The 72089-nt window shown below is 34.9% G+C and overlaps 1 protein-coding gene across 3 annotated transcripts; it reads left to right on the forward strand.

The window, feature by feature from the left end:
• The first annotated feature begins 1591 nt into the window (after window positions 1–1591).
• On the forward strand, window positions 1592–50507 carry LOC149531216 (ubinuclein-1-like). Of its 3 annotated transcripts, XM_089810196.1 has the most exons (14): window positions 1592–1704; window positions 2034–2238; window positions 8197–8292; window positions 8720–8812; window positions 9006–9082; window positions 12599–13205; window positions 13307–13406; window positions 13515–13624; window positions 16305–16388; window positions 23271–23396; window positions 23615–23755; window positions 23880–23927; window positions 33619–33720; window positions 49611–50507. In XM_089810196.1, exons 2-14 carry the CDS (start codon window positions 2050–2052, stop codon window positions 50109–50111), a joined length of 2274 nt encoding a protein of 757 aa, XP_089666322.1. In that variant the 5' UTR covers window positions 1592–1704; window positions 2034–2049; the 3' UTR covers window positions 50112–50507. The 3 variants fall into 3 exon arrangements, with proteins under 3 accessions (XP_089666322.1, XP_089666321.1, XP_089666323.1); XM_089810195.1 differs by lacking the exon at window positions 1592–1704 and having other exon boundaries at window positions 1790–2238; XM_089810197.1 differs by lacking the exon at window positions 1592–1704 and having other exon boundaries at window positions 1790–2238; window positions 49448–49641.
• The last annotated feature ends 21582 nt before the right edge of the window (window positions 50508–72089 follow it).

Raw genomic sequence — 72089 nt, forward strand, 5'->3', positions numbered from 1 at the left:
GTTTGAAGGTACTATTTGAAATATGTGAATATTTATTATTGGCTAGTGGAATACATGTCTTCTTTTCTCCTTAATTGGTGTCTACTTTTGTTCTTTCTACAAGTCAGTATGTGCTCTTGTAATAACATGCCAAGAATGATAGTTGCTAAGACATTTTAGTCCATCAAGGTCCCTTGATGCTTTATTTGGTTTTAGAGTCATTTGGAAACATTTTTCCCTGTTTTAAAAAGCTTTAAAAAGTTCAAACTTCATGTACACTTTCCAAGAATAATACTAAAAAGAATCATGTGGATATTTTAAAAATAATTTTCTATCAATGCCCTATGTAGTCCCAAGAAGAAAGGAGGATTGCTCAATGTTGGGTTTGATCAATAATACTACACTTAGTTAATAGAAGGAGCCCACCCTTTATACCTTGAAACCCTTCTCATGTTTCGTTAAAACAACTAAAGGGCCATTTCAGATTAACAATATTAATTATAATAATATAAAACAACTCTTAATTAGATAGAAGAAAACATAATAGACTATCTTGATAAATTATATTATTTCAAATCTCAAATTTTTAATAAACATCATTTAAATTAGAATAAATATTTTCTAGATAAAATATTACAAATATTACTACTCATTGAAAAATAATAATATTTATATTATCAAATTATTTGTTATTATTAAAGATAAATTTTAAGAAAACTTAAAAGTAAATAATCATTTCAAAAACATTCCTCGTATTTCTTAAATAAACTTAAATGAACCAAATATAGATTGTCTATTTTTAGAAATATCTTATTTCACTTTAATGAAAAATCCAATAAAAAAAAACATGATATTAATAGAATATGTTTAATAAACCAATTATAGTATTATCTATATTTAGATTTCTTTTTGCAATTTACCAAAAAATTAAATACACATGTCTCACATTTACTACTCTCTATGTTTAAACACTATTATTGTACTTTATTTGACAAAATGAAACTAAAGAAAACCAAAGACGTCTATAAAAAGTCTTCCATAGTAAATATCTAATGGATCACAACTAGTACAAACAACCTAAAAGTCCATAGACATAAAGTCTCAAAGGATAACACATGCATCTCCTCCTCCTTAAAGTATAAAAATATAAAATATATCTCTCATACTATTTAACTTATTTTTACTTTTTTTCCTATAAGATTCCGTGCAAAATAATTTTAGGACAAGAAATGTAATTTTTGATTGGATAACCAAGATAAGCACCTTTCCATTGGCTTAGTTTTCCTTTCCAGCTAGATAAATAAAAAAGTTTTTAATTAAAAAAAATTGATTTATTTTTTTACTTAATTTTTTAATAATTATAGGAAAGAAAGGCAATGTGGTCTCAGCTAATGTTTCATCGGCAGCAAATTCTCATTTTCCAACGTCCAATCAAAGAGAAGAATACAAAAAAGCTGTATTTATTCTATACCTGCAGGGCGCTTAATTGGTTCGCATCTCTAAAAACATGCAGGAGAAGCAACACATTTTGTAGCGTATTAGTTGCGCACACGTTAAAGACATTGATAGACCTCGTTGACAATGAACGGTCGTCGAAACAAAACGAAATTAAAACGAAATTAAATTAAATTCACTGACATTTGTTCCGCTGACTGCCGGTAAATCTCCCCGTTCGGCCGCGGGAGTCGGAGATTTTTGGTTGTTTTGTACACTGAACTGCACGCGGTAATAAATGCAGTTTTAACCACGCCATCGATTTTTTTCACTACCCATTCGATTCTTCTAGGATTAAATTAAATTCATTATTCTTGTTTTCATTTTGGCGCTGCCAAATTCACATAAATCGATAATTCATCACGTTGGATCCATTTGTCTGGCCATCTGATTATAGCAATTTCTCCTTTCTCAATGACAAAATTGATGGTGTCTATTTTTATACATTGTAATAAGTTTCTCGTAGAGCCGGTGGACTGAAAATCTGCAGCTGGTTAATCGAGCTTCAGGAGTACGATGAATTTATGTTGAGGGAATTTTGATTATTTTGGCCTTGGCAGTTGATTTTCGCTGGCGATGGCGGACAATAAATTAACAGGACTTGGGGCTGTAAGGCAGCGGTTTCATGTAGAATTAAAGCCTGACGAAACGACATTTGTTTCGTGGAAGAAATTGGTGAAGGATTTGCCAAAGGCTGTCCAGAATCCTCCCTTCGACCCTCCTGCCGGAGCTCACCCCGCCTTGCAAGCTCGGATTGCTCCAGAGGTAAGCAAGTCTCTTGCTTTTTTTTTATAGAACCCTTTCCGAAATATTATTAGGGTTTATGAATTTGTTTGGAATTAGGGTCACGAGTAAATTGGTATGCAGAGGGTTTGTTCGTCTTCTTGTGCAGTGCAATCAATGGCTTGGGTTTTGAATAATGTGAATGTAAATTGCAATTTTGCATAAGGAATAAGTGCTTTTTTTTATGTTGTGCCGGATGTGTGAAATTTGTCTAAAATACTCGTTGTCAGCATTTTTCCAGTATAGATTCACGATACTTAGGAGAGGAATTTTTAAATCTTGGTTTTGTTATTGTAGTTTTCCCGTTCTTTCCGTGTTTATTGGTCCTAGTGTTTAATTTTTTTCCCCCAGCATATATGTTTCGAAAGGTTTTGGGTTGCCTTTAACGCGTGCATGGTAAGGTTGTAGCACATTCTGAGATTTTTAAATATCAGATGTATCCCATGGGCGATCATTCTTCGCAATAGCCTTATAACATGTCTAGAGGAGCATTGGGCTAATTTGTTAGAGGATTGCTTAAAAAACCCTAGGGCGCTAGATGTTTGATTTTTTTATAGCTTTTTATGTGTGATTGTTTTGGGCTCAGTATGAGTTACCTTTATCCTTCTGTGGTCTCCGCCCAAGTTTTTTTGCCGTATCTGCATTGTAAGCTGCAGCACAACTGATCCTATCTGGTGCCTTCCTATCTACTCAAATTTTGTTTTACTTGAAGTCTGCTTCTTAAATTAGTTGGTTTTATTTTTTTCAGATTTTTATTTTATTGTTTTACGTTGTTTCTTGTTTAAAGAATAAGCCAGAGAAGAGAATCCTGTAAGTACTTTGGTGACCATTTGTCTGAGCTTTGAGGGTAGTCGTAAGTAGGATTTCTTATATCTGTCCCTTTGATTCAATTAATGCATGATTAGCTATCTTGAAAGCAAGGCACCTTGACAGTAGAAAAAACATTAGTTGTTTTGCAACACATGCTTTATAACTAAATTATAGAGTCACATCTAAGGTTTGAATATCTACCACGCGATTCGTTTCTTAAGTGGGCAGTGGACTGTGTACAATACAGAGTACACAATCTTTTATTTGATAACGGAAGTTTGGTCTTTGAAGTTTGAAGTACAGGCAAGCTGCTTTCCTCTCATCTTTTAGATATGTACTATTATGTTCTGTTTGTATAGTTAATTAGTCTTCCGTGTGTATGATTTTGTAAAATAACTGTATTTGGTATGTAGAGTTTCTTTGGTAGTAGGATGGCAAAGATATTGGTACAGGTCTCTAGAGAATTCAAAATAGTTCATTTATCAAAATAAGCAGTCTTTGTCATTTAGCATTTCATTCCTGAAAGACAAGTGTAACCGATGAAATGTGATAGTTGATTAGTCAGTGGCTCACTGGAGTTCACAGTTTACATGGCAATGGTTTATTTCTGTTAAAGGTGAACATCTTTCAAGAAGAAAGAATAAAAAGATTCTGGAAGTGCTTTTTAAACTCGCAAATGAGGTTTATTACTCTGTTGGGAGAAAATAACATTGTTTAAATGGCATACATAATTCTAGAGTAAAGGTAAAAAAATGGAAGATAATTTAGCTCCCATTGTGCAGCTATTCTCCAGTTCTTGATCTGAAGGATTCTTCTCTGTAAATATTGAGTACAGTATTGACCCTCCTAGTGTATAACAAGATAGATCGAATTTGGGATTGATTTTCTAAGCATATCTGCCTTAGAATTTTTTTACAAACTCACTTTATAAATCTAAGAATTTTGTGCATGGTTGCCTTTGTAAGATGCCAATTTTTTGCAGGTAGCACATAAGGGGAAGTCATCATTTGTTTTTCTGACAGACTGGAAACCTTAGGGAATCACCACCATTATCTCTATATGATGTTCCTTTTAAAGCCGTAGGGATTTCCATTTCTTATGTGCCAACCATGTATTTGGAGCCATCTTGGAGGCCTTTTTGGTAGAAAGGCCTAGTACAATACAACGTTGTCTGTTATACCTCTCAGTTGAGATGATTTTTTGTTTGTTTGAGGCTACCTTGAAGGTTTTATGTTCTGTAGTTGAGAATAATTTCCTTTTTATCCAAATTCATATGAAATTGACACAACAAACTATAATGTGTAAATTTTTATTTTAAGTCACACATTTTAGTCTTATAATTTTATGCACTTCTACTTTCATGCTTGTCCCATCAAGCTGGAAAAGGCTTTCAAATGCTTTAAACATATGAATGACATTGGGGAGTAACTCCCGCCATCAGCCATTTTTATCAACTCAAGGGATAACCAAAGGAGTCACTCCCACTTTTACTCTTTGGGTATCCCTCTATAATCTTTGTTCTTCTAGAAATATTGGCTTATATTGAGTGCATTAAGGTTTTCTCACAGAGGTTTCAGGGATCATGAGATCCAGCTTAGAGTGGGATTGACGGTGATCTAGTTCTGTTTCTTTAGGTTTGTTTGTCTTTTATTGATGATATAGTTTTTCTGTTGACCTCATTGTGTAAATCTTCTGTCTTTTTTACATGCTCTTGCACTGTTTGTCTAATGTAGGAGGTATTGACTATTAAAATTCATCAAGTTTGCTAATTCCATAGTTAAAGTGTCAGCAGCTTATATGTGTAGGAAATAAGATATTTAATTTGTTGTATGTTGATGGAATGAGATTTGTGGTTCTGTTCTTATAGTTATGGATTTTGTGGATTGTAAAATATGGCTACATCAATGCAAAGAGTTTGGAAGATTGGTTCTTGTCAGGGGAGTTAATATTTCTCAGAACTATATTTATGTTAGAATTTGAGAAGGACTTGTTGCTAAGAAATGTGAAAGTCATCATCAACTTGCATTGATTCAGTTGAACATTCTGCTAAGACTCTTGCATGCACACAGATTCATCCTGGAGTCATGTCGCAGATTGTTCTCTCACAGTGTTGCTAAGGCTTTTGGGAAATTTGGGAACTTGATGATTAAAAATCTATTGATGTACATTTCATCAAGTTGTTTTCTTTACATTCTCTATCCTGATGTAAAACACCCCAGTTTCGGGTACAGGGTAAGTCAGAGATAACGGAAAGGGTTTTGGGGATAGATAGAGAGACCTTTAAATAAGTTTTTAACTTTTTGCTGGGTCTATAACAATGCCTACCATCATCTCACACTGAATCTGATTTTATTGGTTCTGTCCTTGTTTGTAACTCAAGCAATCTGTAAACTTAGTACTCTTCTCCATATCTACCATTATTGACCCTCTGGCTCAACATTTCATTGCATTGCTAGCATCTGCCAATACGCAAGCATGTTCCGAATGCTGATGCTGAAGATGCAAGGTATTAAAAAACAGTCTTTTTGGTGTTCCTAGAGGTGAGCTTGTTTTTCTTGTTAGTGCACAATCCTGTAAGTTGACCACTTCCTCTCAACAGTAGGGGAACTGCTTACACATGCCAATTAATTATTTTCTTGGAATGGTATGGTATGCCATGCTTTTTGGTTGGTTTGCCAATACTCCTTTTTGTTGTCTAGTAATTATTTATTTATTTATTGACCATGGAAGGATGAAAGCATTGCTTAGCAATTGTTTGTAATCAGATTGCTTGCGATTTGAAAAGCTTGGAATTTCTAGCTTTTAGCCCGTATAGATTTTTCTGTTAATTTTTTATTTACTACTGCTTCGTCAAATCTAGGCTGTGGTTTGGTTGAAATATTGTCTGATTGAATAACTGTTTTATGGAATGGACTGCTGTACCTTTTGGTCAAAATGCCACTAGTCCTAGCTATTCTTGATTCAAGCTTCAACCATGGAAGATCAAGGGCTGTCCTTGACTGTTTTGTTTTTTAATCAGAAATGTTTATTTGACATTTGGACGATAGGCTTTTTCTTCTTGTTATAAAGAAAATGGGGCTTGAGATTTTACATTTATGTTGAATGTTTATAAAGAAGTTTAAATGTTTGTTTTTGATAATTTACCGTACAGGGGCCCTCAATTGAAAAAAAAATCAAAATACATAATAAGCTGATAGAAAAGGGGACTGATCCTAATGATGATACAAAACTAGGCCATAAAATAGGTTGAAGCTGAGTCGGTGAACAAGCAGCCAAAAACAGACCCAGGATGAAGAAGGGACAACCAGATTAGTATTCACTGCAAAAACGCTATGGCAGGGATGAGGTAGCATAGCCCTTTGAACCACCACCACCACTTTGGGACAAACTAAACTGAGGAACTGATTTCAGTCAAATAGTTTTTGCCTTAGATGTCGGAGAGCCATAATCAGCCAGTCGAGGAATGTAACAGCATGAATAATTTCATTATGCTGAACTGGATAATGGATCTGCCATGTGTAGGAGAGTTAGAGCATCAGTAACCATAAGGGTATCCTTGGAGTGGGTAACCAAGAGATACCGCAGAATGTATTGTAAATTTAAGCAGAAGGATTGCAAATCCATCAGCTGGTGACAAATGTCGAGAACTTCTCGTATAGCACACCGACATCAGCCTTGGAAAGCAACCCTTGTAGAACTGCATGTGTCGAAGAAGATATTTTTCATTCCATAATGCTGAAAGACACATTTTCGGGAGTAGGAAATTAGGTACCTGGCTTTGCTCTTTACCATTGGAGACTTTTTCATTAAAACATTGGAAGAAGTCTTAGATTATTCGCTGTGCATCCTCCCAAAATCTTCAACCCCATTAGGCCAGAGAACATCTTTCACTATACATGAACATGGAGTGGAGCAGTTAATCACTTTCAACCAATGATTGGAGATAGCATCCTAGAGAAAGGGATCATAGGGTTTTGAACCTTTCCTCATGTGGGCCTCTAAGTCCGTGATCCATGAATACTAGAAATACTAATTAATCATAGTATCGTGATCAATAATGGTATAATTCAAAGCAACTTTGAGAGGGTAACTAGTAGAAATTTGCTCATATGAATATTCTGTTGGAATCATTTGCCATTGTACCAAAAGCTCGAATCGTCAATGCCTGATATGAACGCTAGATTTAACCCAACCCATAGGAGATGGTTAAGCAATGTCAAGAATCCCCAAGGAGGTGCTGGCCTCCAAGTCAACAATCTCCTCCTCAACATCGATTGAGCCTTTAACACCCACTAAAGGGAGACTTGAACCTGTAACTTAAGTCTTTGATACTAATTGTTGGAATCATTTGCCGTTGCACCATAGGCTCTATTTGTCAATGCCTGATACAGATGCCAGATATAACCCGACCCACATGGGACAATTAAGCCATGTCATGGACCCCAAGGAGGTGATGACCACCAAGTCAACATATTGCTCTTGGAAGTGCCACGAGGTCAACTTTAAATCTGTGCATATCAGTGAAAGAGTTTGTAATTCATTAAATTGAGGTCCTCAGAAATATTTTTAAAACATTCTGTTATGATGATATTCTTGTATAATTTGTGGCTTATTGTGAAACCATCATCTTCGCGTTGAAATGAAGCTATCAAGAAAGGTAACATAAGTCCAATAGAAATGTTAAAAGACCTGTAAAATTTGATGCCAACTGTGAGGAAACCGTTCTATGTCAATTTTATGGTATATTAGACTTATACAATTACTATTTCTTATGAAATGTTTAACATTTGAATTTTGAAGGGAATGAATATTATATTATTATCCTTTCAATAAATAAGTAGTTTTTTCATGATAAGGTAAATTATTCAATTCCTGTTAGGTATATAATCTCTACATTTGAATTTTGTGTGATAAGGAAAATTGTATTGAATATCCATTTGTATGAAATATAGTGAGCACGAAATTTATATCGATCATTCTAAGTTCTAACTGATTTCTAAGTGTGCATGAGTTCAAAACACATGAAATAGAAAGAATATTCTACTCAGCATTTGTATATGCGGTAGCATGATAATAGAGTGCCTAAGATGGCATGTCAATTGCTTCTTATCACATTCCTTTATGTTGCAGGCTACAACTGGAAATTCCCTTTTGCAGAAGGATCCAGTTTCTCCTCCTGCTAATCGATTCAGTGCTGTTATTGAGAAAATTGAACGATTGTATAAGGTAACCTATACCTTTGTTTTTTGCCACATCTCATTTAATAGTGAACTTCCTTTGTTTAATATATGAAAAGTGGAAAAGCTCTTTCAAGGAGGTAACTACAAAATGACTAGCCCTTATTTTTCAGTTTATATTATTTGTATTGAGGAAGGGGATGATTTTATTATTGACGAATGAAATTAGTTAGAGATCTTGTTTCATGTATTTTCTGGGAGTACAGTAGATTATAATATTAAATGAGTTACTTTATCTCTTGGTTTATTCAACCATGAAGCATTAGTGTTCTGTTTCTCAGCTAAAGAATCCTGTCATTGTGTGACAGAGTCAATAGGTTTTCCTGGTAAGATGTTTATTATAAATGGAATGATTTGATGCTGCCTATCCAGGTTATAGTGAAAATCAAGTATATTTATCATTTGTAATTTTGCAGGGAGATGAGAGTAGCGAGGAAGAACAGCTTGATAAGGGTCCAGATGATGACCAGTATGATACAGAGGACTCGTTTATAGATGACACAGAACTGGTATATATATTGATCATTATTCCATCTCTTAAGCATTTCTTAGGTTTTTTTTGGGGAAATAGCAACACTGCTGTCTAGTCTTTTGACTTTTATCAATATATATTCATGTCTCTCGTTCATAGATCCCAGCTTACTATGTTTAGACATAATATTTGAAAACCTTTTATTGATAGAATATTTCATCTATTTGTAGGATGAGTACTTCTCAGTTGATAATGCAAAGACAAAGCACACAGGATTCTTTGTCAACCGAGGGAAACTAGAGCCAGTGTAAGTAAATGAAGAGAATGATTTTGAAGAATGCATTTCCTTTTTTTACAGTATGTCAATAAGCACTACTGAAGAATTGCATATTTATCTCTGGTGCAGGGCATATTTTAATGTTTTAATTACTTGACATGAACTCATTTTGTAAACTGTTATTGACTGATTGACAAATGCATACATTTATTTTCTTTCTAAATATTTTACTGCTGCTCGCTGTAGTTAACAGAATCTGTGAATTACCAGAAACAGTTAGATTGAATTTGAAAAGTACTCTGTTTAGGATCATGACATCCACAAACTTACCTCTTAATGTTGCACAGCCACTTTTGGGGGAGAAAGTATGTTACAAATATAAATTTTACTTGGAACAGGGTATTGGAAAAGGAATTCATAATCAAACAACAGAAGAACAATAATGAAATAGCTGGTAAGAAATGACACTATTCACAATTCACAAGGTAGATCAAATAGAACTAGAAGTTCTAGGACCTTTGCTGAGTGGACAAAGCCAAGCAATTGCAAATTACCTCAAAATTGGGCTTCCAAAATCTCAATTAATACTGTCTGAAGTAGTTCTCAGTATAAATCATCTGTAACCAGTTTTCAGCAAAATCTCTGTAATTTCTTCAAATCAATTCTGAAACACATGCGATGGCAAATATAGCATGCAAACACACATCATCATCCCATAAGGTTGCTCAAGTTCAGCAAAGTGTGTTTTCATTGAAACTCTTTCTGCACTGTTCATCAACAGGAACACTGTCTGATAGACTTATATGTTGACATCAATGACAAAACACTATTGCCAAACATAACTAACAACAATTCCTAACAGGAATCTCTTCCAATAACTAACACTTAATCCTTGAAACTTCATCAAATTGCCCTTATTTTCTTTTATTTTCTCACGACAATGCAAGTTATTGGGGTATTGTGTATGTTTGCTCAAACTAGCTATGGTGCAAGTATTTTGAATCCTCAGGGCAAGGTGGTCAAGGGCAGGTGGATTCTGCCTTTCCCTGAGGATTATTCCCCATGGAACATGCTGCACCCAAACTTAGTGAAATTTACCTTTTCCCAAACACTTCCCAAGGTGAACCTGCAAGGGATGACATCTCTATTGGTTGGACTGGGTTTAGTTAAGCTCTAACATTCTCATCTCCCCATCCTAATCATGCACTTCTCCTTAAGCTAAGCCCTAGGGACTTAAAATTGCCACTAGCTAAGATTCCCTAAGACTGCAACTCCTACAGCTAAAGCAAAAAGATGGTGTCCCCATTTGCAATGTGGAGATGGTGTGAAAACCTCACAACATGAACCCACAAAAGACTTGACACAATCTGCAGGTCATTTGGCCATAAATGCATAGGTGGACCCCTCTTAAAATGCTTTGACATGAACCCGTTGCTGAGACCTTCCCTGGTTGGATTTATGATTAGTCAACCACTCTTTATAGACTTTTTGGACATGAGCAAGTTTACCACAATAATGACATGTGATAGGCTTCAGATACATTGAATAATCTTTCCTTTGCCCTTTCTATTGAGTGGACTTGTCTTTGCCTCTATCCTTGGTATTCAATGCCTATTCCATGCAAGAGATCTTGTTGCTGCTACCTAACCACTGTTTCCACTTGGCTAGCTACAAGAGCTTAATGCACGAGTCGTCAGACTTCAAAAGTCACCATCAGTGGAAGTAATGTTGGGAGTTTCAATGAAGTGCTCGTAGGATCATGGTAAGCTTTTCACAATGATAACTGCCATTTCCTCTTCTTCCATCTTGTGACCAATGGCCTCCAGTAAATTTCAAATGTGTTGGATCTTGTGAGATGGTCTTGTAAAGACATCTTTTGTTTAATCATAATTTAGAACAACATATTTTTAAGGAAGAAAGGTCTGCGTTTATTTGACGTCTTGTGCATATCCTTTAGGTGACTCCAGATCTCTGTAGCAGTCTTGCTTGATGGCGCTTCTGGCAGCATATTATCAACAACAAATAACTTAAGTAGCATAATCACCTGTTGGTTATGCTCATCAAACTTTTCTTGGTCTTTTCTTATTATAATGGGGGGAATAGTGTTACCTTGAACAATTTGATTTAGGTATTGGTACCCAAAAATAGTGAGCATTTGTTGCTTCCAGTTATTATAGTTCTTGCTCTTGAACCTTTGAGTGTCGTCCAACATGATGTTGTTTAAGGAAGCCACCCCTTCCTCTGTCAAGAGATACAAAAACCAAGATCAGCGTAAAAAACTTCAGTTTATGTTGATAAAAAAATGGCAGAAAATAGAAACTACAATTTTGGCAAAAATCCTCAAAAGAAATTAATGCAAATTAGCACTATGACTTTGTGGAATAATTGGCAAACCTTTGATGTGACATGATACCTGAAAACATTGACAAATCTTTGTTTTGTGGGAAAACAGTAAAAAGGATAGTTCCACAAAGCTTCTTGATGGGGAACATGGGGATGTGGGGATGGGTAATGTGGATTGGGGGACCATGGGCCTAAACTTGTAGACATTGGGTGGACAATGTGAAGCGATGGTGTTGCTGATAAACATCTTTGTGGGTGCCTAATGAAAGGCCAACTTGCTTTCACAAAGTAAAAGATGCAATCAGTATGTAATGGCATGTGATATATAGCAAGCGATCCAACACCATCCCTGGCAGAGGCTGTGGAAGTGGTGGTGCTGTGGGGGCACATTCATTTTTTGTAGGGTGTGGGATTTGCTCCAATGGAACAGTGGTAAAAACCACAACAAGGCTTAGGAATTTGAAGAAAAATTGTTAAAACCCTTGATGGTTTAAAAAGCCCATGATTTTTTTCGTAATCATTCAAAAGAATCAAAACATTTCTGAAAATACTTCAGGTAATAATATCACGACTCATAAAAAATTGTAGAAAACCTTCTGGAAATAAATTCCAGGTAAAGAATCTAGGAATTTTAATAAAAAAATTGTCAAAAACAACCCAAACTCTGATGCCATGAAATGATTATTGTTAGAATTGATTGTAATTACAAAGGAGATGAAAACTCCTTAAATAGGAATTACAAGTAGAATTTTTAAAACAGAAACAAAAGACAGAAAATAAACATTCTAGATAAGAATTAACTACAAATGAAAAGATCCTAAGTGAATGACCATTACAGAAATATTACATAATTACTTATAGTCTCAGGATTAGCAGGAGACTTGGAATAGTTGGCATAGCCTCTGATCTAGTATCAGCCAAAGAGCCTTCAGGATTCATGTAACCTCTATTTGTCATTCCACCTAGGTACATCTTTGTATGAACCTATTAACCATGCTATTGACATCTTGGTTCCATCTTTGTTCTATTTCATTGGTCAGTTGCTTCGTGTAGTACTGTATATTATTTAATTAGGTTCTTTCAACTCAATTACATTTCTTTATACCAGCTTATGTTGTTGTCCAGTAAAATATGGAAAAATTTAAGTTTGACTTTATGTTTTCATTCTAGTGCTATGCTGATTGAATTCTGGAATCTTCTCAGGAATGAGCCTGCCTCTCCCGTGCCTGCACAAAAGAAAAGGAAAAGAAAGGACATAAAAAAGGCACCAAATGCTGAGGATATCACAAAGAAACTTAAGATGGGCAATCTTCGAATAAAAGCAGCTGCAAGAACTGCACCTTTGGTGGGCATGAATGTAAAGAATTCTGGTCAGGATAGAACTTGTCTTGCAGCTGATGAATATTCAGATGACAAAGCAAGCAAAAAGCAAGAATTAAAGTCTGCAAGCACTGGTCATGATTCCAGTTCGTTAAGAGCAGGAATCAAAGAAGCTTCGAGTAAAGTAGAGCCATCTTTCCAACATTTGAAGGCCTGTGATAAGAGTGGGGGAAGTTTAAATGGTTTTGTCACAGGATATAAAGAGAGCTCAGTTAAGGGAGAAATTATCATTGAAACTTCTGATGATGACATTTTCAACTATTCAAGCAAATATGCTACTCCAAGAGCTGATTGCCAGACAAGAGAATATGTGAAAAGTGCAAATGATGTGTCAACTATGGATAAAACCATATCCACAGATGGAGTTGGAGAAGAAGTTTTCTCCAGGGACATGAATGCAGTTGGAAACAAGCCATCAGTCTCCAAAGCTGTAAGTTAAGCTGTCCTTTGAAACTTCTAACTGTGAGCAATTCATGGAGTTTTACAAGAAGGAATAAATTTAAATTGACAGAGTATTGCAACCTGTTACAGAAATCATCACCATTGACTCCCAAGGAAGCTATTCTAGCAAGACCTAAATGCACTATACTGGAGAAAGCTTTTCAAGATTTGGAAAGGGGAGTTGTAGAATGTATGTCTTTGAGTATTGTGTTTTAACTTGATACTTCTTTCTGAACTTCAACAACCTGTTTTTTTAGCAAATCGAATTCTAAAATTTACCTGCTTCTGTCACTAACAGTATGCCCTCCCACTATTGATGCTCGAGAATCAGAGCAATCATTCCAAGGAGTTAAAAAGCGATTGCCTCGAGAGGTCAAGCAGAAGCTTGGAAAAGTGGCTAGATTGGCGGTATACATTTCAAAGATCTCAAACAAAAATACATATATTTGAAGTGTCCTTATAGTCAACTGAGGATACTATTATTCATGGAAATGAACTGATACAGGAAAACACCATTAAGTTATTAGATGATTTTTTGTGAAAGTCTATATGCTGACTCCCTTTATAATCATTGATTCCAGTGTTTATTGATGCAATAATATTTGGTGGAATATTAATTGATAGAATTTTGTTGAATATCATTCTTTAAATAACTGAAATGTCATGCAAATTCCATAAAGTTTTTAGATGCTTTATTGTCCTTGCTCTAAGTTATTCTCATATTGAAGTGACTTTTGAGTTTGGGGATGGTTTTTGATACGAGAACCTGGTTTGTGGATTCTTGATTTTTTTTTTTTCATTATGGTTTGTATGGGTTCGTGCGTATATACTATATATACAAGTATTATATATATAGATATGCATCATATATACAAAATGATAAGAGAAATATACATAATTGTAAAATTAAATCATTTCATAGTATGAATATATGACAAACGATCATTATCAATGTCAAATGTAAAAAATAAACATAAAAAATTTAAATACTTGATAATTGATCTATGTTCACGAGTCTAAAGAAAATCATCAGATTGAATTACTGAATTACAAAATGAGAGAGCAAAATGAAAAAGCAGATGTGGAAAAAAGTGTGTTTTGGAGGCTTCATAATGGCTTGTTTTAGGGTTCTAGCCTGAAAACATAATAAATAATGTTTTTTATTTGACTTTGGACCCATGAGGACCCACAGGGCTAGGCCTGGACCCTACCCAGACCATTCTACAAACCTGCACCCGGACCAGGTTCAAGGGTCCAGGGTGCTAACCTGGTAACTCTACATTCAAATTTGTGTTCAAAGTTGTGATTTCCTGGAAATATCTTCCTCAAATTTGACGATAGTAAATACTCAGTTCAATTTCAGACTTGACTTTACTGCTGTACATATTAGATCACAGATCCGACATTCAAGCATAAAGTAATTCGATATAAAAATATGAGCAGAGAGACATGTATTGAAAATTAAATTCTTTAAGAACAATATATGTGTTTATCTAAACAACAATTGTGATGTCCTCCCTCAGAAATAGATCGATATATCAACAATGATTCAGATACATTAACTCAGCTAAAGAAAGCAAACAATCAGAATTGTGAGAACCAAGATTATAGACTGAATTAATGAGAGGAGAACTTGAGTTATATCTGGAACCTTATAATATAGTTGATCATATCCAGTACCCATATCAGATCCTTGAATTGAGAAAAATTTGATGCAGCTGTGCAACCTGTAGATAGCCTTGCTCAGGGAAAGAACCAGTGAACTGAATTCTGAAAACCACAAAATACTTCAGACACAGTACTCTGTCTCTTCCATGGCCAGCCATGATGCTTGGTTGTGATTAGGAACAGATAAGTTTGTGTTGGAAGGTGCAAACTTACAATTACCACTAACCATTCAGGTACCAGTTGCCAATATCCTTCTTCCGCTTTAAGAGGCAATGTTTCTTTGATTCCGCCAAGGATCCCTTGAAGATGCTGGCTCAATAAGTCTGGAAGTACCCTGCCCGATTTGTAACAAATGTCCAACACCCACATTAGGAGACTAGATGGCTTGGCCTAATAATTTTTGGAGCAGCCAGAAATATTAGAGCACTCCTGTTGATTATATCTGTGATACTTCATAATTTTTGGAGCAGCCAGAAATATTATAGCACTCCTGTTGTTTATATCTGCAATACTTCAAAGTCAGCACCTCATTATTTCTCTAGACTCTGGAATTGTCAGCTACAAATAAGATCAGCTTCAATAACAACAGTCTATGCTTGTCTATCAAAATACTCAATCCTACTTCACTGGTTAGATAAATCATAATATGTATTTTTAACAATTCTATGACTTCCTTGTCTCTTTACAGGTTGCAACTAGGCACCTCATGCACAGGTCATTTACCACAAATCATAAATTTAATCTATCCCAAGCTCCAAATGTAAAATGATACTTATTCTGAACCAACTTTTTGTAATGTGAGAGTTTATCCCGAATATTTATGTCACAGAGTGGATAAAATGCAGAATATCATAACCTTATTTCTCTAATTAGAGATAGAATTAAATATCTTTATTCTTGAAGCAAAGCCCAAAATCCCACATATATTTCTCCATCAGTGTCTTCACAATTTAAGCACAGATGCAGACTCTGTTACAAATCATTTCTTTGGAACAATTGGGCTTTTGTCCAGCCTTTTTGTCAAACTCATAATGTTTCCATCTCCAGAAATCATAAATTGTTAATCAAATCCATAAGCATCTCCAATACATCACCAGGAACTCAATTAATAAAATCTCCAAGATGGGTCTGACTTGACATAATTGTAGAAGCATATCTTCTAAAGTGAATTACAAGAATATTTTATTGATTTTTTTATTTAATTAAAATAATTAATTTTAAGTTATCATTTTGAACATGTGTATCTTTTGACAACTTAATAAAAATCAATTTAATTAATTGTCACTTTAAAAATTGTGGACATTACAAAATTTTAGATTATAATAGGCTCATCACAGATTTGAGGAAAATGGATCTCTATGCTTTTTTTATAAGAATTAATGAATGGAAAAGTTTAACTTTTACTTCTTTGACTATGCAGGCAAAACACGGAAAAATATCAGATGAAGTAGTTGGTCGTCTCATGAGCATTTTGGGCCATGTTATGCGGCTCAAAACACTTAAGGTGCACATTTACCCCCTCTGTTTTTGATAGGTAGAATCTTTTTGTGTTTATTGAGTTTAAGGTCTAATGTGATACCAAATTGAAATGTCAAATCAAGAGTATATATATATATATATATTTTTTCTTTTAAAGTAAGTGCTATCTTTACTGGGATATCTCATTTTATTGAAAAATTTAAAATATGAATTATTTACATGTAAAAGCTGCCATTTCTGGACAATCCAATCTTACCCATTGGATTGCCCGTTACGAACTCCTAAAAATCTTGATCTAGATCTAGATCCAGCCAGCAATACACCTATCTACTAGACCACCCAAATAAAGCAGCACAGATACCTATGAAAACCTACCACCCAAGCCATATACAAACACAATCCACGCCAAGAAAGGTTAGATGATGTGCAATATAGTGGCCAAACGATCTCCCATAGTTACCACCCTTCTTCTGACTTCCAATTTTCCTCTGCATTCATCATCCTTCGAAAGGGACCCATGTCTCGATTGATGACTCCAATCCGATAGACCTCCCATACCTCACTCATGATGTTTTCCAGTCTCTTCTTCTCCTCTTTCAGCCTTTACCTCTCCTCATCCTCATCATCAGATTCTCCATCCACATCAGATATGTTTAACTGTTGGGTAAAAGTAAACCCCCAGGGCACTAGCCCACTCCTTCTTAACTCCATAACCGCATTGCCTACTGCGTCAGCATCCATATATCTGATGATACCCGCTAAGCTGAACACAGTTTTGCTTGGAGGCAAGGGTGTTGACTAAGAGGGTGAGCACAGCATTGTAGATGAAACCATTGCGTTAATGCTTGTCACTGCTTAGCACAATCTCCATGAGCCCCCTGATCACAGCTTGTCCCTGTCAACGTCGATCAACCTTTCACATTGTTCCTTCAAAGTCTCCTCTCTGCACAGACAACTAAGGCCAAAATAGTGACCCATTCTGCAAACCAGCTCAACTCTTCTCCAAGCTGTCTAAAAATGAAATCACCTCCCCTGCCCTTTCATAACCACCCAGAGATCTAAATGTTTTCATAAAAACTCAAAGTTTCCTAAAAACTGTTCAAATCAGATGCTAATTTAGTCTGATCTACAAACACTGCCCTCTTTCCATCTTGGGATAAGATTGCACCTCATCACACTTGCCATTCTCTCCTTCTGTATCAAGTACTTGATGTCCAGATCGATCCAGATCACCTCTAAAAAGTACACACAAAGTCTCCATATGTATCCTGTCCCTTGAACCAAGAAGGCTCCTGCCCAAATCTCTTTTAAAATCTAGTTTCTACAAGTATTATAATGACTGGGAGACATTTGATATTTCTGCCAATAATCTGGATACCATTTCAATTCTCCAGTTTGTCTAGGTACTGCGGATCTCTAAATGAATCATATCCTCAAAAAGTCAGCTTCTAGAGAGGACGATTTGAGCAGTGCAACCCAACACTTCACACTGCTTCATAGAATAATGTCATTGTACCTGACCCTTGAGATCAAATCTTCTTCCTTTACCTATTCCCAATAAACCATACTTTTACTGAAGAATCTTGACATACTACTGATTATCCTAGGTTGTTCGCATTGAGAATTCTCAACTCTTCTACTTTGAGCTTGTCCACAAATTATTACCAAAGGATGCCCTATTCCAGGTTTTTATCCCATTCTTCAGGAAATGATGGCTTTTGATAAAGCAAAAACGGATAGAACCATAATAGAAGTCAGTCTAAGTTTTTGAATTCTTTTTCTGGCCACCACATTTGAAATATGAAGTGTCCTTTCACCTGAGAGGAACCTCTATCTATCCATAGAAAGCTGAATAGGAAAGTGATCTGATAAGGAATAGGGAAAAATTGAAGATTCCAAACCAAAACTGTCATCTAGACACCTGACACCAACCAGAAACCTGTCCAAATGCTTTGAGATTTTAGTGAAATCCTTTCTTCTATTTGTCCACGTGATATTCTATTCTTGGGAGCCACATAAAAAGGGTTGTTTTCTGCTACAAATTCCACAAAATCCTCCATACTTTTATTCGGTCTGCAGATACCGCTTTGCTGATCTCTGTGATCAATAGTAATATAAAATCCTCAGCAATGACAATCCAATCTTTACCACATTTTTCTGCTTTGTCTGTGATCTCTTTCCATACAAGGTCTTCACAATCAGCAGGAGTCTAGGATCATATACATTCATCAAGGGAAATGAAATGTTTTCCAAAGGACCTCCACATTGTAGAACATCCAATGGTTTGATTTCTCTAACAAGGAAATTTTAACAGATCAAGGATTCCACATGATACTCAATCACCCTGCAGGACCTCTAGATTCCTGAGAGCAGCCTTCCCATTTACCTGAGTTGTGAAGAAAGCTTAGAGCTTTTTCCAGATTCAACTTGTCCTCCTGCAAAAGAATCACATTTGACCAAGCACTTTTTATCAGGAGCTGAAAGGCCCCTGACATTCCATGAAGTAAACTTCATTTGCCTCCAAGGCAGGCCTTACCTCCCTTGGTCTTCTTCATATATTCCAATACACTGATGGTACCCTTCTCCTTTGCTTTGTCCTCTCTAATCTGTTTGTAGCTCCTCCTACTGCAGGATCCTTTACCTTTGTCTAATAGGATATTAGCAGATTGACTAATACTCTGAGGATCAATATTATCCAGTTCATAATCTGGGGAGAAATCCTCTTCTGATCCAAGTCCATATTCTATATCCGTATCAGATATCCCCTTATGAATAACTAACTCAAATCTGGATCAAATGTAGAGGCATCTGCAATGGGACTTACTACTTCTTTTTAATTCTTATGAACGTCCTTCTGAACCGCAGAAGGCAATAAAAGGTTTTGAGGAAGCTTGTGTTTCTGCTATATTTTCTTTCTTCCTCCACTGTTTTTGAACTTTGCTCCAAAAATTCAGCATTGATCTGAAGTGTGGTTAAGTAAACCACATCTCTCACACGCCACAGGCAAATTTTTCACTTCAACTTCTTGCAACCACTTGCGGTCTGCAGAATGCAACCACATTTTTGATGGGAACCTCTTGACTGCAGCCAACTTTAACATCGCATATAAGTAGGAATCGTCTTAAATTTTTTATCTGTATCAGATATCCCCTTATGAATGACTATCTCAAATCTGTTATTTGCCCGATCTCCCCAGATTTTGAATTCTTCAAATCTAGATCAGATGTAGAGGTGTCTGCAATGGGACTTTCTACTTCTTTTTCATTCTTATGAACATCTTCATGAACTGCAGAAGACAACAAAAGGTTTTGAGGAACCTGTGTTTCTGCTATATTTTCTTTCTTCCTCCACGGTTTTTGAACTTTGCTCCAAAAATTCTGCATTGATCTGAAGAGTGGTTAAGCAAAACACATCTCTCACACGCCATGGGCAATTCTTCCACTTCAACTTCTTTCAACCACTTGTGATCTGCAGAATGCAACCACATTTTTGATGGTAACCTCTTGACTGTGGCCAACTTTAACCTCGCATAAAGTAGGAATCGCCTTCAATAATTTGCTCACCCATATCCAGCAACATGCCTAACGATCACCCTATCTTCTCTAGACAAGTCTGCCCAATATTATACCGGGATATTATAAAGCCTAATCCAGATTGGATTATTCTACACAGCCATGGGGTGGGATCAAAATAAGGATGCCATGGCTGTAGAGACAGCGGGATTCCCTCTAAAAACTAATTTTGTTGAGATAAAACTTTATTCCTAGGTTCATCTTCTGCAAATATGACCACAAAATAACTCTTAGGAATATATTTAATGACAGTTTGCAAACTCCAGTGAGAAGATGCCCATTGTTTAATGAATCTCCTTTGAAACCATCTCCCACAAATCTTCCAATGGCAGCCAATTTTTGCCATAGGCTAATATTGTCTTCAACATCCTCTGACAGATTCAAGGATAATGGTTCTCCCTTCTGTGGAACAGTTCTCTTGTCTGCATTTGATCTTCCTTCAAATCCAGAACAATTGGATCTCTCAAACCCTAACCCCCTGTTACTCTGCATCTTTATGTGAAATGCATTCTTTGTATCTCAAGAAATAGCATTAAACAATGTGATGAATGGGTGAGGTGAATCATTTAGTCTCCATCTTTTGGCATCCTCAAGGGAAAGTGTCAATCAGAGAATATACAAGGGAAAGATATATTATTAAATTGCTGCATATAGGTATTCAATATGCTCTAGCCCTTGGGAAGCTTTTGGCACCAAAATTTAAGTATTGATGTGAAGGTCTCTGTTTCATCTCTTTCATTTGTTGCCTCTTGTTCCTTTGCTTAGAGATGATCATTTTGAGGTGCTAAAATGCAAAGGAGATTTGAGTATGATGTTTTTTAATGAACTGCATAAAACCGTTGATTTGTTGCCTCTTATTCCTTTGCTTAGAAATGATCATTTTGAGGTGCTAAAATGCAAAGGAGATTTGAGTATGATGTTTTTTAATGAACTGCATAAAACCGTTGATTGTGCTTTTCTTGAGAATGATGGCACTACCACATCACACCGATCCGGGTGGTCTGAACCAAAATTTTAGTGAGGTTTGTCCATGTAGACTCAAAACGTGTTCCACATAGATATGTAGTGGGGATAATTCAAGTTCAATTGTCTTTTTAATCACTTTCTCTTGGGATTAAAAAATAAGTTTTTCATAACTTGAGAGTTAAGATGTGCTCCTTTCTTTTAAGTGCATTCACCTCCTATACAATTAGATGTTCCTCTTTTTCAGAAAGAGCCTCATCCATTCCTCTTGTGGTGGTTCCCAATCTTCACTAGGATCTGCATGCCTTCTTACTTTTTCCAACTCATCATTGTGGGGAACATCGTCTTCAAGAAGATGAAGTGAGGGTGCTTGAGATAACATTTTTTCCGAAAGTTCTTGGTACTCTTTTTTAACCGTTTTAGTAAGCTTTCTTAGGGATTTCTCTATTATCTTTTTAATCACATACTAAGATTGATTCTTAATTGTGGGCATGTTGGAGCTCTACTCCCTTTCTAAAAACTAGCTTTTTTAGGCTGAGAAAAATTATCATCTTGTGGAATTTTGTTCTTTCACAGTCCTTTATCAAAATATATGAAAGAACATAAATCTTTAATTTCTTCTTGAAAAATCTGCACCTTACGACATGGCAGCACTGCAGCCATGAAGTCCACTCAACAAAAGACCAGGTACTATAGACTGCTGTGTTTTTTCAGGGCGAGGTAGAAAAACAAATATTACTACAAATATTATGATTACCACTTTTTGGAAGCATCTTTGAGTTCAATTTCTAGCCAAATAAATGGTTATCTCAATTTGGCACACCAGCAGAAAGTTTCACCCTCAGCAATGCATGGTTCCTTTTCTTTGGTACAGATAAGAAAATAGTTCTGAATCCTGTTACTGCACATGCATGCCTGTAACAGTAGAAAGCCTGAATATTCAAGAATGAGCTCAATGGACACACTTGTACACTCAAAATTAAGATTTACACATACAAATCCTGAACAAGCAAAAAAACAGCTATGAAAGAAATTGATCAGATACAAGGAATCATACTGACCATGACTGTTAGAATAATGCATTTATTCAAGAGTCTCTGCTACCTCATCATGCTTTACTTCTTTATTTTATCAGAACCAACACCTTGCAAAACATATGAGCTGAAGTAAAAAATGGCTTTATGTTTGTCAATATTATTTGAATATTGTGCTTAGTATGCAATTTATTTGGTAGTGATAATCAGAAACAAATTGGAGAATCGATAAATCGCAAAGTCCTCTTTTGAACAATTCTTGATTGACAGCATACCCAAAACAAATAACTTCTCTTTTGTGTTGTGTATTTGGAAGCTGCAAGTCATATGCTTTACTACAGTCTAATTTTGCTTGTTACAGGCTTTACAAACTATTTTTCTTGGTACTTGTTTTCAGTATATATACCAAAGTGTTCATAACAAATGCAGTTTATTAGCATTTGCCATAGACCTTGAAATATAACTAATATGGAAGTCCAACCCCAATATTTATTCATTACAATCCAAGTTCATGTGAATGTTATTGACTGGGATGGCCCTGTGGCAGCTGCATTTCTTCTGACAACTTTTATTTTAAGTAACTTCCAGATGTCTACCAGCCCTCTCAGATTTATGACATCTTTTTCAAGTTTCTTCTGAGATATAATGCTCTCTGAATGGCGTTACCTTTACCAGCTTGCATGTGTGTCAGAGGACTCAGCTCTGGTAGTTATTTATGGTGTACTGATGTCTATTCTGGTAGATCAAGTCTAAAGCTTGAAAAGGTCTCTAAGGTTACAAGCTGGACATCTCTTTGCAGAGGACTAGTTTCATGGTTATCAGTTTGAGTTCATATTGCATTCCATTCTGTTCACCACTATCAATGATAGGCCTTTTCTGTATGGGTTTTAGTACCTCTTTCACAGCTTCAATATTTCACGAGCCCATTTGATCATGTTTGGACTCTTTTATGAATCACTCTGAGCACCTATTTAGATTTAATTTGCTGCCGTGCTTTTATGCTTCTTAATTTTCACAGATTCTTTGGAATCCTCTGTTTTTACCCTTTTTCCTTATAACATGCTTCTATATTCCCTGCTTTTGAGACCTATGACCCGTGCTCTTTTGGCAATGAGTATTTTGAAAAATCTCCTGAACATGATTCGGCATAGCCTTGTACAAAATCTTATTGAAAATATTAAAAATAATAAACACCATTGAATTTATCACGTCTAATAGGATACACAAGTTGTTGCAGATTTTCCTCCATAGCATTCATTACTTCTCATATATTGCTTGCTTTACAAATGGCTACTGTGGGGATAGATAATGTGATTATTATTTTTTTAAACCATGCAGAGGAACTTGAAGGAAATGGTTGAGTCTGGTATTTCAGCCAAACAAGAGAAAGAAGGTAGAATTCAGGATATCAAAAGGGAAGTAACTAAAATGGTCCAAATGCAGGTTTCTTCTTTGCAAGCACAGGTGATTTAAATTGTTGCACAATACAAGTTTTTATATTGTTATTTATAATTTTTTTTCAGTTTTTCCCGTTAACAAAACTATCTCTAATTTTAGTTAATACTTTTTTGTGAGTAGTTTAAATGGTAGCACTGGCATTTATAACTGGATTTTTGAATTTTCATTGAACACATGTGAGTAGAACCAAGAGTCTCTAACTTTTTGTCATAATGTCTTATTAGGATGGTGGGCAGAAAGAAGGTTTAATGGATGATTTTCAAGGTGCATTATGCATTGGCGAGAAAGGAAAACCAAATGGAAGTTATAAGTGGGATAATGCTACAGAGGATGCAATTTGCAATCTTTATGATCAGTATGTCGAGGTACTGCATTTTCTCCATTTGTTGTCTTGAGATAAATACTGAAGTGATATTCATGTGTGCAGTATTTGTTGCTCTTGATTCAAATCATTGAGTTGCTTTCCATTTTTGTTTTCGCGTACAACAGGGTATGGATGAACACAAAGGTCCTCAAATCAAGAAATTGTATATAGAGGTATGTGAAACTCTTAACTGCCATGTTTGCTTTAGACTATTGTGGATGTTTTGAATGTTTTGCTACTTCTAATACACATATCCTTTGACTTTTAGGAAATGAACTTTGTAAAGAACTACCAACACATGTTTGTCTCCACAAGTTTTAACAGGCTATTGTTGTTGGAGAATGTTTACAAGTTTCAAAATTTAAACTTTTGTTAAAAATATTGGAAAACAGTCATTTCATTTATTTATATAAAGGACTTGATATTATCATGTGTCCTTTTCTTTATGACTAATACTGATAGTCCAATAAAAGAAGGCCCCGGTTCTATGGGTAGGGTGAAGTGACAGATCAACGATGTGGAAGCATTTCAATCTGGTGTGGTGCCCTTTATTTTAAATAGTAGGGGAAACATGATCGATTCATTTGCTCCATACATTGGGAGGGAGGCCTAGATAGAGGGACGGGTGAAGCACGTGCACCAGAGCAATTGGAATTCCATAGAATTGTTAGGAAGTTGTAAGAAAAACTTTATTATTATTATAAAAAGAGCATGATAGCAGCTTAATGCTATTCCCCATAAATAGTACTAGCAGCAGGGATTTTGAATCAAGATCAGGTACACTGTATAAGCTCCATTCTATACAAGATAAGAGGTGTTAATATTTTGAAGCCACTTTATGAAAATAAATATTTTCTTAGAACTTCATCTTAACATTTTTAAATGCTTATGTGATCAGTCGGTTTTTCAGATTCATTTTCAGCAACTTTTGTTTTTTCAAGAATACTGCCTGCTAAAGTTTTTAATGTGATTGGTGATGCTGGCATGGCATGCCCTCCAGCTCCAATTTAAACACTTTTGACTTGGAGCTATGAACCAGGGAGGCACAAATGGGGGACCTCATCGTCATAGTTTTTCAAACCTTTGGGTTCAACAACCGAGTGAAGACACAAGACATGTGAGCAGAAAGGCTTCACAGAGATTTGAACCTTGGAGAACGCTTTAGCACAAAATCTTTGAATTGGTACACTACACATCTGAAGTCAAGTTTCCAGCAGCGGTTATAAAGTTGCAAAAATTTAGAATCAAGTTTGCCATGGAAGTTGGGACTTTACAGAAAACAGTTTGTTCTCTTGTGCAAAATTTGTTATCAGTAGACACATGAAGTCAAACAACTTTTCTTTTTGGAGGACTCATGGTAGATTGGGTCCACATCAAGAGCGATTCAATCAAGAGGAATATTTGTTTTGGAAAATCGATATTATATTGTGTAGAGGAGATGAAAGCTCCTTATATAGATTTGCAGAGATGATGTTTCTAAAAGAAACAATCATGAATTAAAGAAGAAAATAGAAACCACCCAATAAACGAAAGACTAAGTAAGATGACCATTAAAGAAACATTACAACAATTTAATAGCTAAGTCAGATGACCATTAAAGAAATATTACAATAGTTTAATACCCTCTCTTAATGGTCTTCGTCAAACTATTTACAAAAGACTGTATATGCCTTGTGGTCATAAATTTCTTCAAAACATTCTGCTGCTGCCGAGACCCTTCCTGGATCTGCAGAATGTCAATGACCAAAAGTAGCTAAAATCTGTTTAAAAAAAATAGAGAAGGCTGCCCTCTTATTCAGAATACTCTGCGCAAGAGCATACCATTGATTTTGTCAGTGAGATGAATCTGTCACTAACCATCTTAGAATCTGCAAAACTTGTGACTAGAAATCATCAAAAAATGCTAAGTTACCGATTTAGGATATGAATCTGATTCGGGCATGTGAATCGGATTCATGGATTCATGATTTTTATTTTTCCCATTACGATTCGTGAGTACATATATTTATTCCAAGTTTGGCTTTTGGGTCCTTGGGGATTCGTGAGGATCCACGTAGATTTGTGTAGGATCCTTGTTTTGGACTTTGGATTCGTCTGGAATTGCAGTTTGCGGATCTTGATAGGTCCACAGTCCAAAACAAGGATCCTGCCCAAATCCATACGAATCCTGGCACGAATCCGGATATGGATCTGAATCTGGTCTCCCGGGCACGAATTCAGTAACTAAGAAAAATATCCAACTTGATGTTGGACAATTGAATTGCCCCACCTTGTAGCTAGAGATGTACAAGGAGAACAACTGCCACAATTTTGAGGAAAAATTGACAAACCCTCCAAATTTTTTTTAGAACACAATGCCCTAGAACAAGATTTTGCAGAAAATCACAATTTTTGAGGAAACAATTACCAAACCCAAGATTACAAATAATTCTTTTAAAGAAAAATCAGAAAAAAACCCACCAATCCAACACAACTTCACCAATTATAGAATCCGGAAATGGTTTTTGAGGATAAAATCAAAAAACAAATCAAAAAGTTGGCACAAAATCTAAGACACGGATCAGCATACAAAACATCATTTTTAAGGAGAGAAAGGGTAAAACCTTTCTAAACACTAGAGAACCCTCCTTGACAGGAGCAAAACCTATTTTTTGAGGAAATGTTTTTTATCCAAATTTTTTTTTCAAAGAATTTTTTTTTATTAAACTCACTAGAGAGTTTTGTGCATCAGTTTCTGGATTAGATTGTGTGACAATTTTTTACCATCAAAAGAGAGTTTTTACAATTTTTTACAATTTTTTATTAAACTCACTAGAGAGTTTTTGAAGGGAAAAAATAATGAAAACCCATAAGAGAAAACTTAATGCAGCTAAACACGAGATCTCGCATGGTAAACAACAAATGCAACTCACAAAACAGCACATGCAAGCAACATGTAGCTCATAAAATGCACATGCAAACAACATGCAACTCACATGCAACCTTCAAAAATTAGAGATTTTTGCTCAAACCAGGAAATTGTACAATCAAAGTCCTTGACCATACTTGCAATTTTCAGCAAAAGATTGTGAAGAAAAACCACAAAATTGTCATGAAATACCTCCAAAAATGTTTATCTACAAAAATTAAAAACTCAAATTTTTGGAAAAAATTTCCAGTTCAGAAGAGACTTATTTGCCAAATGCTATGAATTCCCATTGACCTGCTCTGATACATTGTAATGGTAAATTGATATTGTATTAAACAGAGGAGATGAAAGCTCCTTGTATAGATTTATAAAAACAATGTTTCTAAAAGAAACACTTGTGAGCTAAAGAAGAAAATAGAAATTACCTCATAAACTAAAGACTAAGTAAGATGACCATTAAAAGAAACATTGCAATATTGTATTAAATATAGGAGATGAAAACTCCTTATATAGATTTACAAAGATGATATTTCTAAAAGAAACAATCATGAACTAAAAAAGAAAATAGAAGCTACCTAATAAACTAAAGGGTAAGTAAGATGGTCATTAAAGAAACATTACAATAGTCTAATAGTAATTGGAGACACTGGATTTTGAGTGGGTTATGATTTTACAAGTGTATGACTGAAATTCAGATTATGACATGTATCTTGAATGGGATTGGCAGTGGCATTTTCTCAGATCCATAATTATAATCATCAAAAACCAGCTTTCAACTTTTTAATCTTATTTGTATTTTTTCTCAAAAGCAAAGTTGCATGGACACAATATGGATATGGCAAGATATGGCATTGATAAAAAAATTCATCGCATATTTTATAATTTTTTAAAGTTATTGGAAGAGATTTTTATTAATTCAAAAGCAATATAGATATATAATTGGTATATGCATAATTATAAGCTGATTTAACAATTTGCAATATGAAAAAAATAGTATAGTTGCATCGGAAGATAACCAGGAAAAAATTGGTTGGTGGATCATTTCGTTTCATTTGTGTACCTTGTTTGGTGTAGATTTTATTCATACCAAAAAAGTTGATAAAATTACATGATTGAAGTTTTTAAATTAAAGTTAGTGATGATTTTCATCAAATATAAAAAAAATTCAAATCCCATAGTATCCAGCACAGTTGGAAGATCAAGGTTTTTTGGACACGTGGGTACGGTGTCTGATGCGTATCCATGTTGTATTGTAGCTGTATACGATATGGATACAGGTTTATGCACCCCTGGGTAGGGGCAGAGGTGTATCTGGCTACTCTTCTTTCAAACATGAAGTGTAATGAAGTGCTGGTGGGAAAAAATAGAATGAAATCTTTTGTTAGAAACAGATTTTGCATTAGGTGTGGCATTCTTCGTTGTGGTCCGAATTTAGGGTCTTCAAGTTAGCTATCTAAATAAATTGACAATGATGTCTAGCTATCTAAATAAATTGACAATGATGTCTTAATGTAAAATGAATTGGAGCCACAACCAAGTTGGTTCACATTATTATACTATGGTGGTGCATCCAAAATTTAAATCTATAGTATTAGAGTCAGGCTTTTGCTCAATTCAGCCAGCTATTTTCAGGCCGTCTTGGACTTGGCAAAATAAAACTTGGTACATAATCATCAATTTTTTTTGGGGGGTAAAAGGCCTAAGCTGAGATCAACATGGGGCTCAAGTAAACTCGATCCCAAAACCTCCGAAATGAGAGGCTCACTAGTTACCACTGAGTTGGGGTGTTTCCTACATACTCAGCAAGTTTTAGATAAATATGATATATAAATATTTTTTGAAGGAAACATTTGGACCTGTTTGGGCTCTGATATGGAAGGACTTGCCGAGTTCAATGACAATGATTTAAATTAGGTGCATTGTGTCGGAGGATTTATTCTGAAAAATTAAGGGTCCAAATGGTTTCAGATCCATTGTATAGATCTCTTTTTGGAGTTCTAGTATACACAAGCTGTATTTGACTAGGAGGATTTGCCAAGTTTCCATCCTTGGGATTTTCGGACATGAATGATTGATGAGTTATGCAAGGATTTACCAAGCCAGCCTCTGATAATTTTCAGACATTTTCTGGACATTAATAATTGAGACACAATAATTTAGAAGTAGGGCTGCCGACACTTTCTAAATCTTGGCACTGGGCCCAATGGAAGAAGTTGAGCCTCTCATATCTTGCTTTTAGGCTTCATTACTCATGCTTGCCAATGCATTTGCTGTCTTCCTTTTCTTTGGCATTCTTCAGTTCATAAGATGCGAGGTGATCATTTGCCTCTTGCTAAACTCATAAGTTGTGAGATGTACATGGCACTACATCTTGGCAAGGGATCCATGCAATGTGATATTTGAAGGTAATTTATGCTTCCTTTGGTTTCCATCTTGGAATAGTTACAGACAAACATTTGTACCTTTGTTCTTGGTGCTCCTATCTTTTCAAGTGGGATCTCTAGATGTGGGCCTCTACTTGCAGATGCCATTTTGTTTTCTGAAAATGGTAATAAATGCTAATGAAATGGAAAAAAACCTGGGTTACCTGGGTTGTGTCCTCGGCCTAAAATCCTTTGTCCCCATACTGGAAATGTTTTGAGGACTTGGGGACGGGTAGGGGATGTGCCCACTCCGTCCCTGTTTTTTGGAATCTGTAGGAAATGTTTTGGAAACATGGGGGCATTGAGAATTTTTTGAGAGAAGGCCGTACATACTGGGGACAGTCGGGGATGCCTTGGATGTTCCTAGGATGGATGGGCGTCCTCAGTGGGATGGTCTGCTTAAACACTTATAATGCACATTTTTCTTTTATAAAGCTCTTTCATTTTTAATTTTGAAGTGCGTCACTGGCCCCACCTTCCAAGTTCTTCTTAACATGCTTATTACTGTGTGGGAATTAAATCCTGCTTTTTCGGGCCCTCTGATTAGTATTTCACAACATGACATTAAGAACTGTGAAATTGAGAATGTTTTTTACAAACATGCTACATTTCCAAAATCATGTAATTAGACTGTTTGTAAGGTGTTAAAGTCTGAATATTGGAGGTTGCATCAAGGTGCCATCTTGGTGTAACAGTACTATATCGTAATTGGAACTTTGTAGCAGATCTGTTCGTATAATATCAGTCCACTCACAATGAGCTGGAGGTTTAGTTTTAGTGGTGTAACGGTGTGACCCCAATTTAGATCATTGTTGAATGAGATCTAGAGTTGGAATAGCATTAGGATACATATACTTGATCCACTATCAACAGCAGCCCTTTTTGGAGTCACTGTCAAACCTGAGAGAGTCAACTCCAACACAATTTCCGAGGTTTTTTATGTTAGTATTTTTTAGGAATGTTATTTCATGTAATGAACTTTGCGAATGATTATCTTCCAAAGCAATTATAATGCTATGCCTCTAATGCATACACTGATAATTAATATCAGATTTAAATGATAGTGGTGTGCTTCAATTTCGAAGGTGGATTGTTGTTCTTGTTGCTATTGACAATGAATTCTGAATTATGTTCTTGGGTGTATTTGAATTTTGCATCTTATTATTTTAATATTACATGCATATTGATTTTGGATTCTGAATGCATATTGAGCATTGAGCTCGAGTATTGAAATGTTGTATGTTAGGTTCTATGATTTATAAATGGCATGCTTTATCCATGCTTTTATATCGATGTAACGTATATATGCAAATTTCCCTATATATTTTTAGTTTTAACTTTTTCCTATATTTATATAGCTGCCCCCTTTCTGTTCTTGAACTTGGCAAAGAAATTTGCCATCCCAAAAACTTGTCCCCGTCTCTTGCTGTCCCTGTCCCAGAGATTTGGGGAAACCTTGAAAGAAAAACAGAAAAAATCAAAGAACCCCTGGCTTGTAGTAACATAGAAAAACTTGGCTTGGACTTGTGGGACTCATGAGTTCCGTGGCTTGCCAAGTTGACTTGGCAGACTTGTGAGCTGCATCCTGGCAAGTTGTCGGCTAGGACTTGGGAGTTTTGGTCTGCGACATGCACGAGTCCTAGGGTCAGATTCGCGAGTTACAACCTAGGATTCTTTTGCCTGGCTTGAAACACCCAGCCACTTACAAACCACATTTTTTGGTTTTTTGTACATTTCTTTCTGCTCTTTGGTGTGCAAAACAAGCCCGCATTGTGAACTAGGGTTTGACAAAGATAGCATGAGAGGTCAAAACACACTTCTTTTTTTGCTTTTTTGCAATACTACTGTTTTCTTTGCCTAGTCCTAGCCGAGTTTTTTGCCGAATCCAGAGTTCGAATCCTATTTTGGGCTGCTGAGTCCGCACTATGTCCAAGTTTTCAAACTTTTTGTAGTACAAACTAGCTTGTCATTAAAAATGAAATAACTAAACCCCCAGGACTAGAATTTTAGAATGAAGGCAAAAAAATGAAAAATTGGAATAATGTTACATACCTTTCAAATACAGCTGAATAAGAGCTGATGGCTTCACTATTTTGTTCAATCCTACTTCATGAAAACCTGTAAACAGTTGGCAAATCCTCCTTACCCTCCAATGGTAGTGCTCTAATAGACTCCTCAAATGATGCAAAATGAACTTCTTTTTGGGTGGAATAAACTTATGCAGGCTTGGTTGAACATTTCTCTGCATTGCATGAGGTCTTGCTTCTCTTACTCACAGAATCTTGTGGTTATTTGGTGAATTGGTGAGTTTTTGGCTTTTGTTTTTCAACCATGCTTGCACCTTCTTGGCCTTAGTTGGAAGGAAAACCTTTTTGTTTGTGAATTCAATGTTGTTATTGAATGTAATCTTCGGTTATTTGATGGCTGATTTGGAGTCCGCAGAATATCTCAGCTTTGCAATATGAGATGAGTTTATTGTTCGGTCTTATTTGTGGATTGTGTTCTTGTGTTTTTGTTACAGAATCTCTCTATTATGGTGCATTGACTCCTTCAATTTATGCATTTTTTTGAAATTCATATTTTATATTGCCTTTCCTCGGGGATGTTAATTTTAGATATCTAAATAAAGTGGGGATATGAACACAACTTCTTTGGAGATTGCTCAGCTGGTGAAAGCTGGTTTGATCTTCCCATGTTCTTGAGTGTAAGCACTTATTTTTGTGGTTTCACACAGGACTAGATTTGATGGAAATAAGTGTGGTGTTCAATACGACTACAACAAATTTTAATAAAACAAATTTCTAGCGTTGTGTTGCTAGAAATGATAAATGTGATGGGAATGACGATGTGATGCAGATATCGTGTAAAAAACTGTCTGTTGTCCACATGTACATGTGCATGCAGGTACACATTCATCCATATGCATACACGAATGAAGATATTCTCAGACACAAAAAATTGAAAATTTGTGAAAGAAAGAAAGCATTGATCAAATACTGATAGTTTTTATTCTCTCCAAATTAATAAAATAATTCTAAATGTCCAAGTTATGAGTAGATTGGGAAATCCAAAAGCCATAATGTCTATAGAATTTGTCTTGTTTCATATTGTTATTAGTGTTCATGCTTGAATTTATGTGTAAAAAATATAAAATAAAATGTATTATCAGTATATCTAGATTAATTTTTATGATTATTATTTCTAAAAATAAGATGCATGGCATGACAATGGTGAAAACTTGGATGTTGGAGGTTGCCAATCTTGCCAATCTGCCTTAAATCTTGGCCACCAAATAGTTTCAAAATTTGTATACATGATGTATGTTTTATTCATATGCTTGTTAGATTCATGCAGATAGATTTTGTTTTGAACATTCTTTGTAGAACCGAGGCTGCATTTGCCTCATAAAGGGTAGGAGTTGTAAAAAGCTTCACAATGGCATGGGACAATCCTGCAATTAGGGAGAAATGACTGATTCTTGCATTAAAAGGACAGTAAATGTGTTGTGACTCTTACAATACATAATGTACCCTGCAACTATATTCTCTCAACATAGTGTTCACGCTTACATACATACACACATAGATGCATGTCTTCAGATGGATGCACATGCTCACACACGTACACACCTATGGTTGCACACATGTATGACTGTAAGTGTAAATACTATGTTGCAAGAATATTGTACCAGGGGACATCGTGTATTGTGTGTGCACGCACACTTGTAGGCATGGGTGTGTGGTGTGCAATCTGTAGCTGTGTGGAAGTGTGTTAGCAACTTAGCATGCAACTGTGGGTCAGTTGTGTGTGTGTACCTTGTGTGCAGATGTGTGTTTGTGCACATGTCGGCTGTATGGGCATGCCAATGTGAAGGTTGGTAGGCATATAGGTGCAAGCATATACATGTATGTGTGTACAGATAGAGTCATCTCCTCATGGATGCATGTGCTCACATGCACATACACCTCTGCACATGTGCACACAGCTGATGCGTGCTCTGTGTGCACAAACACGAATCTGCACATTTGCAATACACACACACAACCCACCCACATGTGTACTAACACATTCACACATTTAAACATTTGCATCCTGCATGCCCATGTGTGTAGATGTGCGTATGCGTGCATCACTTACCCATGCCCACATACACGCAAAGAGAGACAGACATTTAAATGCAATTGTGTGCGATATTCAAAGCTAATGTAGCGCAGTGGAAAATGCTCCTTGTGTAAGTACAAAGGTGGGTGGTGTGCTTGAAGATTATTTTTCCTTCTAGAAGTTCTTTTTTCATTTTATAGTTTTATTTGATTAATCTATGAGATTTATTGTAGCTGCCAGTGTGAACTTGTTGATTATTTTTCTACTACTATTTATTTCAGATAATCTATTTTCTGGACATTTGATTGCTTTGGTTCTGTACACACAAGTTTGAAGTTTGAATTCTAGTTATGATGACATTGACTGCTTTATGGGTTATTGATTATGTTTTGGAATCTTTAATAATGTCATGACTATGAATTTGCTCTGCAGCTGGCAGAACTCTGGCCACTAGGCTGGATGGACAACAATGGCATAAAGCATGCAGTGTACAGAGCAAAGGAACGAAAGAAAAAATTGATTAAGCTTAGCAATGTAAGTATTTAAATTTGTTGTTTATGTTATTCACATGAATGGGCTGAAAAATTAACTTGATTTTTGAATTCAATTTTTCATGAGAGAAAGAAATCAAATCATATTGGTACAACACATCAAAAGACTAAAGCTTAAGCCAGGAATATGGTTGGCTTTTAGGTAGTACTTCACTGTTTTTGTACTTCACTTCATAGAATTATGTTTTTACTCATAACTTATTAAATAAATCTTCAGAGTGCTGCTCATGTAAACTACTGAGTTGCAGTGTTAGAGAATGAGTCTTACTGTTGATATGGTGGGATTTCGTACCAGCATGTCAGCCAGGATTTTGATCCTCCTCTTTGTGTGCAGTGCAATTCCCCCTTTGACATATATGCTAATGCACATACAAATATGAGTAGATTTATTTAATCATTGACTGAATTGTTACTACTAGATTCATCATTATTTGTTTTGAAATTCAAATAACCAGCTGTAATATGCAAATTTTGACAATTTCTAGAGTTTAACCAAACACATGTATCCTTAATCCAATGCTGAGAAGAATTAAACATTTTCAAATTTGGAACCAAAGTAAGATACATAAATAATACATAAATAATAGTTCAGCCATGATATGTGCGTACATGAGTGGTAGGTTTTTGCACAATTTGTTGTACTAAAAAACTTGGTCAATTTTTTATGACCAGCATTTTTTAAAATTATAAATGATAGCTTCGTGACAATTCTGGGGATTCAGCAGGAAGTTGTACATGGAAGTTAGTTATTACAAAGCCTGAAATTTGGGCTACTGCCTTACTAGCCATAGCTGATATCATTCAGTGGTGAATGTCTAGGAACACTTGTAGAAAGTAATTCTTCAATTGCATGTTGTCATTGATGTTACACAAATTTCAGTATTAACCAAGCAATGTAGAGTTTGCAGTACTAACCTTGTATATCTTAGTATTAACCAAGCAGTCGGGCAAATAAGACTTCTCAGTATTAACTGAGCAGTTGGTTAATGAAGGATTCTTGCTTGTAGTATTGACCAAGTGACACTAGGATGTATTTGGTAAATGTTTAATTATTTGAGGCCGACTATTTGGATGTCTATTGATTATTTAGAAGGGTATTCAAGCCGACGTGTCTTAGCTTATGATATATAAGAAAGGTCAAGTTGTGAGGTAAGTGTGGACAAGTGATAGGTGAAATAAAAGATGGATATGTGAGCGAAGGTAGAGTAGGAAAGTGTGAAAGATAAGTTGCAAAGAACATCTGATCAGGAAGGATGCAAAGATCAAGCCAGGACAGAGATTTGAATCTGCAAAGACAGTTGCTTCATCAATCAGGTCAAATTGCTGTTGTTTTCTAACCATTATAGCAGTAAAAAAATCTCTTAATGGAGTTGACTTAACAATCATTTTGCAAATCTTCTAACAAGGTGACATTTCATGATTGAAGTGTTTAAAGACCTCTAACTAGGCCACTTCTAACAGGGTGATCTAAATCCTCTAACAGGATCATACTTAACAGTATGTTTTGTAACCTTTAATAGGGTTGGTTTTTAACAGGGCTCACTTCAGAAGAGAGAAAAATATTGTGACTAGTTGCAAGGTGGTTTTCCCAAATTGGGTTTCTATGTTAAATCTTGGTGTCATCTGTGTTCATGTTATTTGCTTATGCTTTATGTTTCTGCAACTAAATTACTAAAGGATAAAACAATTTAATAAATATTAAGATTGCTTTGTTACCTGAGTGACAGTAATATTCCAAGTGTTAGTTGAGTTGTTCAGTATTGCATGATCAGTGGAAGTTTGTATTGACATTTAAGGGACAAGGATTTGTTTTCGTGGTAATCGATTCACCCCTCCCCTCTTAGTTACACTCTTACATTTCCAACAACACTTGCATGGAGACAGTAGCAAATGGGACTTAATTGGTTTGTCTGTGGGGCCACTCCATGAAAACAAATTAGGATTCCAACTGTAGCTAAGCTGCTAAACATTTATTGCCACTAGGAAATCAATTGAGTTCTCCTGATTTTAGTTTAGGTTTCTGGTCTGGGGAGAGCAGCAATTTAAGTTTTTCTGTTAACGGACTAATTTGGGGAATTTAAAATGGACTATATCCATTAAGAAGGCCCTGTTAGCTTTTTAAACTAGATGCTTCAGTTCTTATGAACCTGTTGGAATTCATCTTTGAAAGTGACATGCCTCCCATTTATGCTAGGAACAAGTTTCCAATGAAGTTTGGGTGGAAAGTGGAAAGTCTTCTTGGAGTATAATATTTAGGAGACAATCCCTGGACAAGAGGACATGGTGTTCTTGCAGTCCTCTTTATTGCTGAACATTAAGGAAGTGTACAAAAAGTTTCTCATGTCTTTAATACAGAGATTGCCTCAGGGATTCCTCCTTTTATTCTAGTATTTTTGTTTACAGTTGATCTGTTCTAACTTTTGCCCTCATTGGCTATCTGATATGTGTACAAGAAGAAAACTATTTTCATGGGTCTCTGACATGCTTACAAAAAATGGATCTATTTTAGGTATGTTTAGATCTGTTTTTGATTTATGACTTGTTGAGGAACTGCATGGGATGCACTAAATAATTAGAAGTGTTGTCAATCAACCAAGGGGTCACTATTAACTATTTTGTGACCTACTGTCTTTTGAATTCCTTGAGTCTTATATTTTAGTATTCATTAATTATTGTATAAGTGGACTTGATAGGAAGGTTTATAACATCTTATGATTATCTAAATCAGGCACTGGCTACATACGTCATGCCATTGGTTATCCTATGGTAAATGTGCCATGTAACATTGTCACTGGGATTTGATATGAAAAAATTAATGGTATTATTTAAATATATACATGAATTAGAGTGCAATTGCCTATTTGTACATCCAATACATGAAATGTAATTCAGTTCAGAACCATATCTGGATAGTGCGTGAATTATATTCCAAATTTAAAGGATCAATACAAAATAATTTCCTGGGAGATTATAAATTCAATGTGGTAGAACCTACCTTGATCACTGTAACCTGAGATCAGGTGTGTTAAGAAATTAGAATATTATGTCATTTGTTTAGTTTTGTATTTATGCAGCCAATTTATGGATACAAATGTTAGGCCTTAGAAATCTTGTTTGAATGAAGACTTTTTTTTGATGGCGTGGAGGATTTCCAATCTGTTGATTTGGGAACCAACACTATAGCTGCTCCTCTCTTTAGGGACGGATGTCTTTGGGATATCCCTTAGAGTTGGGGACTTTCTGCAGGGTGTGACCAGGGTACTGGTAGATTGAACTCTAGATTTAATGACCTCTTTTCTTTAATTACAGTTAAACCTTGTAAATGTTCTTTTTGCAATTTTTCTCATCTAAATCAATCTATTGCAATTCTCAGTTGGCCCATTGTAGTATTTCCAATCTGTTGATTTGGGAACCAACACTATAGCTGCTCCTCCCTTTAGGGACGGATGTCTTTGGGATATCCCTTAGAGTTGGGGACTTTCTGCACGGGGTGACCAGGGTACTGGAAGATTGAACTCTAGATTTAATGACCTCTTTTCTTTAATTACAGTTAAACCTTGTAAATGTTCTTTTTGCAATTTTTCTCATCTAAATCAATCTATTGCAATTCTCAGTTGGCCCATTGTTAGTTCTTCCTATTACCAGAGGTTTTGTGTGTTTCCAAGTCTTCTCTTTGTTATTATTTCTTGTGAAGCAGGTGAGCAAACACCAAATTAGTCTTTTCTCTATGTTAGGTGAAAACTAGAAATTTTCTTTATTATTCTTCTCAGGAAATTTTATGAAAAGTTATACATATTGACCGGTGTTAGTAGCTGTTAAGATTTCCAGTTGTCATTACTGAATAGCAGTTATTTGAAAAATGAACATGGTTATCCACTGTTCTGAACACTTAGTATAATCAAAATTGAAAACCTGTGCATAGGGAACATTATTGTTAGTGTGATCTGTAATTATTATTCGTCACTAATAATAGTGAATCCTTCCATCGTTGTCAAATTTATTAGAATATTGTAACGTTTCGTAAATGTAGTACATCTTACTTAGTTTTTAGTTTATTAGGTAGTTTCTATTTTCATTTTTAGTTCACAATTGTTTTAAATAGAAACATCGTCTTGGTAAATCTTTAAAAGGAGCTTTCATCTCCTCTATTTAACACAACATTAATTTACTATAACATGGATCCAAGCGGGTCAATGAGATTTCATAAAATTTGGTGAGTTTTTTAAGAAACATTCGAGCCTATTTTTTATCTGAATGTTTTTTCCCAAATTTTTAAAACAATTTTTTTGGAGGTATTTTATGGAAATCTTGTGGTTCGTCTTCAAAGATTTTTGTTGAAAATTGCTAGCCTGGTCGAGGATTTTGACCACGCAATTTCATGATTTTAGCAAAAGTCTCCAATTTTGGAAGGTTGCATGTACTCGCATATGCTTTTTGTGAGTTGCGTGTTGTTTGCATGTGCTGTTTTATCACACAAAGTCTTGTGTTTTTGCTGCATTAAGGTTTCTCGTGTTTTTTAATAATTTTTCCCTCAAAAATTATTTGTTAAGAGTTTTTTTTGTTTATTTCTCAAAAATGAAGCCTTGTATTCTATAATCCGTGTCTCAAAATTTGTTGTTTGGTTTTGATGGCTTTTTCACCTCAAAAATCTTGTCTAGTTTTTTTGAACTTTTTGCTTAAAATAGATCTTGGCTCCTTGCAGTCTATTTTGAGTCTTAGTGCTCATCTGCAAAAGTTCTTGGTGAATCATCTTGCAGTCTGTTTTGGAGCATAGTGCTCATCTGCAAAAAATGATTTTGCATGTTTCCTCAAAATGGTGGCTTCAATTTCATGTCAGTGTCTTTAGGTACAGGGAGTAATACTTTTGGTACCCGATATTAGATTGGATGACTTCTTGGTCATTAACATTTTGCAGATCCAAGGAGGGTCTCAAGTTCTCAACGATAATAGTTTGTTCTGAAGAATTTATGACCACAAGACATGTACAATCTTCTGCAGGATAGTTAGAGGATAACCATTAAGTGAGAGTATTGTAATATTGTAACGTTTCTTTAATGGCCATTTAGTTAGCTTTTAGTTTGTTAGGTAGCTTCTATTTTTATCTCCAGTTCACGAATGTTTCATAATAGAAACATTGTCTTTATAAATCTATATAAGGAGCTTTCATCATCTTTGTTTAATACAAGATTAATTTACCATAACAAAATTGTTATTCTACCTTTTGACTTATTATCATTGAAACACAAGTGTCACTGTTGTTGACTTGCTAGCATTTCTATTTATCAATGCATTATGTTGTAGTTCTATTATTGAAATTTGAGGTAATTGTTTAGGAGCTTTGCTAGCTACATTCAGCTGATAAATAATGTGAGATGACTGTCCCATGATTAGCAATCTTCTTATGATAACCAAGAAGTAGCATGCTGTCAATACTATGATCTCTTATCATTGTTGAATAAAAGTAGCAAGTACCATGATTATTAATATTGGTATCAGTATTGCTTGCAACATTGTGGGGAATAGTGTTGATCAAGATGATTAACATGAAATATTTTTAGGGCAGGACATTGCTGCCGTGAAATGTCATGCACGGTTGTTGTGACTGACTGAACATAAAGATTTATTTGAATAAGTTAGAGACTGTTTTTGTCATCTGTAATTACCATTTTGTGTAGGTTGGTCCCTTGGTAGACACTATATTATCCCATGTTTCAGGGATGCACGCGAGGGAGCAGTTTTCAGGGGATGATAGGGATGAGTAGGAAAATTTAAAAAATATAGAAACTTTCAGATATTCATATGATAGCATTCATATGGCAATCATCATAGACATCATAGAGCCTTAACACATTGATACCGATCAAAACAAAAAATATTGAAGTTCAATTGATATTTTAATCTTATAGAAAGAGACAAAGTCTGATCTAGCATATAGTATGTAGTTGTACACATCTAAGTGAGCATGGAAAACTTACACCCATATTGAATTTTGGCAAATAGTTTTATGGACATGTTCAAACATCCATTGAATGAGTATTAAACAATCCAAAGCAACCTTGAATAAATTCTTTCTCTATATATAAACTTTAATCATCCATGTGATTCTCAAACATTGATTGAAACATCATACATGGACTCTCTATGCATATCAGCAAACGCTAAGCAACTGATCTTGGTTTTGGTTTGGATTCAGGTTTGGGGATTTGACAATTTTTTTGGCGGTTCCTCTCTCTCTCTCTCTCTCTCTCCCTCCATGCACATGCAAAAACATACATACAAAGCTTCTAGGTTCGGCTTTGACAAGGCCGACTTGACTTGTGACTCGGCTATGGCTCACCAAAATGAATAAACCCTTAAAATATTTTTATATTTGTAAATATATGAGGCAAGTGTAAGGAAACTCAGGTGCGGAAACAACTTCCTACACTAATCTCTTAAGGAAAGTATTGTGCAAATTCTTTTTAAATCCTTACAATTTCAGATTCACTTTCAATAAAACAACAATATTGCAATCAACCATGAATATAGAAAACCGATAGAGAAATAATAACACATAAACACAAGGATATGCGGTGGGGAAAAACCTTTTGGTAAAATAACTCCACCCCTCCAAAACCTGCACAATGTATTATCTTCAACTCAAAGTTTACAACACATTTGCAGTGCAAGCTCTTTCTGGACTTTTCCAGTAGCAATCAACAATACACTACTCACACACACACACACACGACTATCTATGGCCCTCAAAGTGCTTATATAATGTGCTTTCCATTTTTAGGGCATCTTCCAAAGATAGCTCTTACGTGTCATAGGAATTCGTCATAACCATTTTAGTCATGATTTCCTTACACAATTAAATCTTCCAAAAATGGTTCTTACGCGTCATAGGAATCTGTCAACCGTTTCAGTCATGATTTCCTCACTCATTTAAATATTCCAAAGATAGCTCTTACGCGTCATAGGAATCCATCATAGGAATCCGTCATAACTCAAGATGCCGATGCATGCAAGTGGAGTGACACATCAACATGCCAACTAGACATGTACACTCACACTTAATTATATTATTTGCAAAAAATACATTTGCGAAACAAATAATAAGAATATGAATTATCCAAGGTTGAGACACCTTATTCTTAACATTCTCCCACTTGTCGAACACCTTGTAAGAGCAACAAAAACATAACAAGAACTAACCACTGTAAGCCGAAAGGCCCATAGACTCCGAACACCATCTGAACTTCTCTGTGTCCACTGGTTTTGTCAATGTATCTGCAACATTCTTTATAGTATCTACCTTCTCCAAATTTACTTTTCCATCTTCCACCATATCTCTTACAAAGTGAAACTACACATCAATGTGCTTCGTTTTGGGATGGAAAGTTGGATTTATTGCAAGGCAAATATCACTTTGACTGTCGCAACAAATAGTAATCTATCCTGCATCAACACCAATATCAGAACACAATCTCCTAAGCCAAATGGCTTCCTTACAAGCATGAGTAGCAGCTATGTATTTAGCTTCTAAAGTGAACAAAGCAACCACAGGTTGTCACTTACTCATCCAACTGATGGCACCACCAAACATAGTGAACACATAAGTACTGGTGGATCTCCTGTTGTCAATTTCACCTGCCCAATTTGAATCCACAAACCCATGAATACAAATTGAATGCAAAGCTTCAGAAGAGTTACCGTGATAACAAATGGAGTAATTTGGTGTACCCCTCAAATATTTGAATACTTGCTTAACTGCACCCCAATGTACTTGTCCAGGATTAGCCATAAATCGGCTTAGAACTTCCACTGCTTGGGCAATGTCTAGTCTAGTACAGACCTTAGCATACATAAGACTGTCAACTACACTAGCATAAGGTACTCTACTCATGTCCTCCACCTCACTAGGAGATTTTGGACAATCATCTATAGATAACTTTGTTCCCATAGAAACAGGAACACATAATGGTCTACAATTTGCCATGCTGAACCTTTCCAACACAGACTTCACATAACTTACTCTGACTCAACCAAAGTTTTTTGTTAGATCTATCTCTTCTGATTTCAATACCCAAGATGTACCTTGCTGCCCCAAGATCTTTCATCTCAAACTGTGCTGACAATTGAGATTTAAAATCAGAAATCATACCCTTACCCTTCCCAAACAGCAACATATCATCAAAATGTAATGCAACAATAAGAAGGTGATCATTTTCAACTTTGAAGTAAACACAATGATTTGTTTTCGATTTTACAAATCCAATTGACAACACAAAGGCATCAAACTTAAGGTACCACATCTTAGGAGATTTTTTACAAACCATACAAAGACTTCTTTAATCTGCAAACCAAAGATTCTTTACCTTTTAACAATGTAGTGCTTAGGCAGTGACATGTAAATCTCTTCCTCCAAATCACCACGAAGGAAAGTTGACTTCATATCCATTTGTTCTATCTCTAAATCATATGATGCACCAAGAGATAACGCAAATCTAATTGATGTCAACTTTGCAATAGGAGAGAATATTTCACCATAATCTATGCCCTCTACCTGTGAATACCCCTTCGCAACCAATCTAGCTTTGTACCTTTCAACACTGCCATCTACACAAAATCTCTTCTTGAACACCCATTTGCTACCAATAGTTTTTTGTCCTTTAGGCAAAGGTACAAGGTCCCAAGTTTTGTTTTTATCCAATGAAGCCATCTCATCATCCATGGCCTCAATCCAGGAACCGGCATCTTCCATATCCAAAGCCCCTTTCACAGATCTGGGCTCATTAGTGTTAGTAATCAAAGCAAAAGCATAACTGAAATCTAACATAGAATAACCAAACCTTTTTGGTTGCTTTCTTACTCTCGTGGATCTCCTCAAGGGTTTAGGTTGAGGTTGTTCTTCCTCTTCTTCTGAACTATCAGAGCTACTAGAGCTCTCCTCATCATTAGACACAACATGGTCTTTCTGTTCAGTCTTCTCAAGGGTAGGAGGCAACTGAACAGTATCTTCTTTCTTCTCTTTTTCATTTGGTTGTAGCACAATAGGAGAAGATGTTAGCTCTCTAAAAATAACATTTCTGCTATACAACACCTTACTAGTCATAGGGTCCCAAAGCTCGTATCCTTTCATACCAACATTGTATCCGATGAAAATACATTTGACAACTTTATTTTCCCACTTAGATCTTTTCTCTTTTGGAACATGTGCATAAGCTTCACAACCAAAAACACAAAGATGTCTAATTGAAGGCTTCTTACTAGACCGCACCTCCATGGGTGTCGTACCAACAAGAGCTGATGTAGGAGATTTGTTAACTAGATAGCAAGCAGTGGCCACAGCTTCAGACCAAAACTTTTGTTCAAGACCGGCTCCACCAAGCATACTCCTAGCCTCCTCCATCAGTGTCCTGTTCATTCTTTCTGCAACTCCATTTTGCTGTGGGGTATAAGTTGTCGTCTTATGCTACTCGATACCTCGTTCTTTACAGAACTATTCGAACTCTGTTGAGCAAAATTCACCACCATTTTCAGTTCTCACACACTTAATCTTCTTACTAGTCTGATTCTCTACGAGGGCTTTAATTCCTTGAATCAACTAAAGACTTGTGTCTTACTTTTTAGGAAATAAATCCATGTCCTATTGTAATCATCTATGAAAGATACAAAAAATGCAGACTTGGAGATTGAAGGAACTTTTATAGGACCAAATACATCGGAATGAATAAGATCCAAAACATCAGAAGATTTGTGAAAACTAGAGTAAAATTGAACATGATTTTGTTTACCATAGACACAATGTTTGCAGAAGTCAAACTCGAGATTACAATCATTTAACCCCTCAACGAGGTTCTTGTTTTTCAGTGTTTTGAGACCCTTCTCACCAATGTGGCCAAATCTCATATGCCACAACATTGTCTTTTCTGCAGGAAGCTTTCCTTCCAATGTGTTCGCACCCTTAAGTACACATGCTGCACTGCCATCAGAACCAATAACCAGTCTTCTTTATTGCTCGTTCAGATGGTGGGGATGAAGTGATAGCTGCTCTCTTTGAAACAAAAGACCTATTGCACTGAGAAATGCATGCATCAAGCTGAAACAGAGTACCTCTCCTAGTACCCTTAGCAAGCACCATAGCTCCTCTCATCATCTTACATCCATCTTTAGAAAAAACAACTTGCACACCTACATCATTCAACATACTTATAGATAATAGGTTTCGTGCCAAACCAGGGATGTGCATTACCTCGTTGATCCCCTTTACTCGTCCATCAGGTAATCTGATAGTGACCTGTCCTTGTCCAACTATCTTTAGGTGAGAATCATCACCCAAGTACACCTTTCCACCATCGAAAACTTCATACTTTGAGAACCAGCTTCGATGAGAGGTCATGTGGAAAGAAGCACCCGAGTCTCTGAACCACACATCATCAAATGCATGCTCTGTCAAGGTTGCAATGAGAGCATCACTATCTTCTTGAGTTTTTTTTGAACCCGAATTTGAGGCCTTCTTCTTCTTTGGTTCTTTATAGTCTTTATGGAAGTGCCCAGTCTTATCACAGTTCCAACATTTTGCTTTGGAATTTCTAGGAGTCTTTGATTTTCCATGGGATTTGGATCTACCCTTTCTAGACTTTTTGTCATTTTGCTTCCCTCTGTTGTTGGATCTACCAGGAATAACAAGAGCTTCCTTAGCCAAATTTGAAGACTTTCTCTGCGTCTCCTCAGATAATAGTGAAGACACCACATCATCCATTCTGAAAGTGACTAAAGTTCTTCCAAGAGCCATCGCAAAATGGTCCCATGAATTCGGCAAGGCAGATAACAGGGTCATACATTGATCCTCTTTCTTGACACTAAATGATGTCAATTGTTCAATCAGCAAATTAAAAGCATTTAGATGATCTATAACAGATCCTCCTTCCTCCATTCTTAGAGAATACAACTTCTTCCTCCGGAACAATTTGCTCACTAGAGATTTGGCCTGATACACAGACCCAAGCCATGTCCACAAACTGTTTGCAGTCTTCTCATCAAGAACATTCAAGAGAATTGAATCAGCTAGACCGAGTCTAATGAGACCCTTAGCTTTTTGATCCTCGAGATCCCAATCTGCTTGAGATATTGTTGTGGGTCTCACATCAAGTGAAGTCACCTCCCATAGGTCACGATCTTCAAGAAAGTCTTCCATCTTGAGTTTCCACAACTCAAAATTACTGCTATTAAATTTCTCCACCTCCATTTTTTGGTATGATGAACTAGCCATCTCAATCTGCAAATAAGATTCAGAATGCTCTGTACAAAACTCCCACTCAACTTGAGATTAGCTCAAAAAACCCTACCCAACAACTAGGATCAAAAGTTGATCAAGCTCTGATACCACTTGTAAGGAAACTCAGGTGCGAAAACAACTTCCTACACTAATCTCTTAAGTATTGTGCAAATTCTTTTTAAATCCTTACAATTTTAGATTCACTTTCAGTAGAACAACAATATTGCAATCAACCATGAATACAGAAAATAGATAGAGAAATAATAACACATAAACAAAAAGATATGCTGGTGGGGAAAAACTTTTTGGTAAAACAACCCCATCCCTCCAAAACTTGCACAATGTATTATCTTAACTCAAAGGTTACAACACACTTGCAGTGCAAGTTCTTTCAGGACATGGAAGACTTATCTAGTAGCAATCAACAGTACACTACTCACACGCACATGACTATCTATGGCCCTCAAAGTGCTTATATAATGCGCTTTCTATTTTTAGGGCATCTTCCAAAGATCTCTGACGCGTCATAGGAATCCATCATAATTGTTTCAGTCATGATTTCCTTACACAATTAAATCTTTCAAAAATAGTTCTTACGCGTCATAGGAATCCGTCATAACTGTTTCAATCATGATTTCCTTACACACAATTAAATATTCCAAAGATAGTTCTTACGCGTCATAGGAATCCGTCATAACTCAAGATTGCTGACACATGCAAGTGGAGTGACACATCAACATGCCAACTAGACATGTACACTCACACTTGATTACATTTTTTGCAAAAAATACATTTACAAAACAAATAATAAGAATAGGAATTATCCAAGGTTGAGACACCTTATTCCTAACAGCAAGGACCTTCAACACAATGCTAACTTGTGAGCCTCTCATCTGGGAGGTCTTGGGTTTGAGTCTACTCGAACTTAACACATAATAACAACTAATTTCAACAAATAATAATAATAAATCTAGGCTCCGGCCCATTACCTATCAAAAAACAATTTTTTTTTACAAATATATGAAATTATATATCATATTCCATGACCTAGGCAGAGCCATAAAAAATTGGCAAGGTCTACTTGGCTCAGCAACTCGGGCTACTCACACGACTTGTGGAGTTTGTCATGGAACACACACACACACACACACATATATATGTATGCATGTTCATAGATTCCATACATGTAACATGTTAGTGTTTCATTCATCATTAGTTCAAAACTAAAAAGCTCAAACATAAAATGATATTAATAAAAAGTTAGAAGCCTGATTCTCATAAAATGATAAATCCATAATTTTCAATATATGATTATATCATATCCGTACTTTGCAAAAGTCTCAAAATGTCATTACATGCTGAAAATTTAAATCACGAGTCATTTTTCGATGTTTCATATTTTAAAATCAAAACAGTAAATACCCAATTCCACATTCTTCTTCATCATTTGCATTGGAATCAAGGACCAAAATGGTGCAAAATGCTTGAGAGATGAATGAAGGACCATCAAATGACTTTAGGCAACCTTTTATTGTTAGAATTAGGGTATAGATGGGTCATTTTAGGGTTGAGTTGCACTTTAATGTAAGAAATAAAATAAAAAAGCCAAAGTGGTGCCCTTTTTGTCCTTGCTCGGATATCTGGATTACTTTGGATCCTCCTGGATTCCACTTGGATCCCGGCAGGATTCCGGAATGGAATTCGGATTCTCTGTGGATTCCTCAATATCTGTGGTAGAAGCTCCATGTTGAACCTTTGACACCAACATCATTGTCAACTTTTGGCTTTAACCATTTTACAGATCAGCAATTATAACTAACCAAGAATTCAGGACAGACTTAGTTCAGAGGGAATGTCCAATTAATATCACAAAATGAGAAAATAAATTGACACCAAAATCTTTGCCTTAAACATTGTTGATGGTTTTAAAATCTCGACCTTTAACATATACAACAGTCTGATGTGTTCTATTGTCTTTACGATTACCAAAGTAGCTACAAATCTATCCAAATGTGATTATCCACTAACTTTTCTCTCTCCTAGCTGGTTTCCCTTCAATGCAATCCATTTTTGGTTCAGAACTCCTTTTCCCCTCTTTGGTTTGAAAATGTAGAAGTTGGTTTTAGAGAGTAGGAGATAAATATAAGGCTCTTTGCTTTTGGGGGAATTGTTTTTTTCCCTTTAATTTTCACTCACCCTGTTGTAGTCAGCTTTTTCCATAAGACTCTCCGAGTTCAGCAAGTACCTGGTTGCTGAGTCTTGCAGACTTGCACTCACCTCACAACTCACATATAGTATGGGAGAGTCTGGTAACTTTGACGACACATTTCTGCTGCCATCGCCAAATTTGGGTCCGCAGTTCAATTCTTGAAACTTATCCCAAAGTCCATGTATATAATATTTCTGCTGCTATTACCCAAATTTTGATCCATAGGTCCCTTGAGTCCCTGAAACATGTCCCAATGCCCTCCCTTCCCTCCATTCCCACACTATGTGAAAGATAAATTATTTTGGTTTTTCGAAATAATGAACTTGACAATGCCACTTCAAATTATGGTTATTGAAGTTCAGTGTTGTGCTTGGGAAGTGGCTGTCCTTAACTCCTATCCTAAGTTGCCGATTCGGGTTCGGAGACGGAATTGGGTTCTACAATCTGATTTGTGGAAAAGATATTCCTGTTATGATTTGTAAGGATTCATGTGTGTGTGTGTGTGTGGGCATGCGCGCGCGTGCGCATTATATATTAAAAATAAAAAGAGAAATACACATAATTGTAAAACTAAATGATTTCATAGTATGAATCTGTGATGCTTGATTGTTGATCGATGCCAAATGTCAAAGATAAACATTATTTTTATGTTTCAAAAGAAAATCATTACATCGAATTACTAAATTACAAACTAAAAATTCAAAATATACTTATGTTTTGCCCCTTGGGTCTTGTGGGGATTCTCGACCGGTTCGGGCTGGATCCATGTAGGGTTCAGATTTGACCCTGTGGGTTCACTTGGATTCATGGTCTGCGGATTCGGATGTACCCACAGGGTCAAATCCGGATCCTCTGTGGACTTGGGAAATATCAATAGTTCGGGCCGGAATCCTGTTTGTGGATCAGACACGCGAATCCGGTAATGCAGGTTTTATCACTATGGGTGGTTGAACTTTCAATTCCTGAGATTAAGATATCTATCATCGAAGGAGATAGTATGGGATAATTTAATTCAAAAGGGCATATAAAGCCAAGTTCTTATCAAAGAAGATTGATATATTAAAGCAATGAAACATCTTTAACTGGAACGAGAAAGTTTGAAAGGGTTCTAATTTAAGGCTTCCTCTTATTTAAGATGCGGTAAGCATAACTGATGGTTGTCACTTGAACAAAACATACAAGTCACAAACAAGTAAATTGTCCATCTCTTGGATAGATTTTTTTCTTTTCAAAAAGTGGCTACCCTAAATTCTTTTTGTATGGATGGTGGAACTTTCAATTCCTGAGCTTTTAGATATATCATTCAAGGAGACAGTTTTGGGATAGTTTAATAGGGCTTTAAATCCCATGTTCCTAGCAAAGAAGATTGATCTGTTAATTCAGTGAAACAGCTCTCATCAGAACATGGAAGTTTGAAAGGGTGCTAATTTAAGACTCCCCTATTTGGGACAGTATGCACAACTAATGATGACCCACTTGAACAAAATATACAAGCCATAAGCAATTACTATAGTTTTCAATCTCTTGGATAAACTTGTTCTTTGCTATTGTAAAATTCCATCTGCAATATTCATCTTCTAAATCTTATTGTGTGCTAACTATACAAAATTTATCTTTGTCAAATTGAGAGTACTTTTCCCAACAAAAAGATAAGTCAAAATTGCTTAACAGAACATGTTTTCTTTACAAGCGACACATTCAATTGAACAATGAGCTTTTCAAAACTTAAAACATCCTTTTGGCACCATTGAGCTTATTTCATCATAACTAGAAAAATGAATCTCTCTGGAATGATGTAGCAACAGTGATTGCAAACGGTTAGAAGATTGAAAACAATATTGATCTTTTAGAGCAAGGCTTATTGTCTCATAAAAATAACTTGCTTTTGATGTTAAGGTTTGGGAACTTCAGACAGTCCTAAACTGGTCAAGGTATGATAAGACCAGATATGCATTGTAATCAGTTCATGCATGGGAAGTACAAATGTTTAATGTTTTCAATAAATTGGACATGTACAAACATTGAGGATTTTGTTTCACTGAATACTTACTCTACAAAGGATTTGCGAGTCTAAAATGTTATTGGTTTTTCTGTATATTTGTTACTTAGGCATATTCTACTTGACAACACGGAATTCTTATCATTATTCAGCTTTACAAATTATTCCTCATTGCCTTAATTTCTGCTTAGTAAGAACTCATGATTTACATATGCTTTCTACTGATTTTGTTCTTGCAGATTATTGCCTTTATCTTGTCCCGATTTTGTTCTTGCCGAATTTTTTCTCTATGCACATTAGTCGTAAATGGTTGCCTTTCTGAATCTTATAATCTTCATTTAAATTTTTTTTTTTATAGGTGTTAAAATGCATTTCATAACTTAGTTCTCTTTGATCAAACAGGGTGGTGTAGAGATGACAAAAAGAAAGAAAACTCCAGTGAAATCACAGACTGATGTGTCAAATGGAGATGGGCCTACAGGAAGTGTATCTAATCCCAACTATGAAGATTTAGTACCAGGTCACAAACAAAATATACAGGAGCAGGTTCACACTGTTGCCACTAATGGAGGAGATGCCCAGCAATTCAGGCTAGTAGAGCCTAAATCTACATTTGTTATTCATGGAAAACAGAGGTCTTCTGAAAAAGGGGAGAACAAGGATTCTTATATCAATGATGTCTGGAATAAATGTGAAGGAGGTACAATATATAAAAAGGAAAAAAAACCAAAACCAGATATAGATTTAAATGAAACATATACTGCTCCTACTAAAACTAACTTCCAGCCGGGGAAAGAGATGCCCAGGCTGGATAAACAGGGACTTAATGGACTGTCTGTTAACAGGAAAGTAAGTGGACAAGTAATTGGTCTTCCCTTGCATGATGAAGTTAAGATGGATTAGAAATTCACCTTGGATATAGGTCATTATTCATTTCTATTTAGCAGTCCATCCATGGTGTTCTTGAGAATTCTCTCCCCAACTTGCATACCTCCAAGGTCTACAGAGCTCATTCAAATGTACCAACTAATTTGCTTTCTTTATTCATCTATCTTGACATTGCAAGTCCTTGAAGCTGTACATTTGAAATTGGATCAAATACGTTATGTAGGCTAAGGGGACGACCATGCAAGGAATGTTAATTTTGTATTCTTGCTCATAGTGGAGCATTTCTTGTCTAGTGAAATCTACAGTTATCCAGTGTATATTCTTGCTACTGTAATCGGAAACTGATTTCGACCTTCTTCGCCTGATGATGTTCAGGGATCAATCCATTTATGCAATCTTTTACTATGCTCATTTGATTTGTGTGTAAGATTCGCTGTGTATATGTCAGTCAATAAAAGTATAATAACTGTGATTGAAATCAAATATTTAATATCAGGTTTCCCGTTTTAGGATTTTTATTCAACGTAAACAAGATCTTTGCACCAATGAAGTTTTTTAATTTTGAGGTTAATTTCCAGGCGTTCTGTTTTTAGTTTTCATTCTTTTACAGAAGATTGAAACCTATAATCTGCGCAAATCATTCTCATTTGACATTGGATGTCTTAACTTTGCCCTAAGAACATTGCAAGGGTGTTATATTTGAGAAGTGGAAGCCATTGCTGCTGATACACTTGGAAAGTTTTTTCTGCTTCTTGGCATGGAAGATTCATGGATGCCTCTTGTTTATTCAGTTTGCTAATAATTTATAAAATTAATGCTACCATTATAACAAAACATTAAGTAATGATATCAGATTTTCCCATTTTGAAGTTTTCATTCCCCACATGATCTCTTTGCACTAATAAATATTTTCTTAATTTTGAGACCTTTTTCCTTTCTTTTGCAAAAGAATGACACCTATTATATGCACAAATTGTTTTCATTTGACTTTGGGTAGCTTAAATCTGTCCCAAGAACATTGTCAATAAGTAATTGAAGAAGTGGAAGCCATCGTTGATAACACATTTGGAAAGTTTTTTCTGCTTCCTTGAGTAGATTGCCTTTAGTCTATCCAGTTTGCTAAGAATGTTGAAGATTTCTATGTCATTGAATGTTAATTAAAACCCAATCAGTCCTTCAATTTTAGAAAACCCTAGTCACAGTTGAAGGACTCTGCCGAGGATGGAGTGGTTTTTTGGTATATTGAGAATATTGAGTGAATGCACAATAAGTGCAATGTTTATGACAGTACGAAAGTACCTATTAAATCCACCTAACCAGTTGATATCTACTTACCTGAACGATTAATTTCACGCTAAGGTAAGTCATGTGTAGACTAAAAAGCCTGGAAGACAACCCCTGTCTTGACCATAAGTTTATTGATTTGGTGGAAATTCATGTTCCAAGTAACTTTGCTTGACTTTTCGAACCTGGTGTGGTGGTGATAAGTCAATTTATGCCATTCGTTTTTCGCTGGTTTATACTACGATTATGTGCCAAGGATTGCAGGATTGTTGTGGCTACAAAGACGAGCATATGTAGGTGTCATTCAACAAAATTGGACGAGTTGGTAATGTATCACCGGCAGTAACAATTATTCAATCAAAGAGATCATTTTTTCACAATCCATTGTATTACATTGATTTGTTTCTAGATTCAATTGTGTAAAGATTTTTACCATCAATGTTTTGAATCACACTACACGATCCATCATCAAGATGAATGAGAGAGCAAGAGATGCAAAGGAACGTAGTGTGATGATGTATCACGTAATGTAATTCAAAATGTTGGTAAAAATCTTTACACAATTGAATCTAGAAACAAATCAATGTAATTATTTGATCATTCTATATATAAAAACATAACATACAAAAGATAAATACAAATTTCCTTTTGAGAGACTAAAACTATGGAATCAAGTATATAATTGAACAATACAATTTTAATTGACAATTTGGTGCATATGTTGGTGAAGAGATGTAAAGCTACAATAGTATGGTGAATAATAATAATTTTATTAACTATGTTTATTAGGTTATAGGTTTTGAAGACATAGTAAGTGATGTAATTTGTGTTAGACTTTTTTTTTTGGTGTGTTTGTAACAAATTAACGAGTCTAGATTGTATTATGTAATCTACTTACTAGATAAGAGAGTCTCATGGATTCAATTTTTAGCAAACTTAGTGTATTCCTAGTGTATGTATGAAAACATACATGATATCTTGAAAGAAACAACATGTACAATTTATTTGACGTTGACAAGATCAACCATACTGTTAGCTTTCTAGTCAATATTCATAGTAGGAGATCTAACGCTGAAAGGAATATGGAGAAGGCCTAAGGTTGTGATCTCTTGGTCCAATAGATTGACTAGTGTCGTGGGCATCGTTAAAACCATTCATTCATTCATTCTCCAAAGTGACTATATATAACACATTGTTATTGAGTAGGATTGTTCCTTAGTGTTGTCTAGATGTTTATGTAGTATTCTCAAGGTAAAGTGGATTATAGTCTATAGGGATCTTGATTATTCAACTTGCCTTGTTAAAATATTAATAGTTATGGTTACTTATCAATTTGTTCGGAGGGCACACATGCAAAGACATGTTTTTTAGAGCTTGAACCTCAATCATTTGAGCCTCTTCCACTCACTCTATCTTAATAGACTTAGATTTAGTTCAATCTCAAAGAGGGTTATATTTAGCATTTTGTTATGGATCACTATTGTTTGCTTGATGTCGACAATTTTAGTACTCTTAAGCTTATGTAGATTATAGTTCATACGAATCTTGATTATTTGTCTTTCTTTGTTATATTTTAAGTTTGTTACACCTTAATTTGTCAATTATTTAGTTATTGATTAATTAGGGAGGGTATGCACTCGACAATTCATATTACTTAGATCTATGATTGTTAATTGTTGTAAAGTTGAATTTAATTCATTCTAAGCTTAAATTAGGTTTAATTTTTCCATTATAATGGAGATCAGATGTCTCTCATAAGACCTATTTGAAATGGATTAGGGCAAGTTAGCTAAGTTAATATTTAGTTCTCCTAAAAATGCTCTAGCTTGAATGCACTTCAAAGACCCCATTACAAAATGGAAGTATAATAAGTATTGAAATATTAATATTAATTATGGATCAATACTTAGGTGCATTCATATTCATGTTAGATCTATTATGATAAAAATTTGTAGGAGTTTTTCTTTTTGCTACAAAGATTTGGAAGTTTCTCTAACCATTTCGTTTCATATGTTGATCAAAGTTGGCTAACGAATTTTTGTATCAGGACATGACTTTTAGAAATGTTTCTTTGACAAGGATATAAATAGCTATTGAAGACATGTGTCATGTTAAGAATAATTGATGAGAAGGCACCTTTCATTGTAAGACCCAAATGTGCTTACCAATTCTACTTATGTATGGGTGTCATGTTTTCTAATAGATGCCGAGCCTTAATCAAATGCATGCTTGGTTTAGTACCTTCTCACTTTAGGTGAAGCATTAAACTTAATGTCCATAAAGACTTTAGTCAAGAAATTAGGATTGTCCCTTTTAGACATTGTTTCCTTAGTTTGAGACACAAAATTCTTGGTAAGTGTAAGAGAGAGAGTTCTAGGGATATTTTAGATATTCAATTTAAAAATGTGAACATAGGAGACTAAAATTTTGAATCTAGTTTTTGGAATATCAAAACATTAAAAAGCAGTGCATCAAGTCAAACCTTTGAAATGGAAAATGCATATCTATTTTATGTTGAAACATGATAGATGGGTACTTCTCACCTTAGATAATACCTACTTGTGTATGTTTGAAATCTTTTTGTTGAAACTTAGAGATATTGTGTGTATATTTTTACTTGTACTTCCCCCTTTCTTTGTTAAAAAAAGTTTGCAATTGGCATTTACTAGAAATATGTCAATGTATGTTTCCTGAACATAAAATGAACTAGAATCACATGTGAATTGTACATGAATAACTTATGTAAACTAAAAGGTCAATGAAAAAGATGACAAAATTGTGTGTTTGTTATGGTTTTATTATAGGAGACAAGAACCAATCAAATGATCAATAATGTAATGTTTTATCTTTCTAAAAATTGAATGAAAAATTATATGACATACATGGAGTTTTGTATATTATGTAACTTTAGTATACTCTGCATTATTTAGAATTTTATATATGCGAACAAATTTGATAATATGTAAATATGCATATGTATATAATTTGATAATAAACAGTAATAAAATGAAGGTGTCGTCTGTTATTGAACTATACCTCAAGGGTGTTAAAACAACATATCGAAATAACTATTTACAAGGTCAAGAAAATATCATGAACAATAGACTAACATTATAACTCGTAGCTACATTGAGTGTTGGTCGACAACTCCCCACATCACAAGGAGGAGAATGATAGACTACCAAGTGATTGTTTCTTCACCCACATACAATTGTCTGGACGATACTTTTGGTAGGGTCCTCACCACAAGGGGAAGGTGGTGCAACCCCCTTTGTGAAAGAATCAACAATGAGATAGTCCAATGAAAAAAGTCAATGAATAGCCCATGTAAAATAAATAGTGTTACATGGGGACTCACACCCCCCTCCCAAACTGCGAGTACCCGTCCTTAAGACGTCCTCACACCGGGTACTCATGTACCCGAGTACCTTACCTCCGCCATTCCACAACATGTTGCCACTAGTATGGGGACTTGGATTTCTATTTGACTTTTGTTTTTTGAATGTTACTATTGTGTATGTAATATGTTACTATGTTGAATGTTCAATGGTTTTAGTTCATGTTGCAATTTGGCTATGTTCAAGTATTTTAATTTGGCATGTTCTATTGAAACATCATTTCATAACAAGCATTTCAAGTTCTATACATATACTATACAACACTCCTCCTTGCCCCGTCCTCCTCTTGCCACTGTCCCTTGGCCATCCCCTCGCCGTCCCAAAAATGAGGCCCATTTTCCCCTGTCCTGGAAACTCGTTCCAATGACCCGCCGTCCTAACATACCCTAGTACTGGGGTAACATTGAAAATAAAAGGTCAATGAAAAAGGTGACAAAGTCGTGTGTTTGTTATGGTTTTATCATAGGAGAGACCAAATAATCGAATGGTCCATAATGTAAATGTTTTTATCTTTCTACACAATTGAATGAAAAATTATATATGACATACATGGAGTTTTGTATATCATGAACTTAAATATACTATGGGGTCTTTCGTATTTTATATATGCAAGCAAATTTCATAATATGCAAAAATGCATACGTATAAATTTGATAATAAAAATTAAAAACAAAGGTGTTGTCCCTTCCAAAACTATAACTGAAGGGTGTTAAGATAACATACCGAAATATCTATTTACAAGGTCAAGAACATATCATGAACAATAGACTAGCATTATAACTAGTAATCTACATTGAGCGTGAGTAGACAACTCACCCACATCACAAGGAGGAGAATGAGGGACTACAAAGTGATTGTTTCTTCACCCACATACAATTATCTAGATGATTTTAGTAGGGTCCCCACTACAAGAGGAAGGTGGTGCAACTTTTTTTGTGGGAGAATCAACAACGAGATCATTGTGTTGACAATGTTGTACATTATAATATTTACAACCATGAAGTGTGTTGTTCAGACCAATAAGGTTTATAATAGATTTCTCAACCTAAATGACATAAAAATTAAGCAAGTTCTATTCATACTTGTCATTGACATAAAATTGTTGTTTACTCTCTTTTTTAATTTTTAGATATTCATTTAATGAAATACATATGAAGAATAATAATACTTTAAACAACTATGATTTGACAAAAAGTGAAATGAATCTTCATTAGTATTAACTATGCATAAATAGTGTGAATTACTATGATTAGTGGAGGGCCAAGATGATGGCATGTGACATCTTCATTTAAGCTTGAAAAGAATGAATGTGATTAGTACAATTGCCTTTTTAAGTATACGTATATTTCAATAAAAAAATAATAGCACGGTGGATAGAAACCTGAATATCACTACATATATAGATTCCTTTAAAAAGAATATGTATTTTGAATAGACACCTTTTTACAACACTAAGTTGAAGCAAAGTGGTAGTTTTAGAGTTCAATAAGTGCATAGAAATGGGAGGTCAAATAAGAATTAAAAGTGATCAATATATTTTGTCTATAATTACTAAGAGATTATCTCCAACGAGCAATTTGAGACATGCACTCTCAAATTTCCAAAGACTAATTTGAATGATCGGTATTCTTTTGAGAAAATTTATATGATTTATTTGACATTTGAGCAATTTTTATAAGATATAGAAAAGTTTTTTTTCTATATTTTTATATTGATATAATGAATCATTGTTTTGATGATTGACATTTTTGAAATGTTTCTAATGTTCTTAACATTTAGTGATCATTCATATTATATTATTTGTTTTATATTGATATAGACTAAAAAGAATTTAAGGAGTTCATTAAAAAAAGAATATATTAAATTAATTTGTGAATAATAAGATTTAAACTTTAAAGGTGAAAATATTGAAAATAATCTTTTATCATCATCAAAATAAGAAAGAAAAATTTAGGGCGGGGGCCCTAGCTCGGTTGGCTAAATCTTCCCTGTTGCAGGGGGTTGGTCACGGGTTCTAGTCTCCCCCGTCCTCGTGGTACCGGTGGGCGTGTCGCGCCAGCGCTACCGGTCATGTTAAAAAGTTAATTAGGCGCACTGCAGTTTATAGGGGGGCCGTGTTGCACCGATTCCTGTAGTCTAAAAAAAAAAAAAAAAAAAAGAAAGAAAAATTTGAAAAAATGTTCATGCAAGTAAGAAATCAACTACTTGAAGTGAAGTTATATAATCTTTGTCAACTAAATTTGATAATGAAACAAATGTTCAAATTTTAATTGATTCAATAAATAAAAAATAACGAATAATGATGTAATACACAATTTAAACTTTAAAAAATCAACTTATAAATAATACACAAAATTTATTAAATAAGGATAGAAACAATATAGAAGATAAACTAAAAATATTTGAAGAATGAAATAAATTGAATTTATTATTCAAAACACTTGCTATAATTTTCTGTAAGAGAATTATGTTCTTATTTCAAATGAAATTATTTTAATACTAACATGTGATTAGATTTGTAAAGGTAGTTGTAAATTTTTTGTTAAAATGTGAACAATTTTTTTTTGAAAAGTTAAATAAAATAAGAAGATATTAATTATAAATATTTTTAAATTATAAAAGAAATAAAATAAGGGTGGTGGTCATTTGTAAAAACAAGCCTAATACACCACTTAAAACTAGTCAAGAACATAGCATTGGCAGTAAAGGCTAGAACAAACCACTTACAACACATCAACATAACAACTAGTAACCACATCAAGGGTGCATAGAAAATCACCTGCAACTTAGGGAAGAGTTTAAGAAGAGGAGGAAGAATAACCTTTCCTATGACATTGGATAAATTCTAGGTAATACAATCATTAGGGACATCATCACAAGGGATAGTAAGTGGGGAGATCCCCCTAGTGAGACTATTAGCTTAATGATTACCTTTTTTCAAGGAAAAAAATCATCTACCAAAGGTTGGAGCATAGTAGGAGCAAAAAGAGAAGGGTCCATGTGGCCAAAGGGGGCCACACTAGTAGCTCGGGATGGAGTAGGATCCATGGGGTCCGAAGAAGCCACACCAACTAAAAGAGACAAAACACCACCCTAGAAGGAATTATCAACATGTGAAGAGTCATCAGAGAAATATTTGAAAGCCAAATTAATTAAATGATCACCATTGGAACCCTTCTATTGAGTAGCATCATATTTATAGTGTGAGATAGAATAATATATGGTTAATTAACCAATAGATAAAAAATGTTGACATCAAGGGATGAAACCCTCATAATCTAATGATTGAGTCCATTAGCTATCCACATCACCAAGACTAGGTATGGTGGACGTGTTACTATCAACCAAAATGTGTAGAAAAGCATAAATACCCATGGAAGAAGTGGTATGTTCCACCTTTAAGAAGCAACCAATAGAGTTGCTAATGAACCTAAAACTAGAATTCTCCCAAAAATGAAGGGAAAGGCTGGCAAGGAAAACTTATACCAAACACACACTGAGTGAGTCAGTAAGAGGGTTGAAGGAGATTATGAGCACCCTAAACCAATAATTTTCTCAACACTAAATTACAATTTATAAAAGATAGAAAAGAAGTAACAAGAAATCCACAAGCACAAGGGGAAAGATTTATGTTATTTTTTGATAGGTAAAGGCCATGAGGCCCAATATTCTGTTTACATTTAAAAGACCATCTCAACTGGGCACCAAAGATAAGCTATGGATAGGTATCCTTGGTGTATCCATTACATAAATATCTCAAAGTAATTTATCCCATTTTAGCACCCATTCTTGATTTCCAAATTCATAACTTTGCTCTTCATACTTGTGAATATACCTTGGAAATTAAAACTTGGCTACAATCAAGTTGTTAGAACGGAAATAAATATGCTTCATAATAAAAAAAATGTAACTTATCTCCTATTAAATTTAATTTTTAAATTAAACTGTATACAAGGAAAAGTTTGAATAATTGAAAATATGTCACTTATTAACATTAAACTACATGATATCAGCTAAAATTGACATGTTTTTTGACTGATAAAATTTTAAAACCAATTTTGCTTCAAGAACAAGCTCTAACTCATATTTATATTAACTTGCCTTATTAGAATCTCTTCTTCATCTACTCCTTTGATAGCGAGATTACCTTTGATAGCAAGATTATCTTCTTCTTTACTACCTTCCCTATAACTATGTTTTTTGATTGCTTCTTCAAATTGGTCAACGATGGTTAGGGCATATTCAAGTTTAGAATAAAGGATCCAGTTTGGGGTCTTTCTTTTTCTTAACACATTTAGGATAATTTGTGAGTCTTCTTCGATAACTAGTTTATTAATACATATTTCTCTACTTGGAGTTAAGCCTTCTATGAGGACCTCTAATTCAACTTATTTATTAGACATTACTCCTAAAGCTTTGGTGCATTTAGTTAGTCATGATATGATATCTAAACATATAATACATCCTAAGATTGCTGGTCCTAGATTACCTCTAGAGGCCCCATTAACATTTAACTTTGACCGTCCCACAGGAGGAGGCTCCCATTTACATTATTTCCTAGCGATCTTGTTGGATTTTGTGTATATCATTGGTGGATTAATTAGTTTAAACCAATTTTTATGCATATCTGCATCACAGTTTGAAGGGAAGAGATTAATGTTAATAGTAACTAAGGGTTTCCAATAATCAAAACCCATCGATGAAGATCCAATATAGAATGCTAAAAATAATGAATCCACACAATTGGTAGAAACTTACATTATGCACCACATCATAGCCACAAACCATAATGGGGGGGTCTTGGAAAAATCAATAGGGCAAGATTTCCCCTTGGGAGGAAGGAAAATAATAGATTTGGAAACATGAGAAAATCTTCATTCATAAATAACAGAAAGAGGCTTTAAGCTAGAGGAGGCAACACTTATAAAACCAAAAAAATTCAAGAGTAGGTCTACTAGAACAATTCCCATTGAGAACATGTACAAAAGCATCACCAAAAGTCCCCAAGATGAGCTTGACCACAAGACTAACTACCAGAAAAATCCTTTGCAATAGGTTTGGAAGGATCAAACCCAAAGGGCATGATGAAACCACACCAATAGGAGGAACATATGCCACAGTTGTTCAAACATCAATTAGAGTTTCACTTAATAAAATTATTTTAAATAATTGCTAAAATTGCGAGCCACATCATAGGATATGATTCAAATATGATTTTATATTAAGTTTCTATATAATTATCTTCAAACTTAAATTAGTTAAATGTATTTTTAAATGAAAAAATATTTTGATGTTAAATAAATTATTCACATACTAAATTTTATTGTACAATGTTTATTGATTTTGGTATGTATTAACCAAAATATTTGACACATACATGTTATCTTACAAATTAATGCTATTTTAAGAATAAATGATATTAGCTCCATGCAAATTGAAAAGATGCATTTTTTTCATTATAAGAATAATATTTGGATGGAGCTTATGGTGATTGTAATGGCTTGTAAAGTCTGAAAAAATGTATGTGTACACAAACAAATATGAAATTAGGAATACACTAGTTAGTAGAAGTGGAATGCACTTTGAAAGATGGTAAAAAGGAAAATATACACAAATTTGTTAGAAACAAAAAATGTGTATTGGAATTCATGACTATCTTTTAAGAAAACTTTATAAGCATGCAATATACATATATAGATCTTCGTAGTTATTTCTTATGATGTTATTGATGTAGCTTAGTGGTGCCAAACAAGTTGGTATCTTCACATGCTTGTCACCATTGGTAAAATTTTTAAATTTCTTGAAGTGAACAGAAGCTTTAAAAACTTACAATAAACTCAATGTAAAAGTGTTAGAAATAAATTAAATATTCAAATCAATCAGTAATTAATAATAATTTTATACTCCCTTTCCTTTTTAGTCTCCCTCCCTTTCCTATCACACTCATTTATCCCTCGCTTTCTCAACACTTCCCTTCCTCCAACACTCTATATCTATTTCTCTACCTCCCTTCATCCCTCTTGCTCCCCTTCCTCCTTTCCACCAGAGACAACTTTAAGTAAAATAAATCTAAAACTTTGGCATATAGTCACCCAAAAATGGTCATCTAGACTACGAGGTCCCTTTCTAGCAATTTTGCTTAATTATCCATTGCTTATTCCTGATCAAATCATCACTTTTCTATTTATTCTATTATAACCCATGGTTTGACCACTTTATCCTAAGTCTTTTATTTAATTGAAAGAATTTGCTTCCTTTTAATTAAATAAAATCCCCAAGTACCACTTATCTTAAGTGTGCGCATGAAAATTATCATTCCTGTTTTAAAAATAAAAGAAAAGGCATTTTTGTCTCACATGAGGGGCACCATTTTTTATGTGAGAGGAATCTTTATTTTTAAAATTACTTTAATTCTCCTCCACACATCTTTTGCCTCTTAAACACCATGGTTGATCTTTCTTAGGTGAGATGCTTGTGCACATGGATAACTCAAGATGCATCCTCCACACTTGATTATTCCTCTCTTGCCTCTTAATCTCTATCATCCATTTATTTTTAAAAGGAGACTCTCTCCTTATTCTCTCATGTGATGCTTTTGTACTAATGTTATGTTGCATGTTTTCTTGGTGAATTTGGAGCTTTTGGAGAGCTTGGAGCATTCTTGCATTTACATTCTCTTACTTGCATCATGTCTTACTTGCATGTATCTTAGCTTTCTTTGTGCTATAGCTTAGATCACATAGCTTAAATAAGAGGCTTTGGATCTTGCATATCACCTTAGCTTAGCTTGCATTGTATTGCATTCATCTTTGGTTTTTGGATACTAACATCCTTGTTCTTATCTATGAATCTCTCATTCTATGATGCACCTTGCAAGGGTTTCATAGCTTGGTTCAATTGAGAGCCACCATACTACTATTTTGTACCTTTGCACATCATAGATAGAGAGCTATAAACTGCCTCTTAAGTCTTGTTTTCCATGATATTATTTGGGAAATAGGGTTTATATAAGTGTGACTCATTTTTGGTATACATTTTTTGAAAGAAATTACTCCCTTTTAATTAAATGAAATTCCCCAAGTCCCACTTATCCTAAGTGTGCAGATGAAAAATATTATTCCTATTTTAAGAATAAAAGAAAATATATTTTTGTCTCACATGAGGGGCACACTTTTCTACGCGAGATAAATCTTTATTTTCAAAATAGGTTTAGTTCTCCTCCACACATCTTTTATCTCTTAAACACCACTATTGATCTTGCTTAGGTGATATGTTTGTGCACATGGATGACTCAAGATGCATCCTCCACCCTTAATTGTGCCTCTCTTTCCTCTTAATCTCTACTATCCATTTATCTTTAAAAGGAGGCTCTCTCCTCATTGTCTCATCTTATGCTTTTCTACTAAATTTATGCTATAGCTTTTCTTGGTGACTTTGGAGCTTTTGGACAACTTAGAGAATTCTTGCATTTGCATTATCATACTTGCATCATGGCTTATTTACATGTAGCTTGGCTTTTTTTTTAATGCTTTATCTTAGATCACATAGCTTAAATATGAGGTTTTATAACTCTTCATTCATTCTTGTTAGCTTGTATCTTGCATATCACCTTAGCTTAGCTTGCATTGCATTGCATTCATCTTTGATTCTAACATCCTTGCTCTTATTTTCGAATCTCTCTTTCTATGGTGCACCTTGCAAGGGTTGCTTAACTTGGATCATTTGAGAGCCACCATAGTGCTATTTTTTACCTTTGCATGTTATAGATGGAGATCTATAAGATGCTTCTGAAGTCTTTCTTTTCATGAGATTCTTTGGGAATAAGGGTTTATATAAGTGTACCTCACTTTTGGTATACATTTTTGGTGCCCACTGTGGGGCTAGACAACCTTGTCTAGTTCCATTTTTTAGCTTTTTTTCATTACTTTTTCAGTTTGTAGGCTTGGATTTAATTTTTATAGACATAAATATTGTACAATACTCTATCAGTGATCTTATGACACTTTTTATAAAATGATACGATACAGATCCAATTTAATTATCACACTGGTATTATGTACTCTATCGTACTATAGTGCTACACTCTGTCATACTGTTTGGTACAGAGTATCGTATCAGACATAAGTACCATCAGTACATACTAGGAAGTATCATATGATACAAGTACAACCAATACTATCATCCACTCTATTTTACTTGCTCATTTCAGTTTCTAGATTGCAGTTTTCATTTCCAAGATTTTGTACTTCATTTTTTTGGGATTCCTAATAGCCCCTAACAGTAGTTTTAGAAGGTATTTTTTAGATTTGACTAACCATTTGATGCCCTAACCCTTGCTTGTTTTGTATGGGCTAATTGCTTGCTTTCTTGCTAAAAGAAATTGCTAAATAAAAAAATGGCTACTAATGTTGTAGGGCCGCCTAAGATTTTTTTGTGTTTGTATGTGTCTTCTATTCATTTTCATGTGCAAAAATTACTAGTTGTTTATTTTATTAGGCACATAAAACCTATTAGTAATTGTTCATTGTTGGTAGGAGAGTATGCTTTTCACCTTTTAGGCAAATTAGAAATCTTGACCCTTCATTGAATCGAGAAAGTGGGTGGTATATTCTACTTTTTAGTGGTTTTAATTAATTTGATTGGCATTATTGGGGAAGCATTAGGGAGTAGGAAAGAATGCTCCTCACATCTTGGTGAATTAGAACTCTTGACCTCCTTGGCATGGATCCATTTTCTTAATTTCCTAGTAATATTTTTACCTTTAAAGGACCTACTATTGGTAGAAAGATACCAATTGGAACAACCCTAAGTGGGAACAAGTGAAACCCAACTAATCTGACCCACTATAATCACAAACCTCTTGACAAAGGCAAAAGCCTTAGGGCATGTAACACTTGAGTTCACTTGGTGAGATTACTTGTGGGATTGTGATCATGAGGAAACCACTAGGTGTGTATGCTTAAGGTACCCTTGTGGCTGCGAGGTCCGTTATTTAATTCTGCATCGAGAATGAGGGGGTGTTGCAAACATAACCCTTACTAGCTACCCTAGGATTAGAGGCCCCCCTTTTTGGCCACTCAATATCTTGATGCAAAGATCAATCCTAGTGGACTACCCGGTCACCCCAAAATTTGACTCACCATATGTGTCCCTTTGGTTGTATTAGTAGCATATCCATGACAATGACAATATCTATTGTGGGCAACCACTTTGTGTGAGGTGAGGGGGCATCAGGTTATGGGCCAAGGTATTGAGTAATGAACTATGTCCTTTAGTTAGATATTGCTTGGCATGTTTTTGAATGTGCTAGACCCGTGGAAACCAATTGAACATACACATAACAATAGTTTTCATAGGGATTTTTTAAAAAACTTCACAAGTGTTTGTATTGGAAATGTTGCTTTATTCCTTATCCAATTGTTTGAAAACATGCATTTGTGCCACAATTTCTTTTAAAACACTACTTTGTTGTTCAAAACTGAAATGCTCTCTTCTATCATTATCAAATTGTTCAAAATTGACCTTACAATTTAGTCAAAATATAAGTCTTTTAGGAAGGAAGTTACAAAAATTATCTCTGCTGAACATTTGTTGTACTACCTTTCTAAGAAGTATCATATGACACTTCTAGATTTTGTAACCTATTATTTTGTAATTTTCAAACTATCATACTAACATACTACAATTTGTCATACTAATTCAAAGACTCTATCATACTGGTCTAAACTATCGTACTTCTTACTACAAAAAATCGTACATAATTTGTTGCTAAACTTCTATTGTATTGCTTCCTGGAATTTGTCATCTAGTCTTGTTGCTTGTTCAATTTAACTTTGATTGCATTCATGGCTAACTTAGGGGTGTCCATACTTGGTCATATTGCATTCCTAGGCTGAGATTTGTATGTTTGGCTATGTTCTAGGTTGAAAAGGATCACCTTGGTTCTTTGGATACATACTTGATTTAAGATATTGTTTACTTGTCATTTATGTTTAATCCAATCTATTTTTCTATTTGACTTATTGCTTAGCTCGTGGATCAAGTCACTAGTGTCGTAAGGTGCTTGGATACTTTTGACAAGCTATTTTCATTGCTACCCACTCTTTCTGACAAGTGAACATCTTGTTCCTCCAAGTTTTAACTCCAATCAGTTTTTGTTATCTTACAAGGCTAAAAGCTAAGCTATTACATGCTATTTACAATAAGGCTTCAATTTGGTTAAGGTAGTCATTCTTCTTTTATATTTGAAAAATTACCTTCTTCTACTAGGCATCTACATAAGCAACAATTTGAGGGCGAACCTATCTTTGACAAGGTTGAGGAAGACCAATCTGCCACTTGGTATGATCGACTTATCTATTTTGGTAGTTATTTTTATACCCAATCAATACTCCTACAGATGAAAATACTATGTCTTTCACCATGAATATGGAAGAGAGAATTTGTTGCTTTAATAACTTCATTGCATATAGGAGAGAGGAAATTGAAAGGGGCAAAAAATCTTACCAAGATTAATAAGAAAGTTTGGAACAAGAGAGGCTTGAACAAGAAATATGCATAGCCTCTAAAGTGATCGCATATGTCCATGATGAAAATAATGCTCACAATAAAAATGCTCATGGCTTTGGGAAGCATCATAAATGCTTTTGAGAATCAAAATGCTAATGCTACCTATAGAAACACCTTTGCGAATCAAGAAAGATTTGGAAACAATGACAATAATACACCATCCAAGGACTCCAAGGTCTCATGTTGAGGGATACGTATCTCCACCTAAATGTTCCCACTATGGGAAACCTTCACAATATTGGAGTGAGACAGACAATGAAATTACTAGTGTAGACCTCATCATGTTTCAACAAGATGATCATCTTAAAAGACTCATGCTTAAGGCATTAGAACAAGATGGGGATCAATATTTCTAATACATGAATTCTAGAGGATGGAAATTACCCCATGACTATGACATCCAAAGAATCATTCAAAAGAGATAACCAACGAAAACTGAGATCTTGAATAAATAAATTGAGGACTTACAAAGCCAAGTTGCATGCATGAAAATAGAAAAGGAGAAACCTCAAAATTCATTCATTGAAACCATATGTGCACCTCCCTTTTGTTAAAATCTTTTACATGATTCCTTTTGAAAGGATTTTGGAGATTCCTAAATATGATAAATATGATTGCAATGAGGATCCACACAATCATATGTTACACACTTAGCATGGAATTTATGCATGAAGACACCTACCTCATGAGGCTCTTTCCAAGAAGATTGAATGGACAAGCTATGGAGTGGTTCACAAAAAAACTCCTCCTCTTAAGACATTTGATGAGCCTATGAAATGGTTCATTCAACACTACTCATACAACATACAACACCCCATTACTATGCTTGACCTATGAAACATTAAACAAAAACAAGGGGAGCCTTTTGTCACATATTGACAAAGATAGAGAAGGTTACACTCTAAATATCCTCGACAAATCCCCAAAAATGAAAAAAATAAAAATCTTCATTAGTACTTTTGTACCCGAGATATACTATGATCTTAGGAAATAAGTGTTCCTCACATTCAATGACATGATTGAGAGTGAGTATTGTATTTTTTTAGAGGGAAAATGACATCAATGACAACAATACAATCAAGACTAGGAAAGATAAACACTTTCTCCTTGAGCCATTCAATACAAGAGAAAAGGGGCTTCTAAGTGTAACTCTCAATAAGACCTAGATTTTATTAGTAAGAATTCCAAGGAGGATAAAGAGATGCCAATACAAAATCCAGAAACTCATCAAGGAAGTACGCTAACAAGTTCTCTTTCATGCAATGTGAATATAAGATATGATAATATAGATCTAAAATATACACAAATAGCCCAATAGAACCTCAAAGTAAATGTATTCTAAGAGGGAAAATAAGAGATCATGTACTTATCTAGAAATGTATAGTGGAAGATGTATTTTTTTGTAATAACTTTAGGATCTGAATCTTTTCTAAACTTCTAGCTGTGGATCTCGAAATAAAATGACGAAAGGAATAAAACCCACAAATCTCCCCAGAATATGATACTGAAGGACTAGGTCAATTTGGAAGGATGTCCTACAACTAGGTTGATGTAGTCCATGACTCCAAAATTGATAACTCCAAAAATCTTGTGAACTGTAGGGTCCAGGCATGTTATCATTTTCGCTCCCAACTTGTAGATTAATACATGAAATAAATCTTTGGGGTTGGGGTCTGATGAGGGATTTCCTTGGTCAAGCCCCAAGTTAAGGAATCAACCATACTTGAGAAATGTAAATGTAAATGAAATTCTTGCATGTAGTAGATCTGAATGATATCAAGTGAAAGATGCAATTACCTTAGTAGATGCAATCACCTTTGATATGTGATCAAGTATGTAAGTACACCAGCCTTGACTCAAAGAAACCATAAGGAGATCAAAGAAGCTAAAACCTCATGTATGGAGATGTATGTGACATGCCATGGATGAATAATGGAAAAACTTGAATGGATTGGAATGATGAATCTTCTCCTTAGAGCCAAACTCTACCACCACCTTGAAGGAAGAAGCTTTATGCAAGAAGATGTTTTAGACTTGAATTCTTGAAGATGCTTGCTTGAAGAATGCCTTGAATTCTTTCTTGCTTGAGAGAAGAGAAATTGAGAATGAGATGACATAAAAATGAAGCCCCCAGGTCTCCTTTTATACTAGTTTTTAGGTGGGAAAACAACTCAGGCTAACTTGGTAACAATCACAAACTAGTTAAACCCCTTAGGTCTTTGGGACCCGAGCTCCAAAACTGCCAAGGACTAGTCAACCTAGTCTTGGACTATGTCAATCTGGGTTGACCTAGTCTTGGACTATGTTGACTTAAGAGGACTAAGTCAACCTGAGTCAACCTAGTCTAGAAGGATAGGTCCTGGGTGCCATAGAAAGCTCCCTGATATGGTGCAAATGAGAGAGAGATATAGTGAACTGAACATGAGATATGGTCAAAAGGGTATTGAGATGATACCTAGAAGACCATGTCAGTAAGAAAGAGATGATGAAGGAGCATGAAATATAAGAGGAGAGGATAAAAAGAGTCTGAAAGCACACTAAGGAGGGCTAAAAGGTCTCAAAATGAAGCACACATCCATTTTAAGATGGTACATTTAGCCCTGAGTTTAGCAAGAGTATGAGGAAAGTTATACTCTCAATAAAGGAAGGAAGAGAAGAGAGATAATGTCACATCAAGGTAGACCATCACTAAGCTTAAGGAAATAAGCCCAAAAACCTAGGATCCTAACTCCATTTCCATGCATAAGAGCATGAAAAAAAAGCAAAAAGAAAGTCAAAGAAGACAAAAGGAAAACAAATCCAAAAAGACGCAAAAAGGTTTAGTACTAAAGCCCAAACTAACTAGTGAAAGAGGCCTTAAATAAGAAAATGCCCACTCACTAATATCATATTTGGAAAGCTATTACAAAACATAAGAGACCATATAGGAAAGATAGACCATCTAGGAACTATAAGAGCACCACAAAGGACTACATCCCTCATGGTTCTATCCTACCTATATGAAAGCATGAAGAGAGAGGGAGTGATTAATTAGTAAGGTTTGTGTTACTTATCATGAATCACAATGACGAAGGATTGAATGGTCTAATAGGTTTTTGTGCTTGATGGTCAATCTTGAAAATAAAAACTAGGATTGAATGGTGTAGCACGTTTGTGTGCCTAATAGTCAATCCTATGTGCCCATCGATGGCTTATGCATGCATGTGTGTGTATGTCTATCCACCCATGGATTAATTTAATGATATCACCACAAATTTAGAAATATGTGTGCATTACCCTAGGAGGAATTTAGCAAAAAATAAATTAACAAAAAAAGATGTGTGTCCTCAGAATGGAGAAGTATCAATGATACCTGTAGAGGATTTAGAAAATATCATGCGTTACCCATGTGTATGAGATATGTACTTGTGTGAAAAATAGACATGAAGTGACAATGCATAGATTTGAGAGTGACCTAGAAATCATACCCTGTGACCAAGGCTAAAGTACTGCAAATCATACTCAGAATCCATTTTTGTACTCCATGGAAAAACTATGTACAAATAGGGTGTATCTATTCCCCCTCCTTAGGATGACTACGTATCCATAGAAATTGTAAGGAAGAGAATTGAGGATAAATACTTCTATCAACAAGGAGATATCCTCTATCAAAAATGTATACCATATAATCAATGAATAGAACTAGCTCTTATAAGCTAAGAATATAGATAAATGATCAAAGAATATGTCAAAAATGAGAAGAGACCTTTGAGAGGAAGATATATTGTGTACAAGACATCAAACTTCAAGAGAAGTGTTGTGAATAAATACATGCTGGAAAAAGAACAAGGATGCACCTATTTAGCCTCCTATGTAGGTGACAATAAGAATCCTTGGAAGAAGGATGACATGCTTTAGAGTGCATAGTAAGGGTAACTGTTTACAATTAACATAGGTTTGCAAAGAAGTAAGAGGTGATGATCAAGGACATGCACCTCTTGTGTAAAAAGAGAGAGTCTTGATCAAAACATCATTCCTTATAAGAAAAGAATGTCACATAATAAACATATGCCACTGTACTAAGGAAAGCCAATCTTTAGACATATACAAATAAAAGAATATACAAAAAAGGACTTTCCCTCCAAGTGTGAGACAAGAAAGAAAGTTTATGATAAGATTAGGCCACAACATCTCATGAGATATAAATATGTAAGCAACAACCAATATCAAAAAGAAATATTGTAGAATGATAGAACAAAGAAAACATTCTAGGATATATTTCTCTAAACATCATAAGATACTAAGAGAAATTAACATATGTGATGCATTCTATAGATGAGTATTAAATGAGAAACATTATAATCCAAGATATCAAAATACATTAGTTAGGAAAAAGACACATGATCATGCATATAACAAAATATTTTCATACCTAAAGATAAAAATGTATCGTAAAAGAATATGATCTATAGAGAAATGATTGAAAAGAGCAGAAACATGCTATACTTATGATAAGAGATAACATGAAAGAAGGAATATGAAAAAATCCATATAAGTGAAATCCTTTTATTATTTTATAATACAAAAAAACAATTTGTACAACCAATCAATGTAGACATATTAAAGAATACACAACTAAAAAGGATAAAAAGGATAATGGATAACGTAAGAGACTATATCGTTACCAAATATACTATTAAGAAAGGATATGTAGATATCAAACAACCAAAATAGATCCAAGAAAGGATGATACTTTCCCCCCAATGAAGGTGAACAAGGAGAAAGCCCTATTGTACCACTCCTAGACATATTATGCAAAATAATAAGGAGTGATGACAATAGGGGTTAAAAATGCTAAGTATTTTTGTGAAGAAACAAATAAATATATTGCATATAACAAAGTTTACCATCTTCAATGTTACCATGAATATACACGATAAATTATATATAATCATGAAGAGAATGCTCACTAGTGTAACAAAAAGGACATTTAAACATAGCAACAATATTTGGAATTGATGGTTGATAATGTAAGGTAGGAGCTTGTAAAAGGTGAAGATAAACCCTTAAGATTAAAGCTTCCATAGTATCAATAAGAGAAAGGCATGGAACTAGAAGAAGAAGATGTAAAGGAGGCCGAGGTGGAGGAGGAGGAGAAGAAGGACTACTAGAATAAGTAATATGCCCAAGACCTTGCATATGATTTTTTTTGGGAGGGTCAATAGGGTTCTTAATACCATGCTCATTAATACCAATACCTAAACCCTTATAACCTTGTCAAGTAATAATGTTATAACCCATAGTATAAGTATGATGGAGAGTAGAAGGAGAAAAATCAGTGTCAAAAGAAGTATGAGAAAATATTGTGTAAGGAGGAAATATAGGAGAACTAGTGGGAAGAGAAGGTTGGGAAGTAGAAGGAGGTAACATATGAGATAACTCATTTAAAAAATGAGAAATATCAGGATCATGAACCATACCTTGAATTTTTTGAAATGTAGGAAGGGTTTCACCATTTGGAAGAGTAGGAATAGGATTATGGTTAGGATTGGGAGGATCACTAGCAAAATCTCTAATGCCATCTAAGAGATAAATAATAACACCACATAAAAGTCTAACGAAAGTCTTGAAATATTCTCTATTTGGAAACCTTGTGTTAGTTAACCATAAAAGAACAAATCCAAGAAAATAATGTAAAGACATGAATACCATTAAGTGAGAGAAACTTTCATAAACATCATAAGTATGATAGAGATATTGGAGAAGAGTAATAACCATAAAAATCATGATAGACGAAAAGTATTCCATATTTAAAATCCCCAAAAGGTTTACCTATAAAGGAGGTAAATTCTTAATGGAAATAAGAGAGATATAGAAAAGGGAAAAAAGGGGTTCACCAAAAGAAGGTAATCACCCAATTTTAATAAGGGAGATCAAGGGATCTAACTCCAAAATAAAAAAAGAAGGGGGAAAGAAATTGGGTTCACCAAAAGAATGTAAACACCTAATGAAATGAAAAGAAGTGATCTAACATGACAAAATAAAGAGTTGACAAAGCTAGGTTTACCAAAATGTTCAGGGGAAAAATGGCAACAATGCAAACAAGACTAAGCACATTAAACACTTTATCCCTGATCCATTCAATACAAGAGAAAGAGGGGCTTCAGACTGTAACTCTCAATAAGCCCTAGATTTGATTAGAAAGAACCCCAAGGAGTATAAAGACATGTCAATAAAATCTAGAAACTTAGCAAGGAAGTACACTAGTAAATTCTCTTTCATACAATATGAATATAAGATATGATAAATATATATTTGAAATACACACAAATAGCCCAATAGAGATCTCAAAGTAAATGTATGCTAAGAGAGAAAATAAGAGATGATGTACTTAACTAGAAATTCATAGTGGAAGATGTATCTTCTCTTAAGAACTTTTGGATTTGAATCTTTTCTAAACTTCTAGCCATGGATCTTGAAAAAAATTGAGGAAAGGAATGAAACCCATAAATCTCCCCATAATCTGAGACTAAAGGAGTAGGTAAACTTGTAAGGAAACCCTACAACCAAGTTGATAGAGTCTGGGACTCTGAAACTGATGACTCTAGAAAGCTTGCAAACTGTAGGGTCCAGATCTATAATCCTTTTTTCTCCCAACCTGTAGATCAACACATAAAAGAAATATATGGGGTTGGGGTTTGATGAGGGTTTACCTTGGTCAAGCCCTAGGTTAATTAATTAACCGTAATTGAGAAATATACAT

Source organism: Cupressus sempervirens, chromosome 11 (genome assembly GCF_028749045.1).
Source record: "Cupressus sempervirens isolate cs-2001-9-10 chromosome 11, ASM2874904v1, whole genome shotgun sequence".
Taxonomy (NCBI): Eukaryota; Viridiplantae; Streptophyta; class Pinopsida; order Cupressales; family Cupressaceae; genus Cupressus; species Cupressus sempervirens.

Bases quoted from the DNA above. Each gene is read 5' to 3' on its own strand.
- LOC149531216 (XM_089810196.1), top strand. From the start codon at position 2,050: ATGGCGGACAATAAATTAACAGGACTTGGGGCTGTAAGGCAGCGGTTT. The intron at 8,813-9,005 runs GTATATATATTG...ATCTATTTGTAG, and splicing joins TTATAGATGACACAGAACTG to GATGAGTACTTCTCAGTTGA. The intron at 13,206-13,306 runs GTAAGTTAAGCT...AACCTGTTACAG, and splicing joins AGCCATCAGTCTCCAAAGCT to AAATCATCACCATTGACTCC.